This window comes from Zea mays, chromosome 5 (assembly GCF_902167145.1).
Source record: "Zea mays cultivar B73 chromosome 5, Zm-B73-REFERENCE-NAM-5.0, whole genome shotgun sequence".
NCBI classification, from domain to species: Eukaryota; Viridiplantae; Streptophyta; class Magnoliopsida; order Poales; family Poaceae; genus Zea; species Zea mays.
The window spans coordinates 61,621,092-61,693,180 of record NC_050100.1 but is presented as its reverse complement, the minus strand read 5'-3'; the positions used below and the strand labels follow the sequence as shown (position 1 = coordinate 61,693,180).

The 72,089-nt window shown below is 46.2% G+C and overlaps 2 protein-coding genes across 6 annotated transcripts; one reads left to right on the top strand and one right to left on the bottom strand.

Moving 5' to 3' along the window:
- Nucleotides 1-20,677: 20,677 nt before the first annotated feature.
- LOC100280697 (cyclin-A2) lies at nucleotides 20,678-25,954 on the top strand. Of its 5 annotated transcripts, none has more exons than XM_008645354.4 (13): nucleotides 20,678-21,046; nucleotides 22,040-22,351; nucleotides 22,468-22,768; nucleotides 23,076-23,182; nucleotides 23,475-23,567; nucleotides 24,019-24,152; nucleotides 24,245-24,320; nucleotides 24,639-24,715; nucleotides 24,804-24,837; nucleotides 24,931-25,080; nucleotides 25,179-25,313; nucleotides 25,462-25,538; nucleotides 25,655-25,906. In XM_008645354.4, exons 2-12 carry the CDS (start codon nucleotides 22,046-22,048, stop codon nucleotides 25,516-25,518), a joined length of 1,470 nt encoding a protein of 489 aa, XP_008643576.1. In that variant the 5' UTR covers nucleotides 20,678-21,046; nucleotides 22,040-22,045; the 3' UTR covers nucleotides 25,519-25,538; nucleotides 25,655-25,906. The 5 variants fall into 5 exon arrangements, with proteins under 5 accessions (XP_008643576.1, XP_008643574.1, NP_001147088.2 ...); XM_035967981.1 differs by having other exon boundaries at nucleotides 20,814-21,522; XM_008645352.4 differs by having other exon boundaries at nucleotides 20,711-21,522; nucleotides 25,462-25,954.
- A 1,818-nt stretch (nucleotides 25,955-27,772) lies between these two features.
- Nucleotides 27,773-29,322, bottom strand: LOC100275515 (uncharacterized). The gene has a single exon (NM_001367378.1). It carries the CDS (start codon nucleotides 29,178-29,180, stop codon nucleotides 27,933-27,935), a length of 1,248 nt encoding a protein of 415 aa, NP_001354307.1. The 5' UTR covers nucleotides 29,181-29,322; the 3' UTR covers nucleotides 27,773-27,932.
- Nucleotides 29,323-72,089: the final 42,767 nt, after the last annotated feature.

Genomic DNA, 72,089 nt, shown 5'->3' with positions numbered 1-72,089 from the left:
GGCACCAAGACCCGGGGCGCAAACATAATCACCAGGTGTGCTGGGACCAAGTCTCACACATATGATGCATAGTGGCACAGGATCGAATGTCACATCTTTACTATATAACAGGAGTTCTGTACAAAAATAATTAAATATTTACATCATATGAGGAAACGATCCAGCAACCCAAAGTTGACTGGGAGACGACGGCCTAGACCTCTCACGAACACATTGCAGCATCCTCCATGCGCCTCATCCTGCGGTACCTGTTCTTGACCTGTGGGGGGGTGTGAGACAGCAAGAGTGAGCTCACATACGTTCATCGCTCAACAAGTTATGGGGAATAATGTGCATGAACTCGCCAAAGGTGGGAGCTCACGTGAAGTGTAAGGCTTACCAAGGAGGATGGTTAGAGCTGAGCATTGCTTTTAAAGTTGGTCAAAATTTTATTAGCAATTACTAAGTATAAGTAAATACCAACCCAATTAAGTAGTAGAACAAAAGTAACATCATCACCTGCGATGCAATGCATATGACAAATTGAATTTAGTTCCATAAATTAATCATCAGAGAGTCCTGAGCTGCTCATGACCGTGAGCTCGGCTAGTATACCAGTTTTACACTCTGCAGAGGTGGTACCCTTTACCCACAAGTCATGTTACCCGTCTGCCAAGGGATCGCGACTTCCCATACACCTCTACCGAGGAGGCGAGGCAGGGTAACACTACGAGGCCTTTACAAAGTTCCACTAGCTTCAGAAAACCCGCTACAGTTTATAGGAAGCTCCAATGCAGGAATCCCTTGCAGGACCACCATCGCAGCAAAATCCTCCCGAGGGCCTCCCTACACTGACCACTCCCCTACTGCCCTTGCCCCTTTCGGGTAAGGTAGTCTTCCACTAGCTTTCCTAATTAATCAGCCAAGGGCGTCCATAAACCCTTGTGGTGGCACGTGTTTCTCAAGTTAAGCTCTATGTTCCAATTAACATTAATGATCTTGACATGAACAGTAAATAACAACGAATAACAAAAGTAAAATCATTAATAATGTGTATCTCAATGCCCAAAACCACATATAGCACTAGCAAGTACTACCCAAAAAGTTCAGTGGTAAACAAGGCATAAAGATAGACAAACTAGGGTAACCTATTAGGTCCCATCAAAATTAACCTATGCAGATCATTATGATTAATTAGAACATGAGTGGGTAAAAGAAGTGATCAAGGGCACAACTTGCCTGGCACTTGGGATTCCAGGTACCAACTTGCTTTTCAGATGACACGTGTCCTCGCGCTAGTCGTAGCAATACAAACAAACATGGTATAGATAAAATTAACATCACACCAAACATAAGAATATACTACATAATAATGATCTAAGCGCTTGTACGAGACTAACGCAACTTGAACGGATCAAATCGGAGTTAAAACGAAGAAGTTATGAATTTATAAAAGTTATATGTGTTTATATAAGATTAAATAGGATATAAATTTTAATGCGACCTTCATGTCACAACAGAGTTACTACGTGATAAACAATAATACTATATAATTATAGAAATTGGAATGAACTTATTTGGACTGAATATGAATTTTATATGAATTAAACAAGCCTTGGTATTTATTTTTACACTAAAAGTATTTTCCTAATGAATATATTTAATTTTCTAATTATCTGGACCGAGCGCACCATTATCAGAGAGTCCAGGGGCCTCGGGCAAAACTTCCCAAGACACAGAACTACATCCTTACGGACGGCGGGTTGATTTCTACTAAGTGCAGGGGCTCTTCTGCAATAATTACACGGCGAAGGGGTATCCATAAATTCTATCCGTTGGATGCAATTCTAAGGGCCACGATTAGATCCAAACCAGCCAACACACCTAAGCCACTGGATCAATAACTGACGCGTTGGATTTTAAAATGCCTAGGTTGCTCCGCAAGCGCCCAATCATGATCCGAGGGTCAAGAACCAACCGGTATACATGCTCTGATCGTGGCCGCTGATCCAAACACGTGTGGCCCAGATCTATACCCGAACGGATATGAGTAGGAGCTAATCTTAACCGTTGATCAGCGAACCAACGGTATCCAGTTCATCACCCACCCGGATCTAATCGCGCGCGCCCATCATGGATCTAACGGCTGGCACGCCATCACCCACCCCCCAGCTCGGGACGGCGGCGCCACCCAAGAACCACGGCGGTGCCATGGCCGGCGAAGGGCCGATTAACGCACGGGCGCTCCTATTTCAAAACTGACAGGCGCTACACCAAGCTACGATTGCGACGAACTATGGAGGGGCCAAATTTACCGGATTTGGGAGCTGGACGAAGCCACCCACGGTGCACGGCGGATCGGGGTCGAGGTGAAGACTCCGGCGTGAAATTCCCCTCGACTGAGGAGACCATCCCCACATGCGGTGCACTCCAGCGAAGCCTCTAGCGCCATCAGAAACCCCGCCGCCATGAATTCTGTCAATCAGCCGATCTCCTCTCCCTTTCTCTCTCGGGTGCTACGATGGTGAGGGCTCACGGCGCTCGGTGGACGGTGGCTGTCGGGGAAACGGCCCCAGATTTATACCCCGAGAGGTGCACCAAAGTCGGGAGGGTAGTTCCGCCGGTTGCGGACCCTGTAGCGGAAGATGCGGCTTCGCACACCTGAGTTCGCGGATTCACGCCGCCGGATGCGGGTCTGTTCGCGGGGTTGAAGCCGGACCTGACCGATGGGGTCTACTAGTCAGTCGCCACGAGGGAAACGGGTTCGGTTGTGCGGTTTGACCAGTGGGTCCCACGTGACCCACGGACGAGCGACGCGGGCGTCAAGCTCCCAGGAATCGCGCGGGGAGCGGCTGGCGTGGTGGGTCCGGATTGTCTGCGAGAGAAGATGGGGAAAGAGGGTAGTGCTGAGCCGGTGCTAGGTGAGGCTGAGCAGTGGGGTCCACCCGTCGGCCACACGTGTGAGTGGGCGCGAGAGTGCAGGCCACACAGGGTAGAAGTGGAGTAGTTGGGCCGAGGTGGGCTAGTTTTGGCCCAACAGTAGGAATGTTCCCCCCCCCTTTTCTGTTTTCTCTATTTTTTTCCCATAGATTTGAGTTTCAAATTTGCTTTGAAATTCAAACACCAGTTTTAATGCAGCAAACAAAGAACCTCAAAATGAATTTATGATGTATTTTATTTATTTATTGGTCAATTATCCCCCTAAATGAATGCTCCTATGTGCATAATTCACAAGGGATTGATTTATACATTACTTATTTAGTTTAGGAGAATTTTAATATCAAATCTTCATTATGATTTATTTCTCTTTTGATCCAAATATTTCTAAGGAGTGCTCTAATATTTATATTTATATAATACTTATTAACTTAAATAAAGGATAATTCATTTAAGAATCCCTTTTATTGAATCTTTATTATAAAACATTTTATTTTTAGGAGATGTGACTTCAAAAGTTTTGGAAGAAGAGATACAAAAATATTCTAACACCAAATCTTTGGAAAATTTTACATAATTTACAAAATAAGATTTTGAGGTGTTACAAATCCTACCCCCCTTAAAAATAATCTCGTCCTCGAGATTTGTAAGAAAAGGGATGTAAAAAAAACTTTATTTATAGTTTAGCCTTTAACTTCTAATTAGTTTAAGAATTAAGAAGTTTCATGTTATTTAGACAGTGGTTGTGAGAGCATGGGTATGTATATCCACTTTATTGTGTATGGTAAAAGATGTCTTTAAAGCATAGAGAGGTTTAGGTAAGAAGGAGTGCGGTAAGGAAAGACTCCATCCAAGATTTGTGGATCTTGACTCATCTTGGTGATCCCGCTTGATCCTTGAAGACTTGAGTTGGTGCTTATCCTTTCTTGATGAGGTTGATCATCTTCGTCTCCAATCTTGGTATCTCCATCTGAGCTAGGGAGCTGTAGTTAAGATAGCTAGGGTCTGTGGATAGGACTTTTTTTAATAGGTTTACATAGATGGATTATGTAACTTATTGGGAGTGTATGGCTGAGTTGATCTATGGCACTAACTTAGGCTTAAGTGAATTAGGAGTATGGTTTTTATCCTTTGTACCAGCATTAAGAATCACCCACAAGGTTAAATCATAATAGATTAGATAGGGCCTAATTTTTTTCGCCAACATTATCTAACTTATTTAAGTAACTCAAATTTGGATTAGATCATGGTTGTTATTCTAGAGTGGGATCAATATGATAATTAGGGCAAGATAAATCCATAAGGATAAGGTAGAATCTTTTGAGGTCAGTTAGATCTATTAAGATGGGATAAGTAAAGTGGTTAGGATAAGATGAATCCTTCAAGATAAGATGAATCTATTAAAATATATTTTAGTGGGAGATATTCTTAGTTGATTTAGTTTATCTTATAAATTTTTTTCTATATGTATATGTAGATGTAATTGTGGACATTACTCCACAACTCATCACACTCAATCAAAGATCCAAATCAGACAAGTATCATAAGAACAAACATTCAAGCATACAAATATTTATAAAAAAAATAGTTTTGTTGTGGTTCCTATGAATAGGTCTCCTATTCCTAAAGGTCACTTTAGGCACAGGATTTCAAAGTGTGAAATCCACATTTGTCTTTAGAAAGAAGAGGTAAGAATAATCAGAGTAAAGCGGAAATAGATGAGAAAAGATTAAGATAAGTTTAGAAAAAAATCAGAGTAGCAAAGGTAAGTAGATAATGGTTGTCCAGTTCTGTCTAGGTTTCGTCCTACAGTCAACATTCCTCTGATACCACTTCTGTCACACCCGGGTTTCGGGGCACCAAGACCCGGGCGCAAACATAATCACCAGGTGTGCTGGGACCAAGTCTCACACATATGATGCATAGTGGCACAGGATCGAATGTCACATCTTTACTATATAACAGGAGTTCTATACAAAAATAATTAAATATTTACATCATATGAGGAAACGATCCAGCAACCCAAAGTTGACTAGGAGACGACGGCCTAGACCTCTCACGAACACATCGCAGCATCCTCCATGCGCCTCATCCTGCGGTACCTGTTCTTGACCTGTGGGGGGGTGTGAGACAGCAAGAGTGAGCTCACATACGTTCATCGCTCAACAAGTTGTGGGGAATAATGTGCATGAACTCGCCAAAGGTGGGAGCTCACGTGAAGTGTAAGGCTTACCAAGGAGGATGGTTAGAGCTGAGCATTGCTTTTAAAGTTGGTCAAAATTTTATTAGCAATTACTAAGTATAAGTAAATACCAACCCAATTAAGTAGTAGAACAAAAATAACATCATCACCTGCGATGCAATGCATAGGACAAATTGAATTTAGTTCCATAAATTAATCATCAGAGAGTCCTGAGCTGCTCATGACCGTGAGCTCGGCTAGTATACCAGTTTTACACTCTGCAGAGGTGGTACCCTTTACCCACAAGTCATGTTACCCGTCTGCCAAGGGATCGCGACTTCCCATACACCTCTACCGAGGAGGCAAGGCAGGGTAACACTACGAGGCCTTTACAAAGTTCCACTAGCTTCAGAAAACCCGCTACAGTTTATAGGAAGCTCCAATGCAGGAATCCCTTGCAGGACCGCCATCGCAGCAAAATCCTCCCGAGGGCCTCCCTACACTGACCACTCCCCTACTGCCCTTGCCCCTTTCGAGTAAGGTAGTCTTCCACTAGCTTTCCTAATTAATCAGCCAAGGGCGTCCATAAACCCTTGTGGTGGCACGTGTTTCTCAAGTTAAGCTCTATGTTCCAATTAACATTAATGATCTTGACATGAACAGTAAATAACAACGAATAACAAAAGTATAATCATGAATAATGTGTATCTCAATGCCCAAAACCACATATAGCACTAGCAAGTACTACCCAAAAAGTTCAGTGGTAAACAAGGCATAAAGATAGACAAACTAGGGTAACCTATTAGGTCCCATCAAAATTAACCTATGCAGATCATTATGATTAATTAGAACATGAGTGGGTAAAAGAAGTGATCAAGGGCACAACTTGCCTGGCACTTGGGATTCCAGGTACCAACTTGCTTTTCAGATGACACGTGTCCTCGCGCTAGTCGTAGCAATACAAACAAACATGGTATAGATAAAATTAACATCACACCAAACATAAGAATATACTACATAATAATGATCTACGCGCTTGTACGAGACTAACGCAACTTGAACGGATCAAATCGGAGTTAAAACAAAGAAGTTATGAATTTATAAAAGTTATATGTGTTTATATAAGATTAAATAGGATATAAATTTTAATGCGACCTTCATGTCACAACAGAGTTACTACGTGATAAACAATAATACTATATAATTATAGAAATTGGAATGAACTTATTTGGACTGAATATGAATTTTATATGAATTAAACAAGCCTTGGTATTTATTTTTACACTAAAAGTATTTTCCTAATGAATATATTTAATTTTCTAATTATCTGGACCGAGTGCACCATTACCAGAGAGTCCAGGGGCCTCGGGCAAAACTTCCCAAGACACAGAACTACATCCTTACGGACGGCGGGTTGATTTCTACTAAGTGCAGGGGCTCTTCTGCAATAATTACACGGCGAAGGGGTATCCATAAATTCTATCCGTTGGATGCAATTCTAAGGGCCACGATTAGATCCAAACCAGCCAACACACCTGAGCCACTGGATCAATAACTGACGCGTTGGATTTTAAAATGCCTAGGTTGCTCCGCAAGCGCCCAATCATGATCCGAGGGTCAAGATCCAACCGGTATACATGCTCTGATCGTGGCCGCTGATCCAAACACGTGTGGCCCAGATCTATACCCGAACGGATATGAGTAGGAGCTAATCTTAACCGTTGATCAGCGAACCAACGGTATCCAGTTCATCACCCACCCGGATCTAATCGCGCGCGCCCATCATGGATCTAACGGCTGGCACGCCATCACCCACCCCCCAGCTCGGGACGGCGGCGCCACCCAAGAACCACGACGGTGCCATGGCCGGCGAAGGGCCGATTAACGCACGGGCGCTCCTATTTCAAAACTGACAGGCGCTACACCAAGCTACGGTTGCGACGAACTATGGAGGGGCCAAATTTACCGGATTTGGGAGCTGGACGAAGCCACCCACGGTGCACGGCGGATCGGGGTCGAGGTGAAGACTCCGGCGTGAAATTCCCCTCGACTGAGGAGACCATCCCCACATGCGGTGCACTCCAGCGAAGCCTCTAGCGCCATCAGAAACCCCGCCGCCATGAATTCCGTCAATCAGCCGATCTCCTCTCCCTTTCTCTCTCGGGTGCTACGATGGTGAGGGCTCACGGCGCTCGGTGGACGGTGGCTGTCGGGGAAACGGCCCCAGATTTATACCCCGAGAGGTGCACCGAAGTCGGGAGGGTAGTTCCGCCGGTTGCGGACCCTGTAGCGGAAGATGCGGCTGCGCACACCTGAGTTCGCAGATTCACGCCGCCGGATGCGGGTCTGTTCGCGGGGTTGAAGCCAGACCTGACCGATGGGGTCTACTAGTCAGTCGCCACGAGGGAAACGGGTTCGGTTGCGCGGTTTGACCAGTGGGTCCCACGTGACCCACGGACGAGCGACGCGGGCGTCAAGCTCCCAGGAATCGCGCGGGGAGCGGCTGACGTGGTGGGTCCGGATTGTCTGCGAGAGAAGAAGGGGAAAGAGGGTAGTGCTGAGCCGGTGCTAGGTGAGGCTGAGCAGTGGGGTCCACCCGTCGGCCACACGTGTGAGTGGCGCGAGAGTGCAGGCCACACAGGGTAGAAGTGGAGTAGTTGGGCCGAGGTGGGCTAGTTTTGGCCCAACAGTAGGAATGTTTCCCCCCCTTTTTTCTGTTTTCTCTATTTTTTCCCATAGATTTGAGTTTCAAATTTGCTTTGAAATTCAAACACCAGCTTTAATGTAGCAAACAAAGAACCTCAAAATGAATTTATGATATATTTTATTTATTTATTGGTCAATTATCCCCCTAAATGAATGCTCCTATGTGCATAATTCACAAGGGATTGATTTATACATTACTTATTTAGTTTAGGAGAATTTTAATATCAAATCTTCATTATGATTTATTTCTCTTTTGATCCAAATATTTCTAAGGAGTGCTCTAATATTTATATTTATATAATACTTATTAATTTAAATAAAGGATAATTCATTTAAGAATCCCTTTTATTGAATCTTTATTATAAAACATTTTATTTTTAGGAGATGTGACTTCAAAAGTTTTGGAAGAAGAGATACAAAAATATTCTAACACCAAATCTTTGGAAAATTTTACATAATTTACAAAATAAGATTTTGAGGTGTTACATGCCGCGACCTGGTGAGCAAGCTGGGTCGCAAGACCCCCACTAGGGCGAGCGAGCTGATAGACATCGCCACCAAGTTCGCCTCCGGCCAGGAGGCGGTCGAGGCTATCTTCTGGAAGGACAAGCAGCCCCAGGGCCGCCCATCGGAAGATGCCCCTGAGGCGTCAACTCAGCGCGGCGCCAAGAAGAAGGGCAAGGAGAAGTCGCAAGCGAAACGCGACGACGCCGATGCGGACCTTGTAGCCGTCGCCGAGTACAAGAACCCTCAGAAACCCCCCGGAGGTGCCAACCTCTTCGACAAGATGCTCAAGGAGCCGTGCCCCTACCACCAAGGGCCCGTCAAGCACACCCTTAAGGAGTGCGTCATGCTTCGGCGCCACTTCCACAGGGCCGGGCCACCCGCGGAGGGTGGCAGGGCCCGCGACAACGACAAGAAGGAAGATCACCAGGCAGAAGAGTTCCCCGAGGTCCACGACTGCTTCATGATCTACGGTGGGCAAGCGACGAACGCCTCGGCTCGGCACCGCAAGCAAGAGCGTCGGGAGGTCTGTTCGGTGAAGGTGGCGGCGCCAGTCTACCTAGACTGGTCCGACAAGCCCATCACCTTCGACCAAGCCGACCACCCCGACCACGTGTCGAGCCCGGGGAAATACCCGCTCGTCGTTGACCCCGTCATCGGCGACGTCAGGCTCACCAAGGTCCTCATGGACGGAGGCAGCAGCCTCAACATCATCTACGCCGAGACCCTCGGGCTTCTGCGTATCGATCTGTCCTCGGTCCGGGCGGGCGCTGCGCCTTTCCATGGGATCATCCCCGGGAAGCGCGTCCAACCCCTCGAACAACTCGATCTTCCCGTCTGCTTCGGAACACCCTCCAACTTCCGAAGGGAGACCCTGACGTTCGATGTGGTCGGGTTCCGAGGAACCTACCACACGGTACTGGGGAGGCAATGCTACGCGAAGTTCATGGTCGTCCCCAACTACACCTACCTCAAGCTCAAGATGTCGGGCCCCAACGGGGTCATCACCGTCGGCCCCACGTACAAACACGCGTTCGAATGCGACGTGGAGTGCGTGGAGTACGCCGAGGCCCTCGCCGAGTCCGAGGCCCTCATCGCCGACCTGGAGAGCCTCTCTAAGCAGGTGCCAGACGTGAAGCGTCATGCCGGCAACTTCGAGCCAGCGGAGACGGTCAAGTCTGTCCCCCTCGACACCCAGCTACCAACAGCTCCGATCCAACCGGAGCTCTGGACCTTGTTCTTCGACGGGTCGCTGATGAAGACAGGAGCCGGCGCAGGCCTACTCTTCATCTCGCCCCTCGGGAAGCACCTACGCTACGTGCTACGCCTCCATTTCCTGGCGTCCAACAATGTAGCTGAGTACGAGGCTCTGGTCAACGGGTTGCGGATTGCCGTCGAGCTAGGGGTCCGACGCCTCGACGCTCGCGGTGACTCGCAGCTCATCATTGACCAAGTCATGAAGAACTCCCACTGCCGCAACCCGAAGATGGAGGCCTACTGCGATGAGGTTCGGCGCCTGGAAGACAAGTTCTACGGGCTTGAGCTCAACCACATCGCTTGGCGCTACAACGAGACTGCGGACGAGCTGGCTAAAATAGCCTCGGGGCGAACGACGGTTCCCCCGGACGTCTTCTCCCGAGATCTGTATCAACCCTCCGTCAAGATCGACGACGCGCCCGAGCCTGAGGCGCCCTCGGCCCGGCCCGAGGTACCCTCGGCACAGTCCGAGGCACCCTCGGCTCGGTCCGAGGCACCCTCGGTTCGGCCCGAGGTACCCTCGGCCCCCGAGGGCGAGACGCTGCACGTCGAGGGGGAGCAATGCGGGGTCACGCCTGATCAAAACTGGCAGACCCCGTACCTGCGATATCTCCACCGAGGAGAGCTACCCCTCGACCGAGCCGAAGCTCGGCGGTTGGCGCGGCGCGCCAAGTCGTTCGTCTTGCTGGGAGAAGGGAAGGAGCTCTACCACCGCAGCCCTTCAGGCATCCTCCAGCGATGCATCTCCACCACCGAAGGTCAGGAACTCCTTCGAGAAATACACTCGGGGGCTTGCGGCCACCACGCAGCACCTCGGGCCCTTGTCGGAAATGCTTTCCGACAAGGTTTCTACTGGCCAACGGCGGTGGCCGACGCCACTAGAATTGTCCGCGCCTGCGAAGGGTGTCAGTTCTACGCAAGGCAGACCCACCTGCCCGCTCAGGCTCTACAAACGATACCCATCACCTGGCCTTTTGCCGTGTGGGGTCTGGACCTCGTCGGCCCCTTGCAGAAGGCACCCGGGGGCTAAACGCACCTGTTGGTCGCCATCGACAAATTCTCCAAGTGGATCGAGGTCCGATCCCTAAACAGCATCAGGTCCGAGCAGGCGGTGGCATTCTTCACCAACATCATCCATCGTTTCGGGGTCCCGAACTCCATCATCACCGACAACGGCACCCAGTTCACTGGCAGAAAGTTCCTGGACTTCTGCGAAGATCTCCACATCCGGGTGGACTGGGCCGCCGTGGCTCATCCCATGACGAATGGGCAAGTAGAGCGTGCCAACGGCATGATTCTACAAGGACTCAAGCCTCAGATTTACAACGACCTCAACAAGTTCGGCAAGCGATGGATGAAGGAACTCCCCTCGGTGGTCTGGAGCCTGAGGACAACACCGAGCCGAGCCACGGGCTTCATGCCGTTCTTTCTAGTCTATGGGGCCGAGGCCATCTTGCCCACAGACCTGGAATACGGTTCCCCGAGGACGAGGGCCTATGCCGACCAAAGCAACCAAGCTAATCGAGAAGATTCGCTGGACCAGCTGGAAGAGGCTCGGGACAAGGCCTTACTACACTCGGTGCGGTACCAGCAGTCCATGCGACGCTACCACGCCCGAGGGGTCCGGTCCCGAGACCTCTAGGTGGGCGACCTGGTGCTTCGGCTGCGACAAGACGCCCGAGGTCGACACAAGCTCACGCCCCCTAGGAGGGGCCGTTCGTCATCGCCAAAGTTCTGAAGCCCGGAACGTACAAGCTGGCCAACAGTCAAGGCGAGGTCTACAACAACGCTTGGAACATCTAACAACTACGTCGCTTCTACCCTTAAGATGTTTTCACGTTGTTCATATACCTCGCTCCCACACAAAGTTTAGTCATCAAGGAAGGGTCAGCCTTGCCTCGGCAAAGCCCGACCCTCCCTTGGGGGCTAAAAGGGGGAACCCCCTCTGCGTCGAAATTTTCCTCGAAAAAAGATCTTTTCCGCCAGAATGTCTTTCGTGCTTTTCGACTACTTTGAAAGTGGATCCTGAAAACGACGGAGTACACGTAAGCAGCCAAGGCTGACCGAGCCGAGGGACTCCTACGCCTCCGGGATACGGACACCTCACTCATCACCTTCTGCGATAAGTAACTCACGTTCGGATAAGTGATTCCGCGGACCGAACAAGTCTTCACGTTCGGAAGCCCTTCTGCCGGAGCGATTCTTCGAGCCTTCTCGACTGCGTCGATGACAGAACCCCATGGACGGGAAGGAGTGCGCGTAAGCGGCAAGGCCGGCCGAGCCGAGGGACTCCAACGCCTCCAGGATATGGATACCTCACTCATCACCTTCCGTGAGAAGCAACCCTCGCTCGCACAAACAATTCTGTTACCGACAAAAAGGTCCAGATACTCGAAACAAGAGGAAAGGAGACGCGGCTTTACAACACGGCAAGGGTGTGTTTTGGCCTCGGCGGCCGCAGAAAACACATGCTACAAGATAATCCGATCCTGCAGGCTCGGATCTTGATGGCTAAAGGGAGCAGCAGCACCCTCGGCGTCGACAACACCTTCGGCGAGGTCCGACCTAGCCTCGGACGGCGACACGGTCCAAGGGTCTCCGCTCTGAAGGACAACGTCATCACCAAGCCCGGGCCATCGCCGCCAGGGTCTTCTCCGAGAATCCGGCCCGAGCAGGCGGCTCGACCGGTTACCCCGGGGCCTCGGCCAGCTGTCCCCCAAGGACATCAGCCCGGCCCGAGGCCTCGGCAGATCAATTCCGGCGTCGGTCCCGCTAACGAACGACCCGACCAGGCTCCGGCCGACCAGGTCTTCTTTTTGAGCCAACTCTGCCTCTGTTCACGCTGACACCGCTACCCCTGGCCTCGGCTCATCGAAGAGCGGCCGAGGGGTTCCTCTAACTAAGCAAGGGAAGCCTCGGACAACAAGGCTGACCGAGCCGAGGGACTCCTACGCCTCCGGGATACGGATACCTCACTCGTCACCTTTACACGGGGCGACTCACGCTTGGTGAAGCGGTTCAGACAACCAACAGGCGAGTCTTAGTGCTCGAAAAGGAGGAAAAAACACGGCTCCGTGCCGAAATTACATACATGTTCAGGCCTCGACAGCCACAATGAACAAAAACACTGGCATTCGAAGTGCCATTACAAACGGAACTCCGGTTCCACCTCCGCGGGTACGAACAACCCCACTCGATGGGGGGCATGCGGAGCAACAGAAGACCGACGAACGGCGCGCCATCGCCCGCTCCGGCAGCGGCGACGACGACGACTTCTGCTCCAGGGGGCCGAACAGCGGCAGCGATGACCTCAGGGCGGATGCTGCTGCCAGGAGGCCCCCGCCCATGCCCAAACTCGTGAGGCAAGGACGGGCAGAAGGCCGTAGAGTTGGAGGTCGGTCCGTGGGCGGCCCTGGCTGTCTCGTCGGCGGAAGAACCTCTTCCAGCTGCCGTGGTGGAAGCCGACGCCGAGAACGGCTCCGAAGCCACTCGGGTCCGAGAGCCAGGCACGCGGCAGCTGCCAGCGCCACGGACGACAACCGCCCTTCCCCCCGATCACTGAGGGAAGGAACGGGCCACCGCCCACACAGGGGCCGACCCCAACTCGGCACACTCCCCTCCCCAGCCCTGGTGATGAAAATCCTTGAGGCTGAGGGAGGGGCAGAGGCCGCGGCCCGGTTCGCTCTCCCCCGCCATCGAACTAGAGGTCACCATCTTGGGTGACCGCCGGCGGAGGGGTGCAACCGGGATGCATGATGAAAATCCTTGAAGTCGAACGATGGCTGAAAGGTACCAACTCCCGCGGAGTTGCGTTCCTCCAACGACGAGGCGGAAAGACGACGGGTATCCCCCATCCGGGGGCTTGGAAGGTGGAAAGACACGACGCATAGGGGAGCGTGAAGACATGGTCGCCTTCCAAGAGGGTCACCCTCCTTTTAAAGGCGACTCTCCCTACTTGCGTCCCCAGCGGTCGTGGGCTGAGTCTTCTCCAACACGCTCCAAGGTCCTCCCCTACGGCGCGGGGGCTGGGTCCCACACGTCATGCAAGCCGGCCCAGAGCAGAAGAAGCCAAACCGCCGTGCGCGGTGCATGCAACCGCCCAGCGGTTACAAGCGGCTCTCCACTTTTGCCCAGACCAGCAGGCGAAAGGGCGGGCAGCCATGCAGGCGGCATGCAACCGCGCCAAGTAGGCGCACTTCTCCGACTCCCAACACGCCCAGCATGGAGGTCCAGGCCCATGCGTCATGCAACCGGCGCGCCGAATGCTTCGTGCATGCAACTGCACCGCCACTTGCGCCACCACCGCGCCTCCTCGACTGTGGAACCAATACCATGACTCGAGGCGACCCAGCGCACGACCCAGCAGCGCCAGCCTGGCGCGACGGTCAATGCGGCCAAAAATGGGCCGGCAGTAATGGCGGTGGCAGGCGGGCAGGAGCAGCGGTCACGTCGTCAGCCAAGCTTACGTCCCATCCGGGGGCAGCGAGAGAACCCTCTCTCACGGCGTGAAAACAACGCACCCGTGTTCCGCTCCTCGAACGGCTCGCGCACGCGCAACGGCCGCCCCGCGAACCACTCGCCCCGTCGCATTAACTCCACGGCGGGACAGGCGGCGCCTCTGGCAGGAGAAGCGAGCGACGCTTCGCCTTCGCCATAATGACCGCGTCAAAAAAAAGGTACGCTGCGTCGTTCGATTTCGTATCCTTTTCCTTTTTTCCTCTTTCTCTCTCTTGCAACAGGGACCGGGAAAGGGGGATACCCCGAAAAGGATCCTTCCCCGTGAAGGAACCAGGCTCCGAGCCTCCCTACTGATCAGAGGTTCGAAGGCTGACCCCTCGGAAGGGTTCAACAGCCGCCTCAGAGCACGTGGGCTCCACACCCACTACTGGTCAGAGGTTCGAAGGCTGGCCCCTCGGAAGGGTTCAACGGCCGCCTCAGGCTACTCGGGCTCCGCGCCCACTACTGATCAGGGGTTCGAAGGCTGGCCCCTGAAGGGTTCACAGCCGCCTCAGACACAGAGCGAGGGATGACCATGGGTACGTTCGATACATAACCAAGGCTCGGGCTGCGCTCCCGAGGTACCCTAGGACATTTCCGAGACCAGCGGGAACGATCTTGTAACGGAATCCCATCAGAGGGAGGCATCGAGCTCTCGGACCCCGTCGCCAGGGGACCGGGTCCGGTAGATCACCCGCAGGTACTTTTGGGCGCGCCTCTGGGCCTCTAGCCGACCCCTAACGAATGGGGCACGGACGTCCGCTCGGATCACCCGCCTGCAGCTCACCGGAGACACCATGTTCGGCGCCCACCGAGGGCAACATGGCGCTCTCCCCCCCTCCTCCTTGCGGAAAGGCGACGTAGGGGCGTATGTAAAAAAGTCGAGTCTGTCCCTGATCGCCCTCTCGCCCTGTGCAGAGGCTCGGGGGCTGCTCTCGCAAACCCGGCTCCGGCCAAACCGTTTACAGCGTCAACATACCAGCCCGAGAACTTGGGACCCGACCGTACACCCGGGCTACGACCAACTCGCATGAGGGAACGACCAGACCAGCCGAAGCATTGCGCGAGGCATTAAGACCTCGGAGGAGTCAAACCACTCCTCCGAGGCCTCGGGGGCTACACCCGGCGGGTGCGCTCGCGCGCACCCGCTGGAACAAAACGCAATCGAGAAAGGTTGGTCCCCTTGCAAAAAAGTGCGATGAAAGCCTCCAAGCGAGTGCTAACACTCCCTTCGAGGCTCGGGGGCTACTGTCGGGGACCATAATTAGGGGTACCCTCAAGGCTCCTAATTCTCAGCTGGTAACCCCCATCAGCATAAAGCTGCAAAGGCCTGATGGGTGCGATCAAGTCAGGGATCAGTCCATTCGAGGGCCTCGATCACGCCTCGCCCGTGCCTAGCCTCGGACAAGGGCAGCCGACCCCGGAGGATCTCCGCCTCGCCCGAGGCCCCCCTCCAGCGGCGAACATATTTCCGGCTCGCCCGAGGCCCTGTATTCGCCAAGAAGCAACCCTGACCAAATCGCCGCACCGACCGACCAAATCGCAGGAGCATTTAATGCAAAGGTGGCCTGACACCTTTATCCTGACGCGTGCCCCTCAGCCAACAGAGCCGAAGTGACCGCCGTCACTTCGCCGCTCCACTGACCGGTCTGACAGAAAGACAGCGCCGCCTGCGCCGCTCCGACTGCGGTGCCGCTTGACAGAGTGAGGCTGACAGGCAGTCATGCCCGGCCGCAGGCACCATAGGAAGCTCCGCTTCGCCCGACCCAGGGCTCGGACTCGGGCTAAGCCTCGGAAGACGGCGAACTCCGCTCCGCCCGACCCAGGGCACGGACTCGGGCTAAGCCCCGGAAGACGGTGAACTCCGCTCTGCCCGACCCAGGGCTCGGACTCGGGCTAAGCCCCGGAAGACGGCGAACTCCGCTCTGCCCGACCCAGGGCTCGGACTCGGGCTAAGCCCTGGAAGACGGCGAACTCCGTTCCGCCCGACCCAGGGCTCGGACTTGGGCTCAGCCCCAGAAGACGACGAATTCCGCTCCGCCCGACCCAGGGCTCGGACTTGGGCTCAGCCCCAGAAGACGATGAACTCCGCTTCGCCCGACCCTAGGACTCGAACTCCGCCCTGGCCTCAGCCAACGGCCTCCGCCTCGCCCGACCTAGGGGCTCGGACTCGACCTCGGCCATGGAAGACGGACTCGACCTCGACCTCGGAGGAGCCTTCGCATCGCCCAACCTAGGGCGCGGGCCGGCCACGTCAACGGGAGGCGCCATCATTACCCTACTCCAAGCTGACTCAGGCTACGGGGAACAAGACCGGCGTCCCATCTGGCTCGCTCCGCCAGATGGGCAATGATGGCGCCCCGCACGCTCCCTGACGATGGCGGCTCTCGGCCCCCTTACGGAAGCAAGAGGACGTCAGCAAGGACTCGACAGCCCCGACAGCTGTCCCTCCGCCAGGCTCCAGCGCTCCTCCGACGGCCACGACATCACACAAACCGGGCGCCAAAATCTCTCCGACCGCCACGATGGCGTGTACTTAGGGCGCTAGCTCTCCCCCGCTAGACACGTAGCACTCTGCTACACCCCCATTGTACACCTGGATCCTCTCCTTACGCCTATAAAAGGAAGGACCAGGGCCCTCTTAGAGAGGGTTGGCCGCACGGGGACGAGGACGAGACAGGCGCTCGCGCAAGGCCGCTCGCTCCCTCTCCCGTGTGGACGCTTGTAACCCCCTACTGCAAGCGCACCCGACCTGGGCGCGGGACGAACACGAAGGCCGCGGGATTTCTACCTCTCTCTCGCCCATCTCCGACCACCTCACTTCCCCCTTCGCGCTCGGCCTCGCACCGACCCATCTGGGCTAGGGCACGCGGCGACATTTCACTCGTCGGCTTAGGGACCCCCCGGTCTCGAAACGCCGACAGGATTATTATCAGTATTCCACCCAAAGCTCGGGGGCTACACCCACCAATGAATCCTCAACCCCTAAGGACAGAATGCTGATCTCTAAAGCATGGACCGACGACAAAATGCTGGTTTCTAAAGCATAAGATGAAAATAAATCAATGATTTCTAAAAAGCATGAGATGAATACCTTTGAGTGGATTATTTTAGGTAATCCACTCAAAGCTCGGGGGCTACACCCATTGGGTGCATTTCCGGTGCACCCAATGAATCCTCAACCCCTAAGGACAGAATGCTGATCTCTAAAGCATAAGCCGGTAACCGAGCACTGATTTCTGAAGTATAAGGCGAAGACCGTTGAAAGAGCTGAAGAAGGATAACAGAAGGTTGTTTTTACCGGATTGATTAAAGTTCAGAAGCAACAATTCGACAGGTGTACTTTCAGAGCATCCACTACATAAAATCAAAACCGCAAGCTGGACCTAGAATCTTTGGGCCGATTATTTCAAAATCAACTCAAAGATTGGGGGCTTGTGGGGGACAGATATCCCCCGAGTCCACTAGAAGGCTAGAAGGCCTCGCGAAAGGCTTTGGGCCCATTACTTCGCTAGGCCATCCCTTCGTGGGCCAAGGGAGGAACCGCTGGCAGAATGGATTAACGCAAGATTGGATAGACTCGAGCCCATGCGGTTCATTAGGTTTAAGCATTATCCACAACATTGATCCGATTCTCCCACGCAACACCCTCAGACGTCGAAACTAAATAAGGATAAGTCGACATGATTATAGGAAGATAAGTTCAGTTGGTTCACTATTACTTAGGTGCACGTTGTTATCATACCCACATGTAACGCCCCACGGTCGAGTATATAAGGCCTAGGGGGCACCCCATCAAAAGATAGGTCACTCATTAGCCATCTACTCCATTCTCTAGCATCCTCCATACTAGAGAATCCCCCTGTAACCCACCACATAAAGATCCACACCAGGAAGTAGGGTGTTACGCCTCTCTAAGCAGCCCGAACCTGTATAAAATTGTTTATCGTCTCTCGTGCGCCTAGCACGAACCATCGAGCTACAGTCGGTAACACCGTCCTACCCAAAAGCACCTCGAGGGGTAACCCCGGGTGCGCGGTCGAGTCCCAAACACCGACAATACTAGAGCAAAAGAATAGACTCCAAGACACAATCAAAGCATCAAATCCTCTCCAAGTTCTAAAATCAAGTCAAGTGATAAAAAATGCTTAGTGACTTGAGAGAGAGTGATTTGTGTTTCTTTTGTTGCTCTTGTTGCTTGGTTGCTTTCTTCTTCTTCTCATTCTAAACTTCTCAAGTGTTTGGTAAAGCAAGAGAGAGACACCTAATTGTGTGGTGATCCTTGCGGGGTCTTAGTGACCCGTGTGATTAAGAAGAAGCACTCGATCGGTCTAAGTGACCGATTGAGAGAGGGAAAGGGTTGAAATAGACCCGGCCTTTATGGCCTCCTCAATAGGGAGTAGGTTCATTGGAACCGAATCTCGGGAAACAAATCACCGTGTTCATTTGTGTTGATCTGTATCACTCGATTTGTTTCTTCCCTCTCCCCTCTCTCTAAAGTTTCGTTGCTCATATTATTTTGAGTTGGCTCCCAAAGTTATTCGCATTGATTGAGCAACTCATAGCAAGAGGAACTATCTTCCGCACTCCGAATTCACTATTATTTATTTCTAACCCTAACCCCGGGTGAAGTGCGTGTTCAAAGTTTATAATCTTCAGGTTTCGCCTATTCACCCCCTCCAGGCGACTTTCAAGTCATTTGGCATGGACCGCGCCCCGACCCATGCATAGTGTCAGATCGGGTCGGGTTAGCCCGTGCGTCCCTATTGGACGAGTTGGTTTTATGGGTTGGGTCAAGTTTTTGGCATTGGGTTATGTTTTTTCGGGTTGGGTTGGGTTTTGGTTCGAAAATCATGGCCCGTACCAGGCCCGTGTATTGGTGTGGGTCGAAAACTATGGCTCGTACCTGTCCGTCGCATTGATCGATTCAGGTTTTTTCAAGTGGGTCGGGTCGGGTGGCCCATGATCAGGTCTAAATGGGTGGGGTGGGATTGGGAAATGTCGGGGGTGAGTAATTGGGGTCGGTGAATGGCAATTGGGAGATGCTTGGATGGGTGAAAACCTATTTTTTGTATATATATTTCCTAAGACGGTCCTATATGTCAGGCTTATGGAGCGGGTTTAGCAGATATGCAGGTGTGTATATTGTTTTCTTTACCCGCTAAAAAATAATCACATGATCTATTGTCCTATCCTTATCCTTATCCTTGCCCCGGATATAAAACCGCGCCAATATCCACATCCATCTTGTTTATTATCTACGAGCACACAATTATTTCATGTATGTTGCCATCTGTATTTCTAATCCTCTTGAACATTACATGTTGAGGCAAAAAACTTCTCTGAGGCCTTGACCTTTTCCTTGGTCTCCATCTTATAGACTCATTGTAGCTTCATGAATGTGATTTCTTTGCTGATAGTTGTGAACTCATCGCCTCTACGAAGGAACAATGTGATATCACTCTACCACAATTTGGCTTGAGGCTTCGGATAATCTTGAATTCGCAACCGTCGAGACCTGAGTCTATATCACTGATACAAAATTAACACGATGTTTAAGTACACAAGAAAAATATAATGCAACGAGTGACCAAGATCCCTTGTTACTCATACTTTCATCACACCCAGAAGTCTTACGTTCTCCCTCCTCCTTTGGCACTAAAGAACAGAGTCTTACGCTCTCACACCCAAAAGTCTTACGCTATCTCCCCTATCCTATTTGCTATCTCTTCTACTATTTCGAATTCTCTCGCTAGAAAGGTACTCAAGGACACCATCGATGGAAGTACAGGCTTGAATTGTCAGTAGGGATGGCAACGAGGAATTCCCCATCAGATTTTAGCTCCCCATCCCTGTTCCCACGATGAAATTTTTTCCCATTGGTGATCCCCCACGAACACTTGCTGGGACATTTTTTCTCCATCCCTTTTCCCCACAGGGTTAAATCCCCCCGTCGGAGATCTCTGTCCCCGTTTAAATTATAATTATATCGTACTTCATTTATTGTTAATGTCAAACATTGTCACTTCTATACATTGTTAGATTAGATGCACAAATCATCACGTGTATATTAAAATGAACATATTTGTACAACAATGATCTTTTGACAAGGTAATTATTTATTTTTATTATTGACTATTACATGAAAACATTGTCACATATAAGTTTAACGGGTCCCTGCGGGGCACGGGGATGAGGAATGCTTCTCCATCCCTATCCACGTTTACCCGCCGGGGGAGATTTTTTTTCCGTTTATATCCTCATGTGGGAAGAAAATCCCCCACCCCTATCACCTAAGGGCTAGTTTGGAAACTTAAATCCCCTTCGGGATTGAAGGAGATTGGAGAAGAAAATCAATCCCCTCCAATCCTGAAGAGGATTTGAGGTTCGCAAAGTAGAGGAATTCACCGCGGGAAATCGTGGAATCGGATCCCATTGCCATCTCTAATTGGGAGCCTGTTCACTTGATGTTGGGCCTTTGGCACGGCTTGAAGGAGACCATATTTCCTACTGGCCTTACAGCCCAGTAGCCCACGCTACCGCCGCCTACCCGGGCCGACGCCGCGACGCAGATCTCCAGGGCCAGGGACCACTTGGCGTTTCAAGACTGGGAAACGGAAACGGACAGCGCATTCAGCACCGGCCGTTCGAATTTTGAAACCCTCACCGAGTCCATCCATTTTTTCCCTCTCCTCTCTCCTCCGCTCCTCCGCTCCGGTCTCCGCCCTCCCTCACCTCTCCGTCCCAAAAAGGGCAACGAAATCCAGACACCGCTCCCCATCTCCCCTTCCTTCCTTTCCTACTCCCACACTCCCCCACCCTCCACTAGTACTAGTACTAGTACTAGTACCACAACCACCCCACCGGGAAAAAACCCAACAAGGGGTAGGGCCGCCGCCGCCGCCAGCGCCGCCGTGCAGATCGCGGCCGGATCTACGGCGCTGGGGCACGGGGGTCCCCGGATCGACGACGCCTCCGCCGAGGGTGAGCCTAGCTTCCTCGCCTCTTCATCCCCGGCCCCGCCTTCACGTCGGGTTCTTGTGCGGGCTTCTTCCTCCTATTCTCGCTGCCTCCAGGAACCTAGGGGGCTAGGCTGTCATTCTTGGAGGGGAGAGTACTCTTGGGGCTTGGGACGGGGCCAAGAAACCCTCTTGCGCCGGCCTTGACTTGACCGCCCCAAGATCGAGGACGAACCATTCTCGTTCTTTCTGCGAATAAAGCTTCTTTTTGGTGAGATTGTCCTATCCTGGACGGCTGGGTGCTTGGCGGTACCGTCTAGCGTGCCAAAGAATCGTCGACGCGTTCCCATTGCCGCATTACAAGAGCTTTTTCGGCGGATTATGTGGTCTGACCATGGTGCATTCTTGATCCGGATGTTGTCATGTGTCGCGGACTCACTGTTGCACCGTTCGTTTTAATTTCACAATGTGAACGCAGCAGTTCCTCAGAGATCCAAATAGGTAATCCTTCTTACGATGTGTGAAGAGATAATTTTCTTCTAAAAAAGGAAAAGAAAGAAAATTGGGGTGCAGATTTGCCACACAAAAGGAAATACAACTGGCCCAGTCCAGAGCTTGGATTGTTTATGTTCAAATTGTGGGTTTCTCATGCTTTTTCTGTAGAATTCCAACATGAGCAAGTAATGCGTTTAGATGATTCCGACTTGAACAGGCCTGCTATGTGGTGTTTATGTGATTGGTATGCCCTGTACTGTGCCTGTTTGTTCCTCCTCTGACTTACAAGTTTAATACATCAATGGTTTGACATTAAATCTCTTGAATACAAATATGATTTCATTTCAACTTTCCGACGAGGTTTTGTTAGAAACTTTTACAACCTTGCTCTTCAGTTGTTGAGTTTTCCACCATTTCTCGTGATTCCTAAGTGCATAGTACTGTTCACTTGTTCAACTCCCCAATACTATACCACAAGCCACTTGCATGAAGTCACATAGTCTTTTTATTTTACAACACTCAGGTTCGGATGGCTATGCGAAAAGAAAACCCTGTGCTTAATGCTTGTCAAGCATCCAATGGCCGGATCACGCGAGCTCAAGCTGCTGCAAATCGTCGAAGCTTTGGAACTTTCCCTTCTGTTCCATTGCCTGCAAAAACCGAACGAAAACAGACTGCACAAGGGAAGGCAAAACGAGGTTCTTCATATGACAACACCAGTGCAAGTGTTGCACTTTCAGGCCCCCAGCCTAAAAGGCGCACAGTACTCAGGGATGTGACCAATTTGAGCAATGCTAACTCTAACAAAAGTTTTGCTGCTGCACCGAAGCTTCAGGTATCAAGATGTTCCAAACATAACTGCATTATCTTGCAATGAATTCTTGCCGCGTACTGTTTTCTTGACATTGCAAATGTAGTAGAATGACAAGGTTAACTCTATTTTTTGTTCAGACAAAGCCCTCTCTAAGGACTGGAAGAACCGTGAGCAAAAGCAAGCCGTGCGCAAAAAAGATTCCTAAAAAACCACCACCAGCTGGTAATGGAAGTGCATTGACTAATGTTTTGAACATTGCTGAAGAAACACAAGCGGAGAAGATTTTGGCAGAGAGAGTGGAACCCGTTCTGTTGCTTGAGAACAGGGGGCCACTTTCATTGCAGAATGTTGAAAGGAACAGGGACAGTGCTTGTCATGAGGTATTCTTTGAGGAAAGAAACCTCAGGGATAAATGTGAACCTTCTGTGTCAAAGAATGGTCAGTTCCATTTTGTTTTTGAGCTTTAACATTCGCTTTTAAAAATTGGCTAGCATCACAGCCACACTGAGTCTGCATAATGTTCAAGGCTTTTCTTACCTTAACATGTTACACAATGCAGCTGGCAGCCTGGCACCCTTAGTTTTACTTGACTATAATCTTAATGGTCTTTAATAGAGTAGTAGAAATTTGAAGAAACTAAAGCTTGCTGTTAATTTTCTCTGTTTTTTCATTTCTGAATACCTGTAGATAGTCTTAACGTTTCTGATTAGTGGCCATCTGCTAAAGATTCTGTATTTTCTTCCAGGGGACTCTTATGTGTTAGACATTGTAGATATCGACAAAGATAATGGCAATCCTCAAATGTGTGCTTCCTACGTTGTGGAGATATACTCAAACCTAATGGCTTCAGAGGTATGCTGTTGTCTTTTGATCAAAACAGAAATGCTGCATAATTGTACTCCCTCCATTCCAAATTATAAGACATTTTGGTTTTTATAGATACATTACTTTTACCATGTCTTATAATTTGGAATAGAGAGTACTATTTAGGCAGAATTCTTATTCTTTAAATATATATATCTTAGATGTATATTAATCATATAAGAATTAAGAACTCAAGTTTTACATTTCTGTGTTATATTCTTGGCACATTGTGCATGTTTAAACGGTACACGTCTATCTTTATGTTTATGTCATTCCACAGCTTATGAGAAGACCAAGTCCAAATTACATGGAGGGTTTGCAACGGGACATCACAAAGGGCATGAGAGAAATACTCATTGATTGGCTTGTGGAGGTTGTTATATCCTTAATTCTATTTGGACTTATTCTGATTTGTATACATGATTTGTTCAACTTTATTATTAAGTTGCTATCAGATGAGTCAACTTTCGTGTTTTGTAGCATAGTTTGCATAGAAACTGGTGCACATATCTACCAGATGTGAATTATGACCCACTAAATAAGAAAGTTACTGTTATTTGATGCAAATAAAAAGGAGATGAGTTTTATTATATGTTTGAATCAGTTCGTGATGATCCTTTTATCTCTTGTTCTTGCAGCAGTGCCTGATATATTGAAGTGTCTAAATAATGTTTACTTTCTTTAGAGACAGTCTTTGTACATCGGATGGACAATGTGGCATCTGGCTTTTCTTTTGTCTTTTGATGAAAATATCGTAGACCTTTTACTGTTTATTACTTTTCGTGACTCAGCTTAAGGTGTCTTATATATTGTCTTCGTCACAGGTTTCTGAAGAATACAAGCTTGTTCCAGACACGCTGTACCTAACTGTATATCTTATTGACCGGTTTCTTTCTCGGAACTACATTGAAAGACAGAGACTACAACTTGTGGGAATAACAAGCATGCTTGTTGCCTCGTGAGTTTTATGCTCTATCCATTTTATTTTTGAAGTGGAAAACATCAAAATACATAGGGAATTTGTAATATGAAATTTTGATTCATCTGCAGGAAATATGAAGAGATATGTGCTCCTCGAGTAGAAGAGTTCTGTTTCATAACCGACAATACATACACAAAAGCAGAGGTACTTGTTTCATGTGAAGTTGAGGGGAACTTAGGGTCTCCTTGGGAGAGCTTTGGGGCGCTCTGGCTCCCAGCCGACCGGCATCCGACAATACACGTGTTCAACGGACTGGCTCTGGCTCGGTCTGGTTCCGTGAATAACGTTCTCACAGTTGACGGCTCTCTCCCAGGAGCCGAGCAAAGGTGGCTCTGTGGTCAGAGCCGGAGCAGCAGAAAGAGCCAGAGCCCGAGCATCCGAGAGCGCTCCCAAAGAGACCCTTATTACATATATGAAAGGGCACACTGAATTTGTATATCTGATAGCACTCTGATCCATTAGGTGCTGAAAATGGAGAGCCAGCTGCTGAATGACCTGGGATTTAACCTTTCTGTTCCAACTACAAAAACATTTCTCAGGTTACTTTTGTGAAACGTGCCTAGTAATTCTTTTGAAATGGGAAACCACTGCAGCATTACTAACATGCCTTTCCTTTATTTTTATCAGGAGATTCCTTAGAGCGGCACAAGCATCTCGTAAAGTAAGATTGGCATCAAATCTTACAGCAACCATTTTCATTTGAGTTATGCATAAGTGTTTGATCTAAGCACTAAGTTCTGAAGTTTATCTGCAGACTCCTTCTATGACTTTAGGATTTCTGGCCAATTATCTCGCGGAGTTGACTTTGACCGAATATGAGTTCTTGAAATTTCTTCCGTCGTTGGTGGCAGCATCGGCCGTGTTTCTTGCTAGATGGACGCTTGACCAATCCGACCTCCCATGGGTACGCATAAGAAACACTTGGCACATACAGCAGCACATGCTTTCAAAAAAAAAGAACTTGGTTTTATCCCTGACCTGTGGCTGTTCAATCGTGTGCAGAACCAGACTCTAGAGCACTACACCTCTTACAAATGCTCTGACATTCAATTGTGTGTCTGTGCTCTACGGGAACTCCAGCATAACACCAGTAACTGCCCTCTTAACGCCATCCGCGAGAAGTACAGGCATCAAAAGGTAATCTTTATGTTGGAAAAACTCGTACAACATTGCTTAAGCGAAGTTTTCAGTTACACACTTTGGTAGAGGCAAGTAGATCTAAAAGGAGGACTGCCGAGCTTAACACCGTCGATCTATCTTCTAACACCTGGTTGTTCTGTTGCAGTTTGAATGCGTAGCGAACCTAACTTCACCGGAGTTCCCTCGGTCGTTCTTCAGCTGACACGCCAATGGCACCGATTGGTGAGCAACGTTAGCAGCAGCCGTAGCGCAGGTTGCGTTAACATTATTGTAGCATCCCCTTTTACCCCCCAATGTCTGATTTGGCTGTGTGTTGTTATCGAGCTGCTGTGTCCCAGCCTGGCCTTTTTCGAGTCGCAAGTGAGATGAAGAAGGACAGAGAGATGGCTCCTTGGCTTTTCTTTTGTTTGTTTGACGTAAAAGGTTCACCCGGTTGTAAACAACACTGTGTGTAGGGCTTTTTGCTTGGGCTGTTGTTAATTAACTGTAAGGGGAGATGGTCCGGCTGGCTTGTATGACGACAAACGACGGGATGATGTTTGTGTTGACACAATTCGTTCATTGGTAGCCTCGGAATGGAAATTAGTTTATTGCCAGTGATTACTCTGGATGGAATGACTGATTGAGTGTTTGTTATATATACATGTGCCTGATTTTACAGGATCTGTAAAGTTTTTTTGGATGACTAGGGAATAGGGATCTCTGTAAGTGCATCTCCAAGGATCTCTTCATTTTTTTTCTGTTTATTTGTTAGTCTGTTTTCATTTTCATAAATATTACACTTTATATGCAGCATCTCACTTCAACAGACTATCTATCTAGTTTAGTCATAGTGGCTAGTCAAAAAATTAGTTGGTGAGTTATTTCGCTGTTGAGTAGCCAAAATTTGGTTTGACGAGCCACCTCGGAGATGCTCTAAGGTTTGTGTGGCTTTTGAATTTCTTTTGTTCTCTAGTTATCTTTTGTCGTCCACTTGGACAGGTTATTCAACTGAATTGTTTTTTTCCCCTTGAGTTCACCGTGTTACGTTTCCTGTTTTTTTTTTCCGCATATTTTGTTTTCTACGGAGCTACTTGTTCCTTGCGATGGTCCCTGCTTCTTGCACGTTCTTGTTCATTTGTACACCAGACCAGGTGTTGTGGTTCTTTTTCCTCGTGTTATTCCCGTTTTTTTTTTCTGGCTCAGGTTATTCCCATTGTTTTTCCCGTTACAATTTCTCATTTACTCGTCAACATCCTCTGCGCGGGGCCCGCACAGCTGTTTTTTCTCTCCTTGTTTCCTTTGGAATCCCTACACTTGTCACAGGTTTTCTGACGATATTTCGATTGCGAACCAAGCACATGATGAGTGATGACATGAACAACTGGATCCTGGGGATTGTGCTTGTTCAGCCCGCGGGCCCTATTCAAAAGCCTTTCCGGTGTCAAATGATAGTAGTTGGTAATATAAAATTTATCCTATACATCCTTCAGGCTCCCATTTCCATTTGGTGACTCTCCCGAAAAGGGGACGCCGGCCTTTGCGCTTCCGCAGGCGGCAAGCCGGCAAATGAAATTTAAGGCGCGGGGAGGGCAGGTCAGGTCGACTGGTCGCCGCGCCGGTGACATCAGGCATGAGATGAGCCGACGGCGGGCGGGCGGGCGCCCTGTGCGCATCGCAATTTATTATACGCCTCCCGCCTTTTCGCGCCGCGGACGCGGATGCGGATGCGGATGCCGTCCTCCATACACCCCACGACCGCCGTCGCAGTCGCGGTCGCCGTCGCTGGCCGGCCCCGCCCGCCTTTCCTGATTGAATGAGCCAAACCACGGAAAGCTGCCGCATTGATGGCCGGCCGGCCGGCCGTTCCCGCGCGCCTGCAACCGACGGGCGCCTACTTTTCAGCTCCACCAATGCTCGACCAGACCACCACACACGACCCCATCCCTGCCGGCGCCACGTACGACGTCCACGGCGCAAGGGGGCCTGCCGGTAGTAGACTAGACGTTGGGGCACCGTACGGGCTACGGCGGTCGGGTCGCGGCGACGGCGACCCACGCCTGGGCGCGCGCCCGCCTGTGTCTGGTGGCCGTGTGGACGAGACGACACCCTCAGGCTGCCATGTCTGACCGCCCGGAGAGGGAGGCGGCGACGTGCACCGCGCGTGGATGGCCGGCACCGGCACCGGCACGCCACATCCATATGCACGGTACAGGATCCCCGGGGAAGATCCGGTTCGCCGCCCGCCGCGAAAGAACCGACCGCGTCGCCAACCGTGCACATTCCTTTCGATTCCCTTGGTCTCTGGGTACATACAACGTCTGCTTCCGCGCTCGTGCCTCCAGCAGTCCTACGAATCTGCCGTGTCATGTCGTGCCAGGAAAGAGTCTAGAAAACACAGCAAGTGCCGTGTGTATACGGGGGGTATGGTATCTCGATTTCTCAATGGAATGGAATGGAATGATCCAGCACGCTAGTAGAATCAAACTCTCTGCAAGGAAGGAGATGCGAACGTCTGGAGGTGGAGTCGGATCATGAGCAGCAGGTGGCAGTGTGTGCGCCGTCTCTTGTACAGCACGTGTAGCGAATCCAACGAGCATGCAATCCGCCATTCCCAGACGACGTGGCGGGAACCTGCTAGTCCGCGCGCGCCATCCGGGGCAGCACGTGCAGCGCCACCACCCGCTTCCCCGGCGGCGCCGCCACCTCCCAGACGCGGGGCCGGAGCTCCGCGGCGGCGGGGGCACCCCACCGCCGTGGCCGTGAGGGCGCCACGTCGACCACGAGCACCTTGTCGCCACCCTGGGCCGCCACGCACACCCGGCCCCCGCCAGCCGCCATCTCGGCGGCGCCCTTGAGCCGCTCCGACTCCACTACCGTGCGCCACCGGTCCCCGGCCCAATCGTAGGCGCTCAGCGCCCCGCGCTCCTCGTCCACCACGAAGATAGTCGTCTCGTCCTCGTCGCCGCCAGCGGCCGCGGCCGCGGCCGGGCCCTTCCAGCCAGCGAGCATCCCGGGCGGCATGTCCTCCCACCGCGCGGCGCGCAGGTCGAAGACGGCGCCCTCCTTGGCGCCGCGGCCGCGGAGGCTGACCATGCACACCTTCCCCGCGGCGCAGACGGCCTCCGCGGCGTCGCGGCTGAACCGCGCGTCGCGCATGGGCGGGATCGGCTCCCACGCCGCGGCCGCGGCGGCGTCCGCGGCCGGGTCCCACGTGGCGCCGGACCGGGCGTCGCTGGCGTCGTAGCCCGCGCCGACTCCGCCCGCAACGAACACGCGACCGCGGGCCGCGCCCGCCGCGCACCACCGGCGCGGCGCGAACGGGAGGCGCGGGCCGAGCCGCCACGAGCGGGCGGCCGGGTCGAAGACCACGGGGCGGGGCAGCGCCGGGGCGAGCGCCCGCGTGGAGCCGGCCACGAGCACGAGCCTGCCCCCCGCGGCCACGGACTGGAGCGGGAGCCGGCGGGACAGGAAGGCCGGGTGCCACAGCCTGGGCGGCGGCGACGGCATCGGCGGCGCGGGAAGCTCGTCCCACCGCCCCGCCACGGCGTCGTAGGCCGCGAACGAGACGCCGCTGCCGGCGAAGGCGGCGGCGTCGTCGAGCACGGCGTAGAGCGCGAGGAACGGCGGGAACGAGGGCGAGTAGAGGAGGCGGCGCCAGGGGCGGCAGACGGCGTGCAGGAGGCGCGGCGGGAGCGGGGCGAGGCAGAGCTGGGCGAGGTGGTCCGGCAGGCCCGGGAGCAGGGGCTGCTCCTCCTGCTCCGGCTCCGCGTCCATGTGCGCCGGCGCCGCGGCCGTGCGGTGCCGCTTGTTGGGCTCAGCTGCTCCGGCGGCCGTGGCGGGGGCCTGCCAGTACGGGCGCTTGGCCGCGGCGGGTGCAGCCATGGTGGATGCGGCCGTACTAGTAGTAGGCGGGCCGGCGCGTCGTTGCTTGCGCTCGCACGGCGAACCCCTTGTAGTTCAGTAGTACTAGTATTATATGGCGGCGTGCGCGTGCATCATGTGGTGGCCGACGGCGATGTGGCGTGGTGGTGTGGTGGTGGTGCAGCCAGTTAATCTGGAAAGGTGCCGGTGCCGCCGCATGGCAGGGGCAGGGGAGGAGGACGGCTAGCAAGTGGCCGGTCTTGTTTTGGGCAGGCAGGCAGGCGGGCGCCGGCAGGTGTTGAACGGATCAGCAGCTGGCGATCCTCCTCCTCCTACCTACGCCTCTCGACACATTTGGTGGACCCTAGTTTCCTTTGGGCCACGCGGTCGGCAGCAGCATGCAAGTTGCACAGACAGGGCCATATCAGTCTTTCCGATGGCTTTGCCGACTTTACGAATTACGACCTCGCATACGTAGATTCTAACTCTAACCACCTTGGTTGTACACCACTCCTCACAATGAAGATTTCATGTTTCTGTTTTCAAAAATGCTATATTAGATTTATGGATGAATGAAATACCCTCTTTCAATAGAAAGTTTTATCTCACTATTTCATATATAAACATACTTCTTAAATGCTGCATATAAATAACCAATAGAATTTACTCAATTATATGAAGATGAAACAAAACACTCTCAGTAGAGGTTTCACACAGTTTCCAAGACATTGGAAACGGGTTAACATGGTTTCATCCCCATGAAACTCCATAAAACTCTTTCTTTTTAAATGATGTGACATGTCATCCAAATAGTTGATGTGGCAGGCTAATTAATATATGAAACACCTCATGAAACCTCCATTGTAAATAGACTAATCTGTGCAAACTATCTCGCTCGCGGTCTCGCCTCCAATGAATTTAGACAATTAAACGAATCCGTTAATTCAGTTAAATATTTTTTTCATGCCAGTAAACCGTACACACGACGAGTTTTTTTTAAGAATTTCTCGTTTTCATAATTATCTATATAAAGTCCTAAATACCCCTGAATTTAAGATTACAATAGTATGCCCAGGTAAAATCAAACCAGACATTTATCGTCTCTTCTATCCCTTAGGTTTATTTTTTTCTTTATTGTTGATCAGTCTTTACGGACGAGAAGCCTTACTTATGGTAAAGACAGTCTAATGGCTTCGCTTGACTTTTACATATAAATGGAGTATTGGTTAACGAGGCTACGTAGTCGTGAAGCTTCACGGGGAGCTACATTTGTTAGTCCATCCTCGTCAGTTTATCAATACTCATAACTATATTCAAACTAGACTCTATATGTTGTACAATTAAAAAAATAACTGAAATGCTTCCATCATATTTAAATAAATTAAATATTCTAATTCTAAATAAAACATGCATATAAATCAGATGAATGCCATATGAAATTATAACAGCAATGAACAATAGTAATTTTAATAAACGAAAACCTGAAATATAGCTACTCAGGTCTATTTATAAATTAAACATGGCTTGTAGATGAAGAAGGCAGATTAATCACATAAACATTATTGTTTATCTTTTTATATTGCTCTCAAAATAACGGATTGTTGTAATAAACAACCCTCCAATGCTAAATGGTGATCAGAGATCCTTGACTAACGTGACAGTCCTATCTTACCAAATCAGGGTTTTAGATCAGATATAATAAGCCTAATAATCAAGTATAAATACTAATAGTAAGGAGTTGTGTACTAAATAAAATAACAGAATTTAACACAGGTAAACAGCGTCAGCTAATAAAGATATAATTAGGCACAAATAAGTACTTGATGCTGAAATTAACAACACACTAAAACCCAGACTGTCACGTTATCTCACTACACCGCTATTATCATTGAGCAAACAAATCCACCTACAATAGTGCAATCACACCCAAGTATTTAATACTAGCAGATTGCACAAAATTAAACAGTAAATAGAGTAAAGCAAATGACAACTCACAACACGTAGATTGTCGACGTGGGAAGATTAACTCAGCGAACACGAAGTTCTGTCCCAGAAAACCAATTCCGCCACCCACGTCCGGGCATGCACAGCGGGAGGTTGATGGAGATACTAGAGCCGCTGCTGATGCCGTGGGAGACATCCACAGCACCAGCCCGAGAAGACGAACACCGCGCAGCAGGGAGCCCAGGCACCAGGCCATGGTGGACAGAGATCAGAACAGACAGAGCACCACACAGGCGCACTATTAAATCAACGGAGCACAGGAGAACCTCTCTGCACAAGAACAACACCACCTCTACCAGCTTCCAATCACCACCAGCGATTAACCATAGGAACACTAGGGACCTAATGGATCGAGGAGAATGGAACAACAAGCAGCAGAGAGGAGCAGAGAACCTTTGAAAAGCCGGAGGAGCGCTCGCCCATCTTAAGCAGACGGCCGCGCCAGGCAGTTGCGCAGGATTCGGCAGAGCAGCGAACGAATCGCTTCGCTGTTCAGCGCCGCCGCCAGGCAACTTCCTGCGTCCCTCCTGCGCATGAGCTACTGCTCTGCTTCTCCGCTCCTCAAAGAGCCCTAGCCAACTGCCAGCCGGTGGGCTGCTCGGTCAGCTGGGCCTTGAAGCGGCCCACCCGACTGGCCCCTCCTCTTATTTTTTTAAGTGAAAACTCAAAATGAAAGTAATCCCCACTATTTTCACTTTTATTTTCTGATCAATGTCATTGAGCTCCCATACTGTTTATATACTACTTTTCGGCAGAGGTACTTGTTAGGTTTGAACGAAAGCCTATCCCAGTGTACTCCAACCCTGCACGAGTAAGCGGAGGACTACGCCTTGATCCACAAACCCTAGTGTGAGAATCTTCACACAAAAGGCACATAGTACTAGGCAGATTATCTGCTTCTCTTACGGGGTAGGGCGTTACGGTCATGCCCTTTAATATCTATTCATGAACTCACTAGAGAGAAAACCCCATTCTCTCCCGGACTGCGACCCCACAGTCAGCTCATATAGGTGAAATCATTAAGGAAATTCTGTAGGACAATTTCCCTGCTTATAGCATTGACTTCATTAAGAGCATATCGCTCAACCTGCCATACTGACAGAGCACAACAGCTAATGAGACTCTTTATCTTTTGTGCTCTTGGTTCCACAGTGCTTCGTTTCCTAGAGCCTGGATCTCGGGACCTCCAGTCACACAGGACAGTTATCCGCAGTTGAAACCGCTAACAGGGTACGAGTCCCATTCCCACGCACGCTGCTTGGATTGGTTTTTGAGCCAGTCCTTTGGTGAAAGGATCAACAAGATTCCTTTCAGACTTGATGTAATCTACGGTTATTACACCCGTCTCTCTAGCATGCCGACATGAATCAAGTCGTCTTCTGATACGCCTCGAGGATTTTTGGTTGTCCTTTCTACTGTTCACTTTCAGCAACACAGAAGTGTTGTCACAATATAATAGGACAGCCGATATCGGCTTTGCTAGCATTGGAAGGTCTGACAACAGGTCTCTCAACCATTCAACCTCCAATGCTGCTGAATCAAGTGCAACTAATTCAGCCTCCTTGGTGGAACGTGTCGATACTGTTTGTTTAGACGATCTCCACGACACGGCCCCACCAGCTAAAGTGAACACATAGCCACTTGTAGACTTCATTTGATCCGAGTCAGAGATCCAGTTTGCATCACTGAATCCTTCAAGTACTGATGGAAATCTGGTATATTTAATACCAAGATTCATCGCTCCCTTCAAATACCGAAGCACTCTGTACAAGGCTACCCAGTGTCTATCTCCTAGACTGGCCGAATAACGAGCCAGTCTGCATACTGCATATGAGATATCTGATCTAGTTGCACTGCTCAGGTACATGAGAGATCCGATGATCTGCGAATATAGTAGCTGGTTCACAGGCTCACCTTCATATTTATAAAGCGTGTATGACAGATTTCCTCTTCCAGCTCTCCATTTAGGAATGCTGTCTTTACGTCCATTTGATGGACAAGAAGTTTATAAGCAGCTGCCAACACTAAAAGCACACGGATTGTGGGCAATCGAGCCACTGGAGAATAAGTATCAAAATAATCCTCCTCTTTCTTTTGAGTAAAACCCTTAGCCACCAGACAGGCCTTGTACTTTTCAATAGTACCATCGGGTCTCCTCTTCCTCCTAAAGATCCATTTGCAGCCCACAGGCTTGCAACCAGCTGGGAGATCAGTTATCTCCCAAGTTCTGTTCAAGATGATTGAATCCATCTCGCTACGGACAACCTCCCTCCAGTACTCTGCATCCGGAGATGTATATGCCTCTGTGAGGGAGTGTGGTTCTTCATCCACTAGATAAATAATATAATCATCACCCTGAGACTTTTCAGTCCTTTGTATCTTACTCCTCCTTAACTCCAAATCTGGAGTCTGGTCATGAACACTCGAGGGCAGAGAATATGTCCGAGATGGACCGTCTGGGGCTACCACTTCCTTATCCCGCATAGGGAAGATGCTCTCAAAGAATGTCACATCCCGAGACTCCATTATTACATTTACAGCGACTTCGCTCGTCTCGGAATGGACCACTAGAAATCTATAAGCTGCACTGTTATGTGCATAACCCAGGAAGACACAGTCTACGGTCTTAGGGCCTAACTTTCTCTTCTTCGGCAACGAGACATTCACCTTTGCAAGGCAGCCCAAGTCCGAAGATGCGAAAGATCTGGTTTCCTTCCTTTAAATCCTTCATAGGGTGTGGCCTCACGGTTGCGAGGTGGTACTCTGTTCAGGGCATAGCATACCGTGAGTACTGCCTTGCCCCACCAGATATCAGGCATCCCTGAACTTTGCAACAAAGCATTAGCTACGTCACACACTGTTCGGTTCTTCCTTTCAGCTACCCCATTTGACTGAGGTGAATATGGAGCGGTGGTTTCATGAATGATTCCACACTCTTTGCAGTACTCATCAAAAAGGTTGGAAAGGTATTCACCTCCTCTATCAGACCGCAACCTTTTAATTTTCTTGTCTAGCTGGTTTTCAACTTCAGTCTTATAGATCTTAAAGTGTTCTAGTGCCTCATCTTTAGTTCTGAGTAAGTAAATATAACAGAATCTGGTAGCATCATCTATCAAGGTAAGAAAGTATCTTTTACCGCCTTTTGTGATTATACCATTCATCTCATAGATATCTGAGTGAATTAGTTCTAAAGGAGTGGTACTTCTGCCTTCAATCGTATGAAACGGTTTTCTAGGCTCCTTAGCTTGCACACAAATACCACATTTTACACCTTTAACATGTTTATATTCAAGAATTAAAGTCATGTCACTTAATCTCTTAATGGCCTCAAAATTCACATGACACAAACGGGAATGCCATATATTATTAATGGAATCGTTATTACAGACCACATTAACATGGTAAGAAGAATGATTGTTCAAAACAGAAAGACGGAACAAACCACCTGACTCATATGACTTTCCAACAAAAGTACCAAACTTAGACAGGACCACTTTATTAGACTCAAACACTAATTTGAAACCCTATCGACATAGCAGCGACACTGATATGAGGTTCCGGCTCATCGAGGGCACATAGAGTACGTCCTTCAGCACGAGCGTCTTTCCTGAAGTTAACTTCAGGTAGACCTGTCCAGTACCTCGAACTGCTGCCGGAACACCATTTCCCATCAAGGCTGGTGCGTTGTTGTATCCCTGGAAAGAAGAGAACATGGATCGATCATCACAAATATGAACAGTAGCACCAGAATCCATCCACCAGTCATCTGATGGACTTGCCATAAAGGCTTGAGGTGCATACCCTGGGGTGGAGTTAACCACCACGTTTCCTTCTTTGCGCTGAGGTGGAGGACCTTTTCCCTTCCTAAGTTTGCACCTCCGAGTTGTATGCCCGGAGACACCACAAACGTAGCAGATAAAGTCCTCCTTTTTCTTCTTCATCTTTTTGGACTTAGGTTGGTTCAGATTCTTCTGTGGAGAGTTCTTATTCTTCTTCTGGAATTTTCTATCTCCACCCTTCTCAACAACGTGAGCCTGGAGTTGCTGGGATGACTTGTTATTGGACCTTGCACGCTCTTCCACGTTTATCATAGCTGATAACTCAGTGAGAGTCATTTGCTTCTTCATGTGGCAGCGTGAAGTCACAAAGTCTGCCAAGAAGGCGGGAGCTTTGCCAGTATTGCATTCACCTAAAAACTGTCTGGTAGGACGCAACCATATTGGACCAAGTCCCTAACAAGGAGTTGAATCTCCTGTAGCTGCTCCATAACAGACCTTCCCTCAGCCATTTTATAGTTGAGGTAGTTTCTCGTTGTGAATGACTCATTGCCATTGTCAACTTCAGAGAACTCGTTTTCAAGTTCAGTCCATAGACCCTTAGCGGAGGTAAAACCAGAGTACACGTCAAATAAGCGGTTAGACAAGACGTTCAGCAAACAAGACAAGCATGCCTCATTGGCTTCGTCCCCACTTGGCCTTCTCCGCTAGTGCGGCGGCCTTCACTGCATCATCAGAATCATCTGGTGCAGCCTAGGGAATAGCCAACGTCACTACCCAAAATAATTTTAGGTCAGTGAGCCACATGCGAGTCTTAATCTGCCAGCGCTTAAAGCTTGCACCATCGAACGCTTCAGGCTTAATGACATCAGAATTGGAGGCCATTATATGAATTGGTTTTCTGGATTGTTGTAAAATTAAAGAAATAAGTGACATGCTTCCATCATATTTAAATAAGTTAAATATTCTAATTCCGAATAAAACATGCATATAACTCAGATGAATGCCATATGAAATTATAACAGCAATGAACAGTAACAATTCCAATAAACGAAAACATGAAACATAGCTACTCAGGTCCATTTGTAAATTAAACATGGATTGTAGATGAAGAAGGCAGATTAATCACATAAACATTATTGTTTATCTTTTTATATTGCTCTCAAAATAGCGGGTTACTATAATAAACAACCCTCCAACGCTAAATGGTGATCAGAGATCCTTGACTAACGTGACAGTCCTATCTTACCAAATTAGGGTTTTAGATCAGATATAATAAGCCTAATAATCAAGTATAAATACTAATAGTAAGGAGCTGTGTGCTAAATAAAATAACAGAATTTAACACAGGTAAACAACCTCAGCTAATAAAGATATAATTAGGCACAAATATGTACTTGATGCTGAAATTAACAACACACTAAAATCCAGACTGTCACATTGTCTCACTACACCGCTATTATCATTGAGCAAACAAATCCACCCACAATAGTGCAATCACACCCAATTATTTAATACTAGCAGATTGCACAAAATTAAACAGTAAATAGAGTGAAGCAACATACAACTCACAACACGTAGATTGTCTACGTGGGAAGATCAGCTCAGCGAACACGAAGTTCTGTCCCAAAAAACCAATTCCGCCGCCCACGTCCGGGCCTGCACAGCGGGAGGTTGACAGAGATTCTAGAGCCACTGCTGAGGTCGTGGTAGACGTCCACAGCACCAGCCCGAGAAGACGAACACCGCGCAGCAGGGAGCCCAGGCACCAGACCACGGTGGACAGAGATCAGAACAGACAGAGCACCACACAGGCGCACTGTTAAATCAACGGAGCACAGGAGAACCTCGCTGCACAAGAACAACACCACCTCTACCAGCTTCCAATCACCACCAGCGATTAACCATAGGAACACTAGGGACCTAATGGATCGAGGAGAATGGAACAGCAAGCAGCAGAGAGGGGCAGAGAACCTTTGAAAAGTCGGAGGAGCGCTCGCCCATCTTAAGCAGATGGTCGCGCCAGACAGTTGCGGAGGATCCGGCAGAGCAGCGAAGGAATCGCTTCGTTGTTCAGCGCCACCGCCAGGTAACTTCCTGCGTCCGTCCTGCGCACGAGCTACTGCTCTGCTTCTCCGCTCCTGAAAGAGCCCTAGCCAACTGCCAGCCGGTGGGCTGCTCGGTCAGCTGGGCCTTGAAGCGGCCCACCCGGATGGCCCCTCTTATTTTTAAGTGAAAACTCAAAATGGACAGCTTTATATACAGTGCAATCTACAATATAAAATGATGTAAAATATTATTTCCAGTGGCCATATAAAATGGTGTTTCTTTTGACTCTCTTTAGTGAAGTGTGATGCACATATATTGTCTCATTCAAAGCCCGTTGATTGCTGCTATGATGATGACATCGTCTGACATATATGTTGGTATTTGTGCTTTGACTGAAATGGAATCTTCTCAAATGCTGAGTTAAAAGGTTGCTTTGGGTTGTTAATTGTTTGTAGTTGATGAGGTCTACTATTCCGATCGAGCCTCTTTGGCTGAAACCCTTGGAAATCGTCGGGCATGTTGGTTTTTAATTGTTAATTGTTTGTAGTTGCTATTTGTTAAACTCTTTGGGTTGTTAATTGTTTGTAGCTGCTGAGTTAAAAGGTTGCTTTGGGTTGTTAATCGTCTGGCGTGTTTTTTTTGATAATGGGAAAAACATGTTCCAGCCTTTTGCGTCAAGGATGTATATGGCTTCATAGCACAATCAACATAAACAAACCAACTATAGTAAAAACATCACACATACTCAACCCAACTAGAATAAAAACATCATAACACAGTTTCTCCTGAACATAAAAGACTACTAAACCTCAATTCTAGCATTGCATCTCCAACCATGTGTTGTAAAGATATCTATTGCCACTATCACTTCCATTGCACTCCACGACAAACATCCTTGATATCTTGGAGTAAATTCTCTTTTTGCAGCGACCTCCAAAATCTGAGACAGTAAGGGTATGTACAATGGATGTCTTGAGTTGTGTCTTAGGGCTTGTTTGGGATCAAAGGTAATGGAGTGGATTGAGGGGGCTAGAATCCCTCACTACTTAATTTTGAATAGTGAGGGATTATAGACCCCTCAATCCTCTCCATTACCCTTTGTCCCAAACAAGCCCTTAGAGTGTGTCTAGGGGGTTGAATGTAAAAAAACTCAAGACATGTATCTTGACGAAGACACAATGTCTTAGCTCTATGTTCGAGACAGGAGACTAGCTGATTGATCACTTTAATTTATTGAATGCTCTGATTGGTACAATGAATATGGTAAGACACATGTTTTAGACATGATCACTGTATTATTTGTGTTTTAGTTGTGTCTTATACTTGAAGTACCGTGCAGCAGTGTTTAGGTTATACATGCCCTAAGACCCCGTGAAAATCACCCGCGTGATCGAAGGTATCTGTTTTTCATTTAAAACTATATCATTACGGCATAGACAGATTGACCAAAACATGACTGCTATCCCTATCAGGTTCCTTAAAACCTGAACCGATTCCGAGCGCTCTCCGCGTTCGGCGGCTGTTCCGCCTGTCTCGCACCGACCCGTGACGGACCCGAATTTATTATCAAATTGCGTTGAGCTATCTCGCGTCCACTCCCTACGGCCTCTCTCTCTCCCCCGCCTGCTTCCCACTCCCACTGTCCCACGCCGCCTCCCGCTTCCCCTCGCGCTCGCTGGCGGCTTAAGCGTCTACCGGCGGCCTGCTTGGTCCCCACCACCGTCACGGACACACGGCTCCAGGTTCAGGTGAGTCTCCATCCTTTCCTCCTCTCCCCACACCTGACCCCGCTTCCCCTCAATCCTGGTCGCCGGCTCGCTAGGGTTACTTCACAGGGAAGACGAACATGGACATCTGAACTGGCAGCTTCTCTTTTTAATAAACACTTAATGGGACACGTTTGCAATACCTTTTCTTTTCAGATTTAGTTGATGGCATCAAGTGATTGCTTGTATATTCTACCAGTTTGGAAACATAATGAGATCTGACATTATTTTGTTTCTGAAGGAAGGATCACGGTTGAAAGTAGACTATGACGTGACCTGGGACTGTGAAGGTTTCTTTCGCATTTCTCAATATGAGCTAGCTCGTAACAATTTAGAGGAGAGGGATTCATCAGTATCGGTTAATGGCCAGAGGAAACATCACACTTCACGAATTGAATCAGATTATAGGAAGAGATTCAGGGTAAGTTACCATATCAAAGCTTCGAATTGTCTACTGTTTTATGTGGTGTGGGCAGTCTTCAGTAGATTATTCGTGTGAATGGTACTATGGTGGCTGCCATTTTTTTTGTGGATTAACTTTTGATGGTTCTACTGAAATACTGCCTGTTTTTGTTAATTGTCTGTAAAATTGTTTCATTTCAAGTTATTGGTCGGTATATTCGGATGCTGGGCATTGTTGTGGATTTTATATCTTACCAATTTCACTGTGTTCCACGTGCAACTATGTTCCTTCTGTCTATATGCACTCAAAGTTTCTAACCTTTTCCCCCCTTTCTTGTGACTCAGGAGTGATGATATAAGCCCATGGTATGAGCGAGATTTCTTTGTCCTCTGGAGAGGGAAAACAGCTGCATTGTACCATCGTATCGTTTCATTCTCAGATTTCAAGTTATATTTCTCATTTGTTCACAATTAATCGAACAGGAAAACTGAAAGGGAATTAGGCTTACACCTAAGTCCTAAATAATTTTGGTGGTTAAATTGCCCAACACAAATCTTTGGACTAACTAGTTTGCCCAAGTGTATAGATTATACAGGTGTAAAAGGTTCATACTCAGCCAATAAAAAGACCAAGTTTTGGATTCAACAAAGGAGCAAAGGGGCAACCGAAGGCACCCCTGGTCTGGCGCACCGGACTGTCCGGTGTGCCACCGGACAGTGAACAGTACCTGTCCGGTGCACCAGGGGACTCAGACTCAAACTCTTCACCCTCGGGAATTCTCGGAAGCCGGCGCGTTATAATTCACCGGACTGTCCGGTGTGCACCGGACATGTCCGGTGCTCCAAGGAAGCGCGGTCTCCAGAACTCGCCAGCCTCGGGTTCGCGCGGCAGCCGCTCCGCTAAAATTCACCGGACTGTCCGGTGTGCACCGGACTGTCCGGTGTGCCAGCGGAGCAACGGTCATCTTCGCGCCAACGGTCGACTCTGACAGTAAACAGTGCAGAACAGTACACGCGGCAGAAGTCAGAGCAGAGGATCAGAGAGGCACCGGACTGTCCGGTGTGCACCGGACTGTCCGGTGCCACATGAGGACAAAAGCCTCCAACGGTCGACCAGCTCCAACCCCAACGGATAGGATGACGTGGCTGGGGCACCGGACATGTCCGGTGTGCACCGGACTGTCCGGTGCGCCCATCGCCAGCAGACTTCATCAACGGCTAGTTTTTGGATGGTGGCTATAAATACCACCCCAACCGGCCACTTCAAGGTGTGGGAGTCCAAGCAACATTCCAAGTCATCTAGTTGACATACTCAAGCCCTCCCAACCACATATATTCATTGATACATCCTATACACAAGATCTAGCCCACTACAACCAACACAAGTGCCACAAAAGAGAGAGCGAGCAATTGAGAGCTACTCAATTGAGTTTAGCCCTAGTGCCTTGTGAGATTCATTGAGAGATAGTGTGAGCTACATCTTTGTGTTCATTTGCGCGTGGAGTTTTGACTCCCATTCAAACTTCCTCCAAAGTGTTGGAGGCTTGTAAAAGCTAGCAAGAGACACCAAAGATTGTGGTGGTCCTTGTGGGATCAAGAGTGATCCTTGAGAAGAAGAAGAGCTCGCCGATCCTTGTGTGATCGGGAGAGAGGGAAAGGGTTGAAAAAGACCCGTCCTTAAGTGGACTCCTCAACGGGGACTAGGCCTTCGAGGGCCGAACCTCGGTAAAACAAATCACCCGTGTTCATTGTGCTTTTGCTTGTGATTTGTTTGCTTTCCCTTACTCTAAGTCCTCTTGCACTATTCTTTGCTCATATCATTTGGTGTTGCTTCAAGTTAAAATCTCATTTAAGTGAAGCAACACTCCGCAAGAAAAGAACTTGAGTTAGTGCTCTTTTTCATCTAAGCTTTCTTGCTTTGTTATCATAGAACTATTAGTTGTATTGATTTATCACTTCCGCTTTATTTGAAAGCTATACTCTTTACCAGCAAGAACTTAGTTTTTATACTCCGATAATTGTTCATCTTGTTCTAACCACTAATCAAAGGATCTAGTTGGGGGATAAAGTTTTAATTTTCAGGTTTCGCCTATCCACCCCCCCTCTAGGCGACTTTCAATTGGTATCAGAGCTAGGCACTTCATCTTGAGTCTAACAACTCGAAGTGATGGCTCGTAGAAGATCCCAAAAGAACAAGAAGACTCCTCCAACGAACGCAACTCAAAAGGAGGTAACTCTTGAGATATTATTTGATGATTGTTCTAATTATGATTCATGGTCTACTAGTGTGATAAATGCCTTTAGAACCATACATCCTCAATTAGAACAAATTATTGACAAGAGTATTTTCCCCTCTAGTTTTAATGGAAAAATTAATTCCGAGGAGGATCAAAGATGTTATCGCTTAAACTACCTAGCTTTTGACATCTTAAACAATTCTCTTAGCAAAGAAGATTATCGTGCCTTCATATCAAACTATGACGAATCCATTCCCGATGCGCATGATATTTGGACTAGAATTAAAATCAAGTTTGATGAGTCCAAACATAATAGTTCATTTAATGCCTCAACTTCCTTTAGTTTTTGTGATACTAACCCTTGCAAGGAAGAAGGAGAAAATGAACGATGGAGACCAAACGATGAATCCACCTCTCCAAAAGGTTTGTCTTCCCATTTCGATTCCCACATGTGTTGTGTAGCTAATGAAAATGATAGCGGAAGCACAAACGAGGATGAGGAGGAAGAAAGAAGCTTTGTGCATCTCTACGCTCGCCTAAGCCAAGAAGATAAGGCGGTCATGCTCAAACTTCTAGAAAGAGCGAGAGAACAAAGCGAAGCTCGTCAAAGGCTAGAAGATATTCTCTCCATAAAGATGCAACACTTTGACGAGTTGACTAAAGAACATGAGGAGCTAAAGTACTCTCATGTTGATTTGGTCCAAAGGTATGAAACTATTTCAATTGAGCAAGATAACGCTTTACATTGTATCGCTCAATTAGTAAATAGGAATACCTTGCTTAAGGACCAAATAGAAAAGCTAAAAGTTGAAAATCTAGCTTTTCAAAATAAATATGATATGCTTCTATGTTCTCATGAAAATCTTATAAATGATCATATCATATTAAACATTGCTCATGAGGTTGTGATAGAAAATTTAAAATCCCAACAACCTCACTCATGCACATGTATTCAAATTGATACTATATTACCATGTGCTAATGCTTGTTGTTCGTCGACAAGCAAATCTTCTTTTGAGCTAGAATCTGCAGGAACAAATGATGATTCATATCAAAAGCTCAAAGAAGAAAATGAGAGGCTAAAGAAGAGCTTGACACAACTTAAAGGGAAATGCATTGCCCAACCTTCTCAAGATAACCGTGATCACATGGTGAAGAAGCTTGAGACGGGAACAACCGTGGCATGCACTACATCCCTTGAAGAAAATGTCAAGGATTTAAGGATTGCCAAGAGGAATAAACAAAAGAAGAAATTCAACACCTCCTCCAAAAGCCTCAACCACGCCTCCACAAAAGGTAACATCCAAGGTAATGATCAAGCCACACTTCACATTAAGAGGTGTAGTGAATGCTTTAAAGAGGGGCACTTGATTAGGTCATGTCCCTACATTAAAAATGGCTTGATTATTAACAAGGATGATAGACTTTGTTTTAAATGCTCCAAGAAGGGACACTTGCTTAGATCTTGTCCCCATTTAAAACAAAAAGGCATAGGGTTAGAAAAGAAGGTTTTTACTAACCATGTAGCAGGCAACAAACAAGGAAAGAAGAAATCTTCAAAATTTGGAAAACGCCTATGCTACACATGCCGAAAGAAGGGACATCAATGCAAAGATTGTCCCATTGGTAAAAATCTCACTCCTAACTTGTCATTTGATTCATATATAACTAGGCAACCCAAGATTGCAACTTGTGCTAGAAAGGTAACAAGGTTACCAAGCGCTAGCACAAAGGACACTTGGGTTCCTAGATCTTTGTTTACTAACCTTAACGGACCCATCAAGCGATGGGTACCAAAATGTGCTTGACAAGATTTGTAGGAGAAGGAGATGGTATGAATCTTTGGGGTGTTTGAGGAAGTTAATTCAATTCTTATCAACTCAAGCTATCAATCTTCAAATGATCTACATATTTAAGATTGACCCAAGGTTGTTTCAATATGTTATTCAAAACCCATATCATCTCGGGGAAGATATTGATGTTGTAGGAATTAAAGAATTATCATGTGCGGAATTTCAAAGCCTACAACATGGAGGAAAGTCAAAGGATGGTAACATTTATATTCTTAAGTGCAATTATCTTAATTTGTCATGTGTCTTGTGTAGTCACATAGAAATAGAAAGCACTTAAGAATGTTTTAAAATTATGTCATCATTCTTTGAAGAAATTCCTTTCATATGGTAGATTGTGTATTTATCAATTCTATATTATGACAATCTACATGTTTTAAATTGTTGCAATTTTTCATGGCATGTTTTTACATTAATTATTATTGCCATGTTCTAGATATAGAGAGATATTTCATGTTCTTAAAAGAATAAGGTGTCATGTAAGGAATTCAAATACTTAGGACACTTATAAAAGGAAAAATTCTCTCTATAGCTAAAAATGTGAGACTAATGTTTTTATCTAAATAATTTAAGTAGTCTCACTTGTAGAGATAATTTTCTCTATGGAAATGCGTAATCCACCATGTCAAGGAAAATCAATCCAATAATGTATGTTGTATGTTTTATTGCTTAAATTGGATATGATTCTTCTACATTTATCGCTTTCCAAATCATGATTTAGATTTATTCCTATAATCTCAAAGGATTAGTTATGCTTGTTTTATGAGTTAAAATTAAGCATAACATCATCTATGAATAATCTAGTTCATGCTATAGAGTTTCCATGTTTTGTTAATCTAACTTCTCATTCTTTATCAAAATGATTACTAAATGGAAACTAGTGCTTGTGTTGCTAACGTATCTCTTGAGCTTACTTATAAATATGCATAGAAGGGAAAGTACACAAGCCTCATGGGTTGATCTTCACCCAAAAGAAGAAAGGTAAAAGCAAAGGTATGGGAACTCATCTTCTTAATTAAGTTTAGTTCCCATCTCTATGGGTATTTAATCTAAATTATCATATTCTACCCTTGTGAGGAATAGATTCGCTGTTGGACCAAAATTAACTAAGTGTGCATTCAAATATCATTTTCTCAATGCTCATGTCCATTAGAATCTATTTAATTCCTTTGCGATATTTATATATATGTTATCATATTGATTTGTTTCCAAGTGATGATTAACTAACTCCAATATGATAAAGTAAAATCTCCAATGATTATTAAAAATGTTTAAAAGGTGCTCACTCATTTTTCTCAAATGAAATGCACTAATGTTAAGGATTTTACTTCATGTCTGTGTGACTTGTGGATGATGAATCTTGTATGCTAATTATCTAAAGTAATCATCCTTCACCATAGACTCCCTTGCGCTATTAACATGTCTCTTGAGTATTTTCAATAAGTTTGGAAGGTAAAAGAGACAAATATAAAGGGAGGACACTCAAATGAAAAAGAAAGAACATCAAGGACAACAACATCTACCTGGACAATAAGGTCTTCACAACTGGTTGTAAGCATTCTAAATCCTTTTTCATTATGAGATTATCAGGCTCAAGTTGTTTATTGCTAAATTTATGAGCCTTGATCAAAATGTATAATGCTTCTCCCTTTATGTCCTTAAAAATGAATGCATCGAAATCATTTCTTTAAATTACTTGATGCATATCTTTAGGGGGAGTCCATTATTATATTTTGATTATGTTGAGACTATTGCTTTATCTTAGTAATTTCATATAGTCTCTTGCATGAGAATAATGTTCCTCATATAGTATGCTACTACACATCAATCCAACTTGTTAAAATAATGTCGCTTTTATCAAGGATTGTTGCTTTCATTTCTAAAGTAGCATGCTTATTGGATTCTCCTATTTTTAAGCTTGATTGAAAATTTAATGCCTTTGTTGTTTTCTTGATCGCATATTGGTTGATCATTGAACAACCTCAATTGTCACTTATGCTTCTTAGTGCCTCATGAAATTTGAATTTGATTTCAAATGGTATGCACTAAGGAAAAAGGAGAATTCATGATTCATTTATACAACTTGTGATCCATTTGATTTATGCTAACAATATCTTGAAAAAGATCACTAGTTATAGAACTCTCTCTTGTGCAAAATATTTTCACACACTTTTATTAAGCATAGGTCTTAAGCAAAAGAGACCAAGGACATAAGCACAATGGAGAGAACGTCTTTATGAGAAGGTACAAAAGGGTAAAACCACTTCCTTTCATTCAAACCTGTACCTAAATCTTCCTCCTATATACACTCTTTGCATATCTTGTATAAAAGGAAGAGAAAGCATGACCTTTGCATTTATCCCTGCTTCATACCTAGTTTAACCTCTTAAAATTTCACTCATGCATTATTACATCTTTGCTAAAACTAGATGAAGTAATTCTATTGTCAAAGAGCTTAAAGCTTAACCTTGTAACAAGGATAAGCTACCTTTGTTCCAAAGGTGGATGGTCCTTAAGTCTCTTTGAAATCCTTAAAGGAAAATGCTTAGAATGTTTGCAACATGCTTTCATAAGTGCATAAACTCTCTTGAGCATCACTCATATACTATGACACAATGCACTTCACTTTCTCTATGATATAGACTTGTTCTCATTAACCTAATTATGTGCACCTGGCATTTAAGGCCAAAATATGTATTCCTCTCAAGGCACATATGTAGGGGGAGAAATCTATATTATATAGAACTATGATCATGCTTAATTGACATATCTCTTGATCATATCTCTTTCATTTTGGTACAAATGCATATATCTTATTATTCCCGTACCATGACTACGACTAATATGTTTCCAAGTATATTCTATGCTAAGTCGTAGATTGAAAGGGAAATGGAGTCTTCGGCGAAAACAAAGGCTTCCACTCCGTATATCATACTTCGCCATCACTCCAAGGAACTCTCTATTCTTTGAGGGAGAAATGAGCATCAAAGAAAAGGACTTCGTCTCTGGAAGAGAGTAAGAGCCCAAAGCTAAAAGACCGGACTTCGCCTTTGGTATAATCTTAACTCATTTATTTATGCCCAAAGGGGAAGATAGCACTTCGAGGGCTCTAATGATTCCGTTTTTGGCGATTCATGCCAAAAAGGGGGAGAAATGAGCCCAAAGCAAAAGGACCGCACCACCACCAAGCACCACCACCAAATTCAAAAACTTAGTGCTTTCCAAAAGTATTTATCAATGGGTATCCTATTGTGTTCAAAAGGGGGAGAAAGTAGTATTTCAAAAATGGTATATCAAAACCCTCTTGAACACTAAGAGGTGGATCTCTTTTAGGGGAGTTCTGTTTAGTCAAAGGAAAAGCATTTGAAACAGGGGGAGAAAATTTCAAATCTTGAAAATGCTTTGCAAACTCTTATTCATTTACCTTTGACTATTTGCAAAAGATTTTTGAAATGAATTTACAAAAGGAATTTGCAAAACAAAACATGTGGTGCATACGTGGTCCAAAATGTTATATAAGAAAGAAACATTCCTTGCATATCTTGTAAGTAGTTATATTGGCTCAATTCCAAGCAACCTTTACACTTACATTATGCAAACTAGTTCAATTATGCACTTCTATATTTGCTTTGGTTTGTGTTGGCATCAATCACCAAAAAGGGGGAGATTGAAAGGGAATTAGGCTTACACCTAAGTCCTAAATAATTTTGGTGGTTAAATTGCCCAACACAAATCTTTGGACTAACTAGTTTGCCCAAGTGTATAGATTATACAGGTGTAAAAGGTTCATACTCAGCCAATAAAAAGACCAAGTTTTGGATTCAACAAAGGAGCAAAGGGGCAACCGAAGGCACCCCTGGTCTGGCGCACCGGACTGTCCGGTGTGCCACCGGACAGTGAACAGTACCTGTCCGGTGCACCAGGGGACTCAGACTCAAACTCTTCACCCTCGGGAATTCTCGGAAGCCGGCGCGTTATAATTCACCGGACTGTCCGGTGTGCACCGGACATGTCCGGTGCTCCAAGGAAGCGCGGTCTCCAGAACTCGCCAGCCTCGGGTTCGCGCGGCAGCCGCTCCGCTAAAATTCACCGGACTGTCCGGTGTGCACCAGACTGTCCGGTGTGCCAGCGGAGCAACGGTCATCTTCGCGCCAACGGTCGACTCTGACAGTAAACAGTGCAGAACAGTACACGCGGCAGAAGTCAGAGCAGAGGATCAGAGAGGCACCGGACTGTCCGGTGTGCACCGGACTGTCCGGTGCCACATGAGGACAAAAGCCTCCAACGGTCGACCAGCTCCAACCCCAACGGATAGGATGACGTGGCTGGGGCACCGGACATGTCCGGTGTGCACCGGACTGTCCGGTGCGCCCATCGCCAGCAGACTTCATCAACGGCTAGTTTTTGGATGGTGGCTATAAATACCACCCCAACCGGCCACTTCAAGGTGTGGGAGTCCAAGCAACATTCCAAGTCATCTAGTTGACATACTCAAGCCCTCCCAACCACATATATTCATTGATACATCCTATACACAAGATCTAGCCCACTACAACCAACACAAGTGCCACAAAAGAGAGAGCGAGCAATTGAGAGCTACTCAATTGAGTTTAGCCCTAGTGCCTTGTGAGATTCATTGAGAGATAGTGTGAGCTACATCTTTGTGTTCATTTGCGCGTGGAGTTTTGACTCCCATTCAAACTTCCTCCAAAGTGTTGGAGGCTTGTAAAAGCTAGCAAGAGACACCAAAGATTGTGGTGGTCCTTGTGGGATCAAGAGTGATCCTTGAGAAGAAGAAGAGCTCGCCGATCCTTGTGTGATCGGGAGAGAGGGAAAGGGTTGAAAAAGACCCGTCCTTAAGTGGACTCCTCAACGGGGACTAGGCCTTCGAGGGCCGAACCTCGGTAAAACAAATCACCCGTGTTCATTGTGCTTTTGCTTGTGATTTGTTTGCTTTCCCTTACTCTAAGTCCTCTTGCACTATTCTTTGCTCATATCATTTGGTGTTGCTTCAAGTTAAAATCTCATTTAAGTGAAGCAACACTCCGCAAGAAAAGAACTTGAGTTAGTGCTCTTTTTCATCTAAGCTTTCTTGCTTTGTTATCATAGAACTATTAGTTGTATTGATTTATCACTTCCGCTTTATTTGAAAGCTATACTCTTTACCAGCAAGAACTTAGTTTTTATACTCCGATAATTGTTCATCTTGTTCTAACCACTAATCAAAGGATCTAGTTGGGGGATAAAGTTTTAATTTTCAGGTTTCGCCTATCCACCCCCCCTCTAGGCGACTTTCAAAAACCCATTCTGATACTTACTAATTTGTAGTTATTATTAATATAGGTTTTATCCTTGATGATACCCAGAGGCCAGAGAGCGCCACAAAACGAACTGTTTGTTTTTATTCCAAAGAATTCTTAGATGTTGAGCATTGGCGCCTAAACCCATGCTCATTGATCAGTCACAGTTGCATCTGAGTTCAGACTTCAGAGTAATGAATGATTTCAGAAATGAGCATAGGGACGGGTCAGCCTACACGTGCCGAGCTTTGACGATATATCGGTCAACCGTGCAGGTGGAGCTTTCTAGAGACCAAAACTAATAGCCTTTCTGGTTTGGATAAGCTATTTTCTGTCAGTCTGTATAGAGAGGATCAGATCTTTTCTGACTCAAGCCAAAGGCTAAGATCGAGAGTGACAATTCAAGGCTAAGATCGAGAGTGATAATTCAAGGAAATTTGGTGTTGCCTATATCATTACCTCTTGTTTTGATTATGTTATTTGAACTTGATCATGCATTTCCCCCCATATTTTAAGTTTTCTACCACACATGATAATCTAAGAAATGTTGCAGACTGATGGCATGATTGTCATCTTTCATTAATTGGGAACATGCCCAATTTCTTCTCTTGTTTGAAAATATTTTGTGGTATACTTCTATGAAATAGGAGGCTATGCTATCATAATTACTTTGGCTATTTATTCCAGACTATGCAGATTGATGGCATGATTGTCATCTTTCAGTAATTGGGAACATGCCCAATTTCTTCTCTTGTTTGAAAATATTCTGTGGTATACTTCATGGGCCGCTCGGCTGTGACTCCACGACACGTGCCAAAGGTACGGAGCGACTGAACTCCCGGACCCGAGTTTATTTTATGCAATTCACCTTTGAGGTTTGAGCCTTCTCTCCCTTCCCACTTCTCCCATCTCTAGATCTCGGGTTCCCACTCCTCGCTGCTGCGTCGCTTCCGCCGCAGCCCCGATGCCGCCGCCCCTCTCCCTATTTCGCATCCACTGGGTCTCGCGCCGTAGCCGCCTACCCCGGTAGCGAAGTTCGTGTATCCAACGACGGTGAGGCAGCCACGTCGGTGTCGCGGTCGTCGACGTCCTCCTCTACCCGACTCGATCCCTTCCCCTTCCACCTTTGCCCACCCAAGCCCGGTCGGAGCCACTACTGAAGCTGGAGCGCAACCTCTAGATCCTCAGCCCCTGGATCTTGCTCTCACCACACCACCCCCGTGCCCCAACAATGGCGGCTCGCCAGCAGCACCATCATAGCTTTGAGAAGGTCTACGACGCTAACTCCGCGCTCGCAGCCTTGCTGCTGGCTGACAGAGTCTGGCCCGTGTTTCTCTTTCCTAAGATCTCCTCTGACCCGAGTAGCCACAGGCGCAGCTGCAGCCATGGACGCCACCGGCATCGGAGGGGGAGGGAAGGCAAAGAAGGGAGCGGCCAGGCACAAGGTTGGCGAGCCCAGCAAGAAGTCGGCGTGGAGGTCCGTGCAGGCTGGGCTCCAGTTCTTGCAAATCTGTCTTTTCAGTTCGCTCTATATAAGTGTCGTGTTGTTCTGAATTTGTTTGTCTTATTTGACAATATAGTTTAAGTTAACACAACAACTTTTAGAGTAGCTTGAATGTTTTTTTTCACTCTTTAATCCACAAGCCATTAAACAAGAGCATCAATTGTTGTCCCTTGAAGCACATGATTGTGCGAATGCAATTCCTGATTTGAGCAATATGATCAGAGCAGTTCAGGGCCTAGGTAACATTCGAATGTCTGAAGTGTAATTTTGCAGCCTTGCAATTATAAAATAAACATTGTATGGTTTAATTATTGCAGTTGCTCAGTGTGAAGATTTAAAATTGAAGTACTATGAAGAGATGGATAAGAGGAAGAAACTTTATAATATTGTTCAGGAGACAAAAGGTATCTATTATCCTGTGTGCATCCAGTTCTTTGTGCTTACTCTTAACATTTACTTGAGAGAATGTATTTTGTATTCTCATTCTATTTGTCTTCTCAACTATTTCAAGAAATATCAGGTTTTTTGTCGATGCCGGCCCTTAAGCAAAGATGAGGTGTCATCAGGCCAGAATGCAAATGGCAGAACAACTAAAAAGACCTTAAGTTTGATAGAGTCTTCACGCCGAAGGATGATCAAGGTATATTAGTGATAACTTGATGTTTGAATGGAGCTATAGTTTATTTTACAATTGCAATCCTATCACTGTGTTAGACACAATAGTCTACAAATTGAGTTATTTGAGTTTAACATTATAAAAACAAGATTGCTAGCTGGGTACTTATACATGTTTGGCTAAAAAGCATTATGATCATTATGTTGTCAGCTGTCGCTGTGTTAGACACAATAGTCTACACATTCAGTTATTTGAGTTTAATATTATAGGAGAAGATTGCTAGCTGGTTAATCGTGCATGTTTTCAAAAAACAGCAAAAGTGCTAAACTATTATGTTCAAACAACTTACCTTATATGACTTCTGTTGTCTAATGTGCACCTTGAATTAATGAGCAAATATTGTGTATGTGGATGCGTCTCCACTGGTCACATCTATCTTAGATGGTTACAATGTATGCATCTTTGCTTACGGACAGACATGAACAGGAAAGACTTTTACCATGGAAGGGACTGAGAGTAATAGGGGTGTTAAATATAGAACTCTAGAAGAATTGTTCAATATTGCAGAGGAGAGGAAAGAAATTGTCACATATGACTTATCTGTTAGTGTTCTTGAGGTTTACAATGAACAAATCAGAGACCTATTTTCTTGCTCTGTTTGTGTGGTGTTATATGCTGTTTAATTTAACCATTTAAGTTACTTCTTCGTTCAAGAGATACATTTTTAGTTGTTATTGTTTGACTTCGCTCTGTAGGTCTACTCAGTTGAGGACAGTGATCAGTGTCTCATAGGCACTGCTGAAATTCCTGTTGGTGGATTTTAATGATGCTAATTTGCTGATATAGATGAATTCACTTAGGCACATTCTTATGGTGTTGTGTCCTTACCTGAGCTTATTGTAATTTACAAAAGGGGTGCACAGCTTGCCATCTCAATCACTTCACTGCAGTAGAACAAGCAAACAAACAAATTGTTATATCTGTAACATACTTTAGTTTTGGCAGCCACCAGCAACACGAAATGGTCATGTGTATATATATGTTTGATATAGCGCCCGATAGGGCGCTGTCTTTTCTAGTTAACAATTAATTGGCTCTACTCCGGCTGCATGCAGGTGAGGCGGGGCCGGAGCACCACACCACACCACGCCGCGCGCCGTCGACGTCGACGTCGCTCGGTACGTCATGGCGCCGCGCGCGCAAGTGATCGTCGGTGGTCCGTCGGAGTGTCATGGTGCCGCCGCGCACCGGCATGGGCATCGATCGGTCAAAATCATCCAGCCGAACTAGCGACCGAAAAGGCAACTTTTGGCTTCGAAAAGTCCGTCCGTCCGTCCGTCTTCGAGTTCGATTTGTCCTCCTCTCCGGCCGCTTCGCTTGCCGTTGCGTGCCGGCCGGGCCTGCCTCTGAACAGAACAGATGCCCCGTCCTTGTCTCTCTCTCCGCTGCGGATGCGCGAGTGCATGTGACTGTCCAACGTACGTAACACATGCATGGGCGTCCAACTCCATGCATCCGTCGCCATAGTGTCCACCACTCCAGGCTCCAGTCCACCCAACACCACCTTTTCGGGCACGTACGGGGAGCTAGAGTTTGCACGTGCCTATAGCATGGCGGTCCATGCATGCCTCTCCGTCTCCGTCTCCGTCGCACCGCGCGCATATGTAGAGAATCCATGACGCTGCTCTGATCTCGATCGGGGACCATCACACACATGACATGACTCTACATGAGCATTCAGCTCATCCTCATTTAAGCGTTCAGAAAGAACTATAGGGTGGGAGGACATGATCCGGCCGTTGCGTGCCTCCCGCAGAACATGCCAAGAACCGCCTTTTCGACCACACACCACTTGCAACCACACCCCCACATGTCAACTAACACGAGTGTACCACAGATGAGAATCTAGCCAAAACTATTTTCTGGATCATCAAGAGCAGCTTTGCTATATTAATACTATAACTTTTTTATAAATTTTAACCTTGTTTTGCTAAAGGATTTATAAAATTTATCGGGGTCGGCTGACCCCGATAAACCCTCCTAAAATTTGCTCATGGTGTACGGTGTACCCAGGGGTGAAAACGGAAAACGGTAATTTTCGGATAATTTTCGGATATCGGAAATCGTTTTCGAAGTTTTACCGAAATTTAGGTCTAAACGGAAACGAAAACCGATAAATACGGAAACAGAATCGATAGAAAAACTCAGAATCGGAAACGGAAACAATTTGGTTTTTATCGTCCATTTCCGGAAATTACCGTTTTTATTCGGCATTTTACCGTCAGTACTAAATTCGGTATTTTTTCAGAAAAATATTAAATCTAAACTGATCTTTATAAATTCATCTTAGTTTAGAAAAATATGAAATTAATATTTATTATTTTTTTTCTAAACTCAAGATCTATCTAATGGTATATAGTTTAGAATCGTTTGAAACTGTTATAAATCTTATTTATGTTTTCTTACCTGTTATTACTCTTGATACTGAAAGTCGTCTAGAGGGGGAATGAATAGGTGAAACCTGAAATTATAAACTTTGAACACGCCCTTTACTCGGGGTTAGGGTTAGAAATAAATAATAGTAAATTCGGAGTGCGGAAGATAGTTCTTCTCTTGCTTATGAGTTGCTCAATCAATACGGATAACTTTGTGAGCAAACTCAAAATGATGTGAGCAAGAGAAATTTAGAGAGAGAGGAGACGGGAGAAACAAATCGAATGGTGAAGATCAACACAAGTGGACACGACAATTTGTTTCCCGAGGTTCGGTTCCGAAGAACCTACTCCCCGTTGAGGAGGCCACAAAAGCCGGGTCTATTTCAACCCTTTCCCTCTCTCAATCGATCACTTAGACCGGTCGAGTGCTTCTTCTTAATCTCACGGGTAACTAAGACCCCGCAAGAATCACCACACAATTAGGTGTCTCTTGCTTGATTTACAAAACACTTGGAAAGATTAGAAGGAGAAGAAGAAAGCAACCAAGCAACAAGAGCAACAATTGAAACACAAATCACCCTCTCTCAAGTCACTAAACACTTTAGATCACTTGACTTGATTTTGACACTTGGAGAGGATTTAAGGCTTTGAATGTGTCTTTGGGGTGTATTCTTTGCTCTTGTATTGAATGAAGAGAGTGAGAGGCTTCGATGGCTTGAATGATGGTGGTTGGGGATATTTATAGCCCCAACTACTATTGTAGCCATTGGCTGACTTCTCTGTCGATGGACACACCAGACAGTCTGGTGGTGCACCGGACACAGTAATATTCATTGTTCGGTGCGTGCCACGTCAGCCGATCGTTGGGGTTTGGAGCTGATGACCGTTGAAGCCGTATGTCCTTTTGGTGCACCGGACAGTCCGGTGGCACACCGAACAGTCCGGTGGCACACCGAACAGTCCGGTGCGACCTATCGTCGTAGACTGTCTTCTGACTACTGACGCTCAGATAGCTGCGCAGTCGTTCGCAATCGACCGTTGGCGAAGTTGACCGTTGCTCTGTTGGCTCATTAGACAGTCTGGTGGCACACCGAACAGTCCGGTGATTTTTAGTGGACGAGCGCTGAGAAAACCCGAGAGCAGCCAGTTTGTGGAGTGCTCCAGCCAGGGCATCAGACACTGTCCGGTGCACCTCAAGTCTATTTTGCTCCAAAGTTGTAGAATTGTCCCAAGGTCATTTTTCTTTGTATGTGTATATGAACTTTATGCACCTGAGAAAAATATCAATTAGGCAAACTAGTTAGTTCACATGGTTTGTGATGGACGTCAAACACCAAAATCGATTATAGAAAATAGTTGAGGCCATTTCCCTTTTAGATACATATATTCATAATTTGCACGAATACTTAAGAAGAACAAGGGGACACTAATTATATTGACTACGCCAAGTAGTAGGAGTATAAATAGAATGTAGGTGCCATATCATTATACACATCTTGATTCTACTTTATTTAAATACATAATAATGATTTTATTATTGTATGACTTGTTACTTTATATATTTATTGTGACCATACCTTATATATTATTACTAATTTTATATGAATGCATGATTTGTGTGAATTTTTGAAGTCAATTGAGGGTACATGTTACATTTTTTACAGATCGACTTTTAGATTTCAATCGTAACCGGTGTAATTTTCGTATCGAACTTTCATTTTCGATGTTTTCGAATTACCGATGTCGTTTTCGTTTACAGAGTTACCGTTTTCGATCTCGTTTCCGAGAAAAAAATATGAAAACGAAAATGGTTTTAGTGTCACTACACAAAAATAGTAAACTTCCTAGAGCCTAAACCCTAGGAAGTTAGGCCTAAACTCTCGGAAGTTAAGCCATCCCGTCGAAAGTTTGGCTCTCGGAAATTTTTTGTCGGAAGTTAGCTTAACTTCCTAGATCCCTCTAGGAAGTTAGCTAACTTCCTACAGCCAAAGAAGTCTCTCGGAAGTTAGTAGATTCTCGGAAGTTAGTAGCTTCACACCGTCAGCGGCGCCAGTTGACTAACTTTCTACGACTAACTTATTACGGCTGACCGTAGCCCCTAGGAAGTTAGCTGGCTAACTTCCTACGGCTGACTTTAGCCCCTATGAAGTTAGCTGGCTAACTTCCTACGGCTTACTGTAGCCCCTAAGAAGTTAGCTGGCTAACTTTCTACGGCCCAATAAGCCTCTAGGAAGTTAATTTGACCAGCATTACAAATGATGTTTATTTTTATTTTACACCACATTCCACAACATAACAAATATATCAACAACTATATAGCACAACATATTTTCACATAAAACATCTCACACACAAAGTACTAATAAGAGACAATATCTCATACATAGTCATAATAAAGTCTCAAGTATCAGAACACAATAACATAGAAGCTCACGGTCGTCGATCACCATCGGGTTACAGTGACGAGTGATGGTCGATACCTCCACTAGTGAAGAGGGTTTCGACAAAGTCTAACCCATCTTCTTGTTCATGCATCGGCAAGGTAGATGGAGGGGTCTAATATACATGTACAAATGACATTTGCTGAGTTACATCATAATATAACTAACAACAAGTAAATGATGATGAATTTGCATACCTGATGTTCGGTAGATGGAGATGTAGGTATAGGTGGAGCTGAAGAACAAGGATAATGAACGGAAGGTGGTGGGGGCACTGGGATCTGTTTCTAGTATCCAGCCATCATGTACAAGGTTGAGCAAGACAATGATTGTAGTCCTAAGAAAGATTGAACCACAAACACTCAAGTAGACCATAAATAACATAACCGCCAAAACAAAAGTAATATTACTAAAAGTGCACATACCCATTGAGTTTATACTATTCAAGATAATCTTGAAGCATTTAAAGATAGATTCCACAGTCTTGCTATGTTGTCCATCGTACCGGCTAGAAATTGGAGAAAGAGCTTTCCTGAGAGAAGCTTCATGTTTTTCATTGCATGGAGTAACAGAAGGAAGCATCACTACATAAGACTTTAAACATAAGATTCACACGTGAACACACAATTAAAAAATCTCAGAGGCTGTTCTGAGTAAATTTCAACCAACTTTTCATATGCATAGTTTACTTGATTATAAACCACTATTAAGGGCAGATAATACTGATCAGAAACTAAATTAAAAGAAATACAATGTCACAAAAATCATACCATAACAGTTAATATCAAACAGAGTCTTTAACAATAAAAGAAAAACATTCTAGTGTGTGTACACATACCCATGCCAGCAGCATCAGAGTCTCATGATTCTAAGATTCCGATAATTTGTGGTGAACAAGCCAGAAAAGGGACATTGGAAATAACTAGCAAATGTCAGGCACAAAACATCATATTCTTGCCCTACTTCTAGAAGTTGGAAACAATGGGATGTCAAATTATTCAAGCTTACCAACCGTTGAATAACCCTCTTCTCATCAATCATGCCTAACCTTTGGATTATAGAATACATCAGCTCATCTAAACTTTTAGAGCCTGATATTGAACAAATAAGCTGTTAACTGAAGCATTCAACCCCAGTCAATTGACTAAGATCATATTCAGTACCTACCACAAGTAAATCTATGCATGTGTCCCTTCTTGTCATGAAACTTAAAGACAAATGAATTATCAACAGCAGGACGATAAGTACTACTACTGCCATCCCTACCATCTGATGGCATCACTAAAGGTAATTCTCTGTACACTGCAATAATTTAGGCAAACATTGCATTTGAGAGGGAAGATAGATAAAACGGACATAAAACAACCATTAACTAGACCAGTGATTATCAAAATCCTCATCTGGAGGTTGCTCTAGAGCAAGTGCAGAGTCCCATAATTTTTGCATTATCGTGGTTGCCACATAATTTGCAGCACCATGACCTCCTTCAACATTCAGAGGGAAAAACATTTCAAATGGACTAAAATTACTAGGATGGGTTAAGAGAGGGAGGGAATGATCCATGGAGAGGAAGACCATTGAAATGACAGCAGCAACCCGCCCATCTGTTCATGGAAAAGGAAAATTAGATACACAACTTTTGGAATAAAGAATCATAAATCTCAAGAAGAAACCTTTTCTACTAGAGTTAACTTAGGAGAAAGATTTTGGGCCACAACACGCATCAGCACATCCCTTGAGCTGAAATTATACAGAAATAAGCTTTCTTATCTGGATCAACTTTTGCTAAAAAATTTACAGAAGAATAGCAATGAATTATAGTAAAGTGACAACATACTTTGTGTTCTCTGTGATAATGTTTGACAAAGAAGGTTTGAGCAGAGGAGCGACATTTTAAGATCATTGTTTTAAGCCACATGCTTTTATTGACCATCACGTCATAGAAAAAAAATTACAACAATTAGTAGCATGATGCTGCTACATTGCAAATAAAAGTATCGAAATAACTTGCATGTGGAGTAACTTATTTGTCAATAAAAATACCTCCACTATTTACCACCTTCAACTAAAGCAATCAAGATTACTCATTAGAGAATAGTTTGATTAAAAAATTATTTGTCAGGAAAAGAAATACAATGACACATATCCCCAAACCACATAAATCTCACATTGCTTGAACATGGAGTTTGCTACATCACGAGATCGATTTGTAATTTGCAAATATACAAATGATGAAAATTGATGACCTTATCACTAAAAGAGGTACAAAATAGGTCCAATAAAAAGGTTTCTTACCTTGAGCTGTAGCTTCATTAGGTATTGTTGCTTCAGCACACCTGCTTTGTGGATCTGTAGAAAAATTATGAGTTCAAAAATGACTACAGTTAGGATTTACAATTCAATTCAGGGAAAAAAGAGGGCACAACAAGGATTGAAATCCACTTAATCAAAAAGCATGTGCATATGGATGCAAAAACATGTCCAGGACTCCATATAGAAAGTGCAAGCTAAATAGAAAACTCCTGCAAATTCAACGCTCATGCGGACCTCATCCTCTCCCTATGCCTTACTCTAGCTGCTTATATTTATTCACAAAATAGAATAATTAAGAAAATACATCAATTTATGTCTGTTCTAATGCTACAAAAAATACAACCATAGCAAGAGATACAACCATTACCTTTGTGCAGGCTTCAATTTTATGATGATCATCCTTGCACAAGAAGGTTCCAATAGTGAACCAAAGTTGAGTTGGAACTTCATACCAAACAAAGAAAAAACTATTTAATAAATGAATGACTTTCTTTTCTAAATCAGTATCAGAGAATTTAACAAAATGAATGTGTGCTTAGGGAGTTAGCATACCATTTGTTTCTACAAGATGTGATACCCCACAAGTTCACTACAAATGGAACAATTGTTTCTCGAACAGCCTAATTGACTATACTGAACAACTTACACAAGACATGTAGCTAACAAATTAACCAATTAATAATACAAAGCAACATATCTTGTTTGTTTTCTTATTTTATTGAAATTCTTATTCTAACAAGCTACTTGAGAGCACCTAGAGGGGGGGGGGGGGTGAATAGGTGATCCTGTAAAAACTTGAAACTTAATCCACAATGCTTGATTAGGAGTTAGCACAATAAAGCCAAGTGGCTAGAGAGGAGTTCTTGCAAAACACAATAACCACAAGAAGATCAACACAGATAGGCACATTGGTTTATCCCGTGGTTTGGCCAAGTCCAACACTTGCCTACTCCACGTTGTGGCGTCCCAACGGACGAGGGTTGCAATCAACCCCTCTCAAGCGGTCCAAAGACCCACTTGAATACCACAGTGTTTTGCTTTGTTTTACTATATCCCGCTTGCGAGGAATCTCCACAACTTGGAGCCTCTCGCCCTTACAATTTAATGTTCACAAAGAAGCACGGAAGTAAGGCTGGGATGAGCAATGCACACAAGACACAAAATCAGAGCACAACACGCACACAAGTCACAACTCGAGCTCACAACACAACCCGAAGAGTTCTCTACTCAAATGGAGCTCTAGTTGCTATCACAAAGAATCAAATGCGCAGAATTGGAGTCTTGGTGCTTAGGAATGCTTAGAGAATGCTTGGTGTGTACTCCTCCATGCGCCTAGGGGTCCCTTTTATAGCCCCAAGGCAGCTAGGAGCCGTTGAGAGCATTCCAGGAAGGCAATTCTTGCCTTCTGTCGCCTGGCGCACCGGACAGTCCGGTGCACCACCGGACACTGTCCGGTGCGGATTTCTTTCCTATTTTGGCGCAGCCGACCGTTGGAGATTCAGAGCCGTTGGCGCACCGGACAGTCCGGTGCCCCCTTCTGACCGTTGGCTCTACCACGCGTCGCGCGCGGATTACGCGGCCGACCGTTGGCCCGGCCGACTGTTGGCTCACCGGACAGTCCGGTGATTTATAGCCGTACGCCACCGCCGAAACCCGAGAGCAGCCAGTTCGCCAGAGCCAGCCTGGCGCACCGGACACTGTCCGGTGCACCACCGGACAGTCCGGTGCACCCAGACTGCGCAGAGTCTTGGCTGCTCAGCCAAGTCTTCTCCAAATTGGTCTTTTCCTGTTTCTAGCATTTAGACACAATACATTAGTCTCCAAAACAATGTACTAAGTCTTAGAAACATACCTTTACTCTTGATTTGCACTTATTAAGTCTTTGGCACCAATATTACTCAAAGCATTTGTGTGGAGCACTTAATCACCAAAATCTTATAGAAATGTCCCAATGGTATATTTCCTTTTCAATCTCCCCCTTTTTGGTGATTAATGCCAACACAACAAAAAGCAACTAAAAGAAGTGCAACATCAATTCAAATGAGAACACAAATTTGTTTTGATTCAAATTTGGCATATATGGATCATTCTTTACCACCACTTGGTTTGTTTTTGAAAATCAAACTCAATTTCCTATCTCTAAGTCAAACACACTTGTTGAGACATAAAAAGAGTTGTTCCAAGAGAAATTGATCAAAGATTTCAAAAACTCCCCCTTTTTCCCATAATCAACCATTCTCCCCACAAGAGGCCAACTTTTGACAAAAGAGACAATAAGAGATTTTTGACAAACCAAAAGCTCTATTCTACTATGTTCAAAAATTCTCAAGTGGTAGCTGATCCATTTGTTGCTTTGGCCTTATTTTCTCCCCCTTTGGCATCGAGCACCAAAACGAGATCAATCTTGGCCCTTAAACCCCATTGCCTCACCAAAATCTTCAATTAAGAGTAAAAAGGCAATAAGAGCATGAAGATGAACTTGGAGTTAGTTACTCTTTCATCGGAGTGCAGTGGAAGTCTTTCATGGTCCAAGTCCAACATTCCCTTTCAATACATCCACCTTTGAGACTAAATCAAGCAAACTCAAGCACACAGTTAGTCTCAAAGGGTCAAGTTGTAGCACATCTCCCCCTAAATATGTGCATCACTTGCAAATGGACTTGTGAGGTCCGGGGAGTGTTTGTACAACTTGAACACCACAAATACATAACAAAATGCATAAAGGAACATGATCAAAGCATAAAACACATGTATGCTATAAATCAATCCAAGTTCCGCGAATCTAAGACATTTAGCTCACTACACAGCTTGCAAAAGGTTTTCTCATCTAGAGGCTTGGTAAAGATATCGGCTAGCTGGTTCTCTGTGCTAACATAAATCACTTCGATATCTCCCTTTTGCTGGTGGTCTCTCAAAAAGTGATGTCGAATGTCTACGTGCTTTGTGCGGCTGTGTTCAACATGATTATCCGCCATGCGGATAGCACTCTCATTATCACATAGGAGTGGGACTTTGTTCAGATTGTAGCCAAAGTCCTGGAGGGTTTGCCTCATCCAGAGTAGTTGCGCGCAACATTGTCCTGCGGCAACATACTCGGCCTCAGCGGTGGATAGGGCAACGGAAGTTTGTTTCTTAGAGCTCCACGACACCAGGGACCTTCCTAAGAATTGGCACGTCCCTAATGTACTCTTCCTATCAACCTTACATCCAGCATAATCGGAGTCTGAATATCCAATTAAGTCAAAGGTAGACCCCTTTGAATACCAGATCCCGAAGCACGGCGTAGCGACTAGATATCTAAGTATTCGCTTAACGGCCACTAGGTGGCACTCCCTTGGATCGGATTGAAATCTAGCACACATGCATACGCGAAGCATAATATTCGGTCTACTAGCACATAAATAAAGTAAAGACCCTATCATAGACCGGTATGCCTTTTGATCAACGGACTTACCTCCTTTGTTGAGGTCGACGTGTCCGTCGGTTCGCATTGGAGTCTTTGCGGGCTTGGCGTCCTTAATCCCAAACCTCTTGAGCAAGTCTTGTGTATACTTCGTTTGTGAGATGAAGGTGCCATCCTTGAGTTGCTTCACTTGGAACCCAAGGAAGTAGTTCAACTCGCCCATCATCGACATCTCGAATTTCTGAGTCATCACCCTACTAAACTCTTCACAAGACTTTTGGTTAGTAGAACCAAATATTATGTCATCGACATAAATTTGGCACACAAAAAGATCACCATCACAAGTCTTAGTGAATAAAGTTGGATCAGCTTTCCCAACCTTGAAAGCATTAGCAATTAAAAAGTCTCTAAGGCATTCATACCATGCTCTTGGGGCTTGCTTAAGTCCATAGAGCGCCTTAGAGAGCTTACATACGTGGTTGGGGTACCGTTCATCCTCGAAGCCAGAGGGTTGCTCCACGTACACCTCCTCCTTGATTGGTCCGTTGAGGAAAGAGCTCTTCACATCCATTTGGAACAACCTGAAAGAATGGTGAGCAGCATAGGCTAACAATATGCGAATTGACTCTAGCCTAGCCACAGGAGCAAAAGTCTCCTCAAAGTCCAAACCTGCGACTTGGGCATAACCTTTTGCCACAAGTCGTGCCTTGTTCCTTGTCACCACCCCGTGCTCGTCTTGTTTGTTGCGGAACACCCACTTGGTTCCCACAACGTTTTGCTTGGGACGAGGCACCAGTGTCCAAACTTCATTTCTCTTGAAGTTGTTGAGCTCTTCCTGCATGGCCAACACCCAGTCCGGATCTAGCAAGGCCTCTTCTATCCTGAAAGGCTCAATAGAAGAGACAAAAGAGTAATGCTCACAAAAATTAACTAATCTAGAGCGAGTAGTTACTCCCCTGCTAATATCACCCAAAATTTGGTCGACGGGATGATTCCTTTGAATCGTCGCTCGAACTTGAGTTGGAGGTGCCGGTTGTGCTTCTTCCTCCATTACATGATCATCTTGTGCTCCCCCTTGATCACACGCCTCCTCTTGATGAACCTGTTCATTGTCTTGAGTAGGGGGATGCACCATTGTTGAGGAAGAAGGTTGATCTTGCTCCTTTTGTTCCTGTGGCCGTACATCTCCAATCGCCATGGTGCGTATTGCGACCGTTGGAACGTCTTCTTCATCTACATCATCAAGATCAACAACTTGCTCTCTTGGAGAGCCATTAGTCTCATCAAATACAACGTCGCTAGAGACTTCAACCAAACCCGATGATTTGTTGAAAACCCTATACGCCTTTGTATTTGAGTCATAACCTAACAAAAACCCTTCTACGGCTTTGGGAGCAAACTTAGAATTTCTACCTTTCTTCACTAGAATATAACATTTGCTTCCAAATACACGAAAGTAAGAAACATTGGGTTTGTTACCGGTTAGAAGCTCATACGAAGTCTTCTTGAGGAGGCGATGAAGGTACACCCGGTTTATGGCGTGGCAAGCCGTGTTCACGGCTTCCGACCAAAACCGCTCGGGTGTCTTGAATTCTCCAAGCATTGTCCTCGCCATGTCTATGAGCGTCCTGTTCTTCCTCTCTACCACACCGTTTTGCTGTGGTGTGTAGGGAGCGGAGAACTCGTGCTTGATCCCTTCCTCCTCAAGGTACTCCTCCACTTGAAGGTTCTTGAACTCGGACCCGTTGTCGCTCCTTATCTTCTTCACCTTGAGCTCAAACTCATTTTGAGCTCTCCTTAGGAAGCGCTTGAGGGTCCCTTGGGTTTCAGATTTATCCTGCAAAAAGAATACCCAAGTGAAGCGGGAAAAGTCATCAACTATAACAAGACCATACTTACTTCCTCCTATGCTTAGATAGGCGACGGGTCCGAAGAGGTCCATATGAAGCAACTCCAAAGGTCTTGATGTGGTCATCACATTTTTGGTATGATGAGAGCTTCCCACCTGTTTACCTGCTTGACAAGCTGCACAAGGTCTATCTTTTTCGAAGGTTACATTTGTTAGACCTATCACGTGTTCTCCCTTTAGAAGTTTGTGAAGGTTCTTCATTCCCACATGTGCTAAACGGCGATGCCACAACCAGCCCATGCTAGTCTTAGCAATTAAGCATGCATCTAGACCAGCCTCCTCTTTTGCAAAATCAACTAAATAGAGTTTGCCGTCTAATACACCCTTAAAAGCTAATGAACCATCACTCCTTCTAAAGACAGACACATCTACATTTGTGAATAAGCAATTATATCCCATATTACAAAGCTGACTCACAGACAACAAGTTATATCCAAGCGACTCAACTAAAAACACATTAGAAATAGAGTGCTTGGATGAAATAGCAATCTTCCCTAGTCCTTTGACCTTGCCTTGATTCCCGTCACCGAATATGATTGAGTCTTGGGAGTCTTTGTTCTTGACGTAGGAAGAGAACATCTTCTTCTCCCCCGTCATGTGGTTTGTGCATCCGCTGTCGATAATCCAGCTTGAACCCCCAGATGCATAAACCTGCAAGGCAATTTAGGCTTGGGTCTTAGGAACCCAACTCTTGTTGGGTCCTACAAGGTTAGTAACAATAGCCTTAGGGACCCAAATGCAAGTTTTATCTCCCTTGCATTTTGCCCCTAATTTCCTAGCAATCACCCTCTTATCTTTTCTACAAATAGCAAAGGAAGCATTGCAAGCACGATAAATCGTAGAAGGTTCATTAATTTTCCTAGGAACATTAGCAACATTTCTCCTAGGCATATGATGAATGACATTTCTCCTAGGCATATCTCTACCATGCACATAGGAAGAACTTGAAGCAAACATTGCATCTGAATCATAAGCATTACAACTCCTATCATAATGAGCATTTCTAGAATATTTCTTATTACCATAAATGAAAGCATGATTCTTTTGACTATTATTAGACATAGGAGCCTTCCCTTTCTCCTTGGCGGGAATGGGAGCCTTATGACTTGTTAAGTTCTTGGCTTCTCTCTTAAAGCCAAGCCCATCCTTAATTGAGGGGTGTCTACCAATAGTGTAGGCATCACTTGCAAATTTTAGTTTGTCAAATTCGTTCTTGCTAGTCTTAAGTTGGGCATTAAGACTAGCCACTTCATCATTTAACTTTGCAATAGAAACTAGGTGTTCACTACAAGCATCAACATCAAAATCTTTACACCTATTGCAAATTACAACATGTTCTACACAAGAGTTAGATCTATTTGCTACTTCTAGTTTAGCATTTAAATCATCATTAACACTTTTTAAACCAGAAATGGTCTCATGGCAAGTAGATAGTTCACATGAAAGCATTTCATTCCTTTTGATTTCTAAAGCAAGACATTTTTGTGCCTCTACAAATTTATCATGTTCTGCATACAGAAGATCCTCTTGCTTTTCTAACAATCTATTCTTATCATTCAAGGCATCAATTAATTCATTAATCTTATCAATCTTAGTTCTTTCTAAGCCCTTGAACAAACTAGCATAATCTATTTCATCATCGCTAGATTCATCATCACTAGAAGAAGCATAAGTAGTCTTTCGAGTGTTTACCTTCTTCTCCTTTGCCATGAGGCAAGTGTGATGCTCGTTGGGGAAGAGGGACGATTTGTTGAAGGCCGAGGCGGCGTGTCCTTCGTTGTCGGAGTCGGATGACGAACAATCCGAGTCCCACTCCTTGCCAAGGTGTGCCTCGCCCTTAGCCTTCTTGTAGGCCTTCTTCTTTTCCCTCTTCTTCTCTTGTTCCTGGTCACTATCATTATCGGGACAATTAGCGATAAAATGACCAATCTTACCACATTTGAAGCATGAGCGCTTCCCCTTCGTTTTGTTCTTGTTGGGATGCTCCTTGCGACCCCTTAGCGCCGTCTTGAAACGCTTGATGATGAGGGCCATCTCTTCCTCATTGAGCCCCGCCGCCTCAACTTGTGCCACCTTGCTAGGTAGCGCTTCCTTGCTCCTCGTTGCTTTGAGAGCAACGGTTTGAGGCTCGTGGATTGGGCCATTCAACGCATCATCAACGTATCTTGCCTCCTTGATCATCATCTGCCCGCTTACAAACTTCCCAAGTATTTCCTCGGGCGTCATCTTGGTGTACCTAGGATTCTCACGAATATTGTTTACAAGATGTGGATCAAGGACAGTGAAGGACCTTAGCATTAGGCGGACGATGTCGTGGTCCGTCCATCGCGTGCTTCCATAGCTCCTTATTTTGTTGACGAGGGTCTTGAGCCGGTTGTACGTTTGTGTTGGCTCCTCTCCCCTGATCATCGTGAACCTTCCTAGTTCGCCTTCCACCAACTCCATCTTGGTGAGCATGGTGACGTCGTTCCCTTCATGTGAGATCTTGAGGGTGTCCCAGATCTGTTTGGCGTTATCCAAGCCGCTTACCTTATGGTATTCATCCCTGCACAATGATGCTAGAAGAACAGTAGTAGCTTGTGCATTTTTGTGAATTTGCTCATTGATAAATATGGAACTATCAGTACTATCAAATTGCATTCCACTTTCTACTATCACCCATATGCTTGGATGGAGAGAGAACAAGTTACTACGCATTTTGTGACTCCAAAATCCATAGTCCTCTCCATCAAAGTGAGGAGGTTTACCAAGTGGAATGGAGAGTAAATGAGCATTGGTACTTTGAGGAATACGAGAGTAATCGAAAGAAAAATTAGAGTTAACCGTCTTCTTTTTCTCGTAGTCGTTGTCGTCGTTGTCCTTTTGGGAAGAAGAGGACTCGTCGCTGTCGTCGTAGTAGACAATCTTCTTGATGCGCCTCTTCTTCTTCCCTTCCTTCTTCTTTTGACTCGAGTCGGAGTCAGTAGCTTTGTCGTCCCTCGGCTCGTTGAAGATGGTCTCCTTCTCTTTATCATTGACCACCATCCCCTTTCCCTTAGGATCCATCCCTTCGGGCGATTAGTCCCTTTCTTGAAGAGAACGGCTCCGATACCAATTGAGAGCACCTAGAGGGGGGTGAATAGGTGATCCTGTAAAAACTTGAAACTTAATCCACAAGGCTTGATTAGGAGTTAGCACAATAAAGCCAAGTGGCTAGAGAGGAGTTCTTGCAAAACACAATAACCACAAGAAAATCAACACAGATAGGCACAGTGGTTTATCCCGTGGTTCGGCCAAGTCCAACACTTGCCTACTCCACGTTGTGGCGTCCCAACGGACGAGGGTTGCAATCAACCCCTCTCAAGCGGTCCAAAGACCCACTTGAATACCATGGTGTTTTGCTTTGTTTTACTATATCCCGCTTGCGAGGAATCTCCACAACTTGGAGCCTCTCACCCTTACAATTTAATGTTCACAAAGAAGCACGAAAGAAAGGCTGGGATGAGCAACGCACACAAGACACAAAATCAGAGCACAACACGCACACAAGTCACAGCTCGAGCTCACAACACAACCCGAAGAGTTCTCTACTCAAATGGAGCTCTAGTTGCTATCACAAAGAATCAAACGCGCGGAATTGGAGTCTTGGTGCTTAGGAATGCTTAGAGAATGCTTGGTGTGTACTCCTCCATGCGCCTAGGGGTCCCTTTTATAGCCCCAAGGTAGCTAGGAGCCGTTGAGAGCATTCCAGGAAGGCAATTCTTGCCTTCTGTCGCCTGGCGCACCGGACAGTCCGGTGCACCACCGAACACTGTCCGGTGCGGATTTCTTTCCTATTTTGGCGCAGCCGACCGTTGGAGATTCAGAGCCGTTGGCGCACCGGACAGTCCGGTGACCCCTTCTGACTGTTGGCTCTGCCACGCGTCGCACGCGGATTACGCGGTCGACCGTTGGCCCGGCCGACTGTTGGCTCACCGGACAGTCCGGTGCACCACCGGACAGTCCGGTGATTTATAGCCGTACGCCGCCGATGAAACCCGAGAGCAGCCAGTTCGCCAGAGCCAGCCTGGCGCACCGGACACTGTCCGGTGCACCACCGGACAGTCCGGTGCACCCAGACTGCGCAGAGTCTTGGCTGCTCAGCCAAGTCTTTTCCAAATTGGTCTTTTCCTGTTTCTAGCACTTAGACACAATACATTAGTCTCCAAAACAATGTACTAAGTCTTAGAAACATACCTTTACTCTTGATTTGCACTTCTTAAGTCTTTGGCACAAATATTACTCAAAGCATTTGTGTGGAGCACTTAATGACCAAAATCTTATAGAAATGTCCCAAGGGTACATTTCCCTTTCACTACTGGACAGAAAGAAGACAGAGAGGTAGCATACCCACAGAGTTGATTCTTGCAAAACAATACAATGTTTCTTCTGGTCGCCCTCGCGCTCGTAGATGGTTCCCTCGCACTCGCCCTGGCTACCCATGCACAAGCCCTTGCTGCCGCCGCTCAGCTGCTGATTGCCGCACAACCCGCGTCAGGTCTCACCGTTGCTCGGCCGAAAGCGAGGAGGAATCAGAGCTCGGATTGGAGCTCCACTACAATGCTGCCGACTCTAGGCAAGGGCAGGGTTGGGGGTCGCGAGTCGGCCCGGGCAGGGGCATGGCCCAACGGTGGGGGATGGGGGTAGTGGCGCGGCGGCGACCGGGGGAGGTGCAGCGGCCAAGACCACGGGCAAAGAGAGAGAGAGAGGCGATAGGAGCGGCGACCTGGGCCGGGGGCGGGCGCGGTGGGGGCAACCGGTGGCTGGCGGGACCTAGGGAGAGAGAGACGCGAGAGAGAGAGACGGGGGTGAGAAAGGTGAGAGAAGAGATAAGGTTGAGGAGAGGTTTAAAATAAAAAATATATCTTCCTAGAGTAAAGCCGTAGGAAGTTACGTAGCTTCCTAGAGTTTGTACATTTACTCTAGGAAGTTAAGTAACTTCCTAGAGCCGATCGTAGGAAGTTAGTGTTGGGGGTATGCTTCGTAGCCGAAGATCCTGAAGAAAGAAACACCTTCAGGGGATCCTCTCAAAAGCAATGCCGAAGCTATCACCTATAAAGCTTCGGCATAGTGACATGTCTCAAGACGAAGGAGTGAACCGACTTAAAGATGAAATGACCAATAAACCCATGATAGTTTGTGTCATGATTGTAATCGATTGTGAAGGGCATAAATGTAATTTCACACAGGCTGCGCCCTGTGCCTATAAATAGATGAACAGTACCCCTGTACTGTTCACACTATCTTGTAATCGCTCGCGCGCAACACTTGGATTTTTGCCTTCTATCAAACTGAAGGTATAAATGTAATTAAATATCGTATTTAAATATCCAAGTTTGTATAATGGTAATATATAAATGATATTATTATGTGCTTATTTGTGTTTATCTTTCATGTTTTATATGTTTCATCTTTCATTATCTTATAACTGTAATCATGAAGGTACGTCCTTCATGACCTTCGTTCGAAGATCGTTATATCCTAAGGGAAATAATGCTTCGAAGGACGAAGGACATTAACATTTAATACTTTGTGTTGCCTTGTTCTTTACTCTTAGCATTTGAGAACAAGTCCCCAACATTGGCGCCCACCTCCGGTGAACTCACTTCCACTTTTTGAGCTGATGGCTTCGTTCAACAACCAAGCTGAAGCTGCTTTGGCTACGAAGCTAGTGCTCCCAATAACAGGCGGTTCATGCTCAGAGCCAGGCAACAAGAAGAAGAAGAAGGAGGCTCAGAGAAGGGTACAACATGTTGGGGTGTAGGGACCCTTCATCAAGTCAAAATGGTCCCACATCCCAATCACCTTCTCCCAGGAGGACCTTCAGCTCAAGGATTACCCTCACAATGATGCTATGGTTATTTCTTGTGTCATCAAGGGATTTCTGGTCCATAATGTTCTGGTTGATACAGGCAGTGCATCGGATATTATATTTGCCAAGGCCTTCAAACAGATGCAAGAGCCAGAGGATACGATTCATGTTGCTACGCACCCTCTTTGTGGCTTCGGAGGAAGGCAGATCGTAGCACTTGGCAAGATCACGATGCCAGTGACCTTCAGATTTGTTAACAATACAAGGACTGAGCAAGTTGTGTTTGATATTATCGACATGGAGTATCCTTACAGTGCAATCATTGGTCGTGGGACCCTCAATGCTTTTGAAGCAATTCTTCATCCAACATATCTATGCATGAAGATACCTTCGGATCAAGGGCCTATTGCTATTCACGGAAGTTAGGAAGCTGCCAGAAAGGCTGAAGGAAACTGGACAGATTCAAAAGCAATCCATAATATAGATGGAGCCGAAGCTTATGAACAGTATAAGTACAGAAGGGAGAAGGTTGCTTCGGCTGATCAGCCGAAGCCCATGCTTCTATGTGAAGACATAGCAGAGTAGAAGGTATTGCTGGGATCTCAACTATCTGAAGAGCAGGAGAAAACCTTGTTAAGGTTTTTATTCAACAACAAAGATGTTTTTGCATGGTCAGCCATCGATCTTTGTGGTGTCAACAGGGACGTCATTGAACATTCGCTCAATGTCGATCCATCCTTTAGATCCAGAAAATAGAGGCTTCGGAAAATGTCTGATGACAAGGCCGAAGGTGCTCGGAATGAAGTGAAAAGACTTCTTAGTGCTGGAGTCATCAGAGAAGTAAAATACCCGGAATGGCTAGCTAACACTGTTATGGTGAAGAAGGCCAATGGTAAATGAAGAATGTGCATTGATTTTACTGATCTCAATAAGGCTTGTCCAAAGGATGAGTTCCCATTACCAAGAATAGATTCTCTAGTGGATGCAGCAGCTTCGTCAGAGCTCATGAGTCTACTAGATTGTTATTCAGGCTACCATCAAATCTGGATGAAGAAGGAAGATGAGCCAAAAACCAGCTTCATAACCCCCAGTGGTACATATTGTTACCTTTGGATGCCTGAGGGGCTCAAGAATGCTGGAGGAAGCTTCAGTAGAATGACATCTAAAGTCCTTCATTCTCAGATAGACAGAAAAGTACTAACATATGTTGATGATATCATAGTAAAGAGCACGATGCAGGAAAATCACATTGCTGATCTACAAGAAACATTTGCTAATTTTAGGCAAGCCGGCCTTAAATTAAATCCAGAAAAATGTGTCTTCAGAGTAAAGAAAGGAAAATTCCTTGGTTGTCTAGTTTCAACGAAGGGGATCAAAGCTAATCCGAACAAAATCGAAGCTATTCTTCGGATGGAGCCGCCAAGCACAAAGAAGGGGGCTCAACGGCTGACAGGAAGATTGGCATCTTTGAATCGATTCATATCTAGATCAGCAGAGAGAAATTTACCATTCTTTGAAGTGCTGAAGTCAGCCGAAGTCTTTCAATGGGGATCAACTCAGCAGAAAGCCTTTGAAGAGCTAAAGCAATACCTGATAGATCTAACAACGTTAACTCCACCCACGCCAGGGGCTCCTCTGCTATTGTATGTGGCAGCTTCGCACTCTGCAGTAAGTGCGGCGCTTGTACAGGAGAAGCTTGAAGGACAAACTAAAAAGCAAGTCCCAGTATATTTTGTCTCCGAAGTATTAAGCTTATCAAAGAAAAATTACACAGAATTAGAGAAAGTGTTGTATGCTGTGTTAATGGCATCCAGGAAGCTTCAACATTATTTTCAAGTTTACCATATAATTGTTCCCTCATCACAACCTCTGAAGGATATTATGAGGAACAAAGAAGCTACTGGAAGGGTTGGAAAGTGGGCCACGGAGCTCAATGAATTCACCATCGACTACGTGCACAGATCTTCAATTCAATCTCAGGCGCTAGCAGACTTCATAACTGACTGGACGCCAGGGGCTCACGAAGAAGGGACAAGCAAAGATACCGAAGCCTGGACAATGTTCTGTGATGGTTCTTGGGGAACCTTCGGTGCAGGAGCAGCTGCAGTCCTAGTGGCACCTTCAAAAGTCAAAACATGTTTTGCAGTCAAACTGGATTTCAGTTGCACAAATAATATTGCTAAGTACGAAGCACTTCTTTTGGGGCTTCGGAAACTAAGGGCAATGGGAATAAGAAGGGTCATCCTAAAGACTGATTCTCAAGTCATTGCTAGCCATGTGGATAAGAGCAGCAAGGCACGAGATCCGAAGCTTGAAAAGTATCTGGATGCAGTCTGAAGGTTGGAAGCTTCCTTCGAAAGTTTTTCCGTCAAAATTATTCCAAGGGGTGAAAACGAGCATGCAGATTTGCTAGCCAAATCAGCGGCTCAGGGGCTCCCCCTACCCTCCGAAGTATTTTTTGAAGCAATAAAAGCACCTTCGATTGAGCTTATGGAGAGAGCAGTGCTTACTATTTCTCCAGTACACAGCGAATACTGGAGAACTGAAATAATATATTTCCTTCAAGGCAATTGTCTTTCAAGTGACGAAGCTTATAACAAAAGAATGGAGGCAATAACAAGACCATATGTGATAATAGAAGGGGAATTGTATAAACATGGAGTTTGTTCACCACTTCTCAAATGTTTATCAAGAACCGAAGGTATGGAATTAATGAAAGAGATACATGCAGGTCTGTGTGGATCACACATTGGATCTAGGCCCTTGTTGGGAAAAGTTTTTCGACAAGGATTTTATTGGCCGAAGGCAGCTTCGGATGCGGCAGAATTAGTCCAAAAGTGCGAAGGCTATCAAAAATGTGCAAGAGATCATAACCAACCTTCATCTATCACTCAATTAATACAACCCACTTGGTCGTTGCAAAGGTGGGGCCTCGATTTACTAGGCCCACTTCCACCAGCACAAGGAAATCTAAAATATGTTGTGGTGGCGGTAGAGTATTTTTCCAAGTGGATTGAGGCGAAGCCTTTAGCCACAATAACTTCGGTCATTGTCCAAAAAATTTTCTGGCAAAATATTGTTTGTCGCTTCGGAGT

Excerpts from the sequence above, each read along its gene's own strand:
- LOC100280697 (XM_008645352.4), top strand. The coding sequence starts at position 22,046 with ATGGCTATGCGAAAAGAAAACCCTGTGCTTAATGCTTGTCAAGCATCC. Across the intron at positions 24,716-24,803 it reads ACTACAAAAACATTTCTCAG|GAGATTCCTTAGAGCGGCAC; the intron begins GTTACTTTTGTG and ends TATTTTTATCAG. Across the intron at positions 25,081-25,178 it reads ACCAATCCGACCTCCCATGG|AACCAGACTCTAGAGCACTA; the intron begins GTACGCATAAGA and ends AATCGTGTGCAG.
- LOC100275515 (NM_001367378.1), bottom strand. The coding sequence starts at position 29,180 with ATGGCTGCACCCGCCGCGGCCAAGCGCCCGTACTGGCAGGCCCCCGCC.